This window comes from Trifolium pratense, linkage group LG2 (assembly GCF_020283565.1).
Source record: "Trifolium pratense cultivar HEN17-A07 linkage group LG2, ARS_RC_1.1, whole genome shotgun sequence".
NCBI lineage: Eukaryota > Viridiplantae > Streptophyta > Magnoliopsida > Fabales > Fabaceae > Trifolium > Trifolium pratense.
The window spans coordinates 46,171,705-46,242,849 of record NC_060060.1 but is presented as its reverse complement, the minus strand read 5'-3'; the positions used below and the strand labels follow the sequence as shown (position 1 = coordinate 46,242,849).

General features: G+C 35.0%; 7 protein-coding genes across 11 annotated transcripts in view; 3 read left to right on the top strand and 4 right to left on the bottom strand.

The window, feature by feature from the left end:
- Window positions 1–37,804: 37,804 nt before the first annotated feature.
- LOC123910176 (heavy metal-associated isoprenylated plant protein 39-like) lies at window positions 37,805–39,004 on the bottom strand. The gene is made up of 3 exons (XM_045961245.1): window positions 38,932–39,004; window positions 38,521–38,596; window positions 37,805–38,404 (listed from the first exon to the last, which is right to left on the bottom strand). Exons 1-3 carry the CDS (start codon window positions 38,935–38,937, stop codon window positions 38,097–38,099), a joined length of 390 nt encoding a protein of 129 aa, XP_045817201.1. The 5' UTR covers window positions 38,938–39,004; the 3' UTR covers window positions 37,805–38,096.
- Window positions 39,005–41,138: 2,134 nt separating this feature from the next.
- LOC123910177 (heavy metal-associated isoprenylated plant protein 39-like) lies at window positions 41,139–42,008 on the bottom strand. Its single transcript, XM_045961246.1, has 3 exons — window positions 41,885–42,008; window positions 41,633–41,708; window positions 41,139–41,488 (listed from the first exon to the last, which is right to left on the bottom strand). The coding sequence occupies exons 1-3, from the start codon at window positions 41,888–41,890 to the stop codon at window positions 41,256–41,258; spliced, it is 315 nt and encodes a 104-aa protein (XP_045817202.1). The 5' UTR covers window positions 41,891–42,008; the 3' UTR covers window positions 41,139–41,255.
- Window positions 42,009–46,488: 4,480 nt separating this feature from the next.
- Window positions 46,489–47,460, top strand: LOC123908392 (heavy metal-associated isoprenylated plant protein 39-like). Its single transcript, XM_045959011.1, has 3 exons — window positions 46,489–46,589; window positions 46,748–46,823; window positions 47,198–47,460. Exons 1-3 carry the CDS (start codon window positions 46,584–46,586, stop codon window positions 47,428–47,430), a joined length of 315 nt encoding a protein of 104 aa, XP_045814967.1. The 5' UTR covers window positions 46,489–46,583; the 3' UTR covers window positions 47,431–47,460.
- Window positions 47,461–48,461: 1,001 nt separating this feature from the next.
- Window positions 48,462–50,254, top strand: LOC123908391 (heavy metal-associated isoprenylated plant protein 39-like). The gene is made up of 4 exons (XM_045959010.1): window positions 48,462–48,567; window positions 48,782–48,857; window positions 49,311–49,673; window positions 50,147–50,254. Exons 1-3 carry the CDS (start codon window positions 48,562–48,564, stop codon window positions 49,604–49,606), a joined length of 378 nt encoding a protein of 125 aa, XP_045814966.1. The 5' UTR covers window positions 48,462–48,561; the 3' UTR covers window positions 49,607–49,673; window positions 50,147–50,254.
- A 2,113-nt stretch (window positions 50,255–52,367) lies between these two features.
- On the bottom strand, window positions 52,368–57,501 carry LOC123908966 (F-box/FBD/LRR-repeat protein At1g16930-like). 4 transcript variants are annotated; one of them, XM_045959722.1, is made up of 5 exons: window positions 57,478–57,501; window positions 57,285–57,347; window positions 53,409–54,358; window positions 53,115–53,277; window positions 52,368–52,787 (listed from the first exon to the last, which is right to left on the bottom strand). In XM_045959722.1, the coding sequence occupies exons 3-5, from the start codon at window positions 54,333–54,335 to the stop codon at window positions 52,750–52,752; spliced, it is 1,128 nt and encodes a 375-aa protein (XP_045815678.1). In that variant the 5' UTR covers window positions 54,336–54,358; window positions 57,285–57,347; window positions 57,478–57,501; the 3' UTR covers window positions 52,368–52,749. The 4 variants fall into 4 exon arrangements, with proteins under 4 accessions (XP_045815678.1, XP_045815675.1, XP_045815676.1 ...); XM_045959719.1 differs by having other exon boundaries at window positions 53,409–54,370; window positions 57,478–57,494; XM_045959720.1 differs by lacking the exon at window positions 57,478–57,501 and having other exon boundaries at window positions 53,409–54,370; window positions 57,285–57,374.
- A 4,043-nt stretch (window positions 57,502–61,544) lies between these two features.
- LOC123910061 (protein REVEILLE 6-like) lies at window positions 61,545–69,452 on the top strand. Of its 2 annotated transcripts, XR_006810118.1 has the most exons (9): window positions 61,551–61,837; window positions 63,793–63,850; window positions 65,549–65,672; window positions 65,755–65,922; window positions 66,079–66,180; window positions 67,364–67,473; window positions 67,834–67,893; window positions 68,187–68,251; window positions 68,901–69,452. XR_006810118.1 is itself a non-coding variant. In XM_045961092.1 (8 exons), exons 1-8 carry the CDS (start codon window positions 61,626–61,628, stop codon window positions 69,000–69,002), a joined length of 936 nt encoding a protein of 311 aa, XP_045817048.1. In that variant the 5' UTR covers window positions 61,545–61,625; the 3' UTR covers window positions 69,003–69,452. The 2 variants fall into 2 exon arrangements, 1 of the variants encoding a protein (XP_045817048.1); XM_045961092.1 differs by lacking the exon at window positions 68,187–68,251 and having other exon boundaries at window positions 61,545–61,837.
- A 1,233-nt stretch (window positions 69,453–70,685) lies between these two features.
- LOC123910286 (heat shock protein 83-like) overlaps window positions 70,686–71,145 on the bottom strand; it is a 3,730-nt gene continuing 3,270 nt past the window's right edge. Inside the window, exon 4 of the mRNA XM_045961385.1 lies at window positions 70,686–71,145. This exon is cut by the window's right edge and continues 1,241 nt beyond it. Coding sequence (XP_045817341.1) covers window positions 70,833–71,145 — 313 coding nt within the window. The 3' untranslated portion in view covers window positions 70,686–70,832.

Genomic DNA, 71,145 nt, shown 5'->3' with positions numbered 1-71,145 from the left:
CGTTAAGTTTGGAGAAAACATTCAAACGTTTGGGCTATGATGGTCTTGTAGCTACAGAGGTCCATGGGTATGCAGGAGGTATTGCGGTTGCATGGCAGAAACATAATATTATTGTCGATGTGTGCATAAAAAAATTCCAATTTATGCACTTGAAGGTCAATTATCCAAGTGGGGAGCAATGGTTCTTCACACCTGTTTATGCGAGTCCAAACGAAGAAAATAGGAAGCAAATGTGGGAAGATTTACGTGCGATTGCCAATAGTATGAGGGAGGCTTGGCTGGTAGCTGGAGATTTCAATGATATCGCTTATATGGAAGAAAAGAAGGGTGGAGTCAGCGCATCTATAAGAAGGTGCAACAAATTCCGTGATAGAATTAGTGCTTGTGATTTATTAGATATGGGAGCTATGGGACCTAAGTTCACTTGGAGAGGACCTATATTTCATGGTGGTCAAAGAATATATGAGAGGTTGGACAGGGCTTTATGTAACGACAAATGGAGGATTAGTTTTCCGGATGGTTCCGTGAAAGTCTTGACAAGGGTAGCTTTCTCGGATCATCATCCTATCTTAATTTCCCCCATGGATGCAGCATATGTTAGAGCCCCCCGTCAGTTCAAATTTGAGAGTGCATGGCTCTTGGATGACTCGTACCCAAAGATGTTGACTGAGAGTTGGAAGAAAGATATGTCAGTCCTTCATAATTTGGAGAATGTCCAGAGAGGTATTACTAGTTGGAAGTTACAGACTTTTGATCAAGTAATTTGCAAGAAGAAAGAGCTGATGGCAAGATTGGCTGGAATTCAAAGTTGTGTATACCAAGGCAACAATAGTGGAGGATTGAAGAGACTTGAATACAAGTTACAGGCGGAATTGAGCAAAATCTTGGAGAAAGAGGAACTAATGTGGTTCCAGCGCTCCCGTGCAAAATGGTTGACTGATGGAGACCGAAACACTCGATATTACCACATCAAAACAGTTAGCCGCAGAAGAAGGAACAACATTCTGATGCTGAAGAATGATCAAGGTGAATGGATTGAGGATGTTGATCAGCTCCAAGAAATGGTCAAGCAGTTCTACCAAAAGCTATTTTCTAACACACATGTTACACATGAGTGGTCACAAACTGAAATAACATTTCCTATCTTAGAGGATGATGTGTTGAGACAGTTAGCAGTCTCGTGCACCAAGGATGAAATTAGAAGGGCCCTGTTTGCGATGAAGCCTTGGAAAGCCCCGGGACCGGATGGATTTCCAGCTGGGTTCTATCAAAAAGCTTGGGATACAGTGGGAAGTGTAGTTTGCGATTTTGTGAGTAGTGTTTGGGCTAATCCAAGTGCTATTTCTTCGGTAAACCAGACTGACATATGCTTAATTCCAAAGGTGCAGCATCCGGAGGTTGTGACTCAATTCCGTCCCATCTCTTTATGTAATACTATTTACAAAATTGTGAGTAAAGTTATAGTGGAACGGCTGAAAGAGTATATACCAATATTAGTCTCGCCATTTCAAACTGGATTTGTCCCGGGGAGAATAATTCATGAAAATGTTATAGTTGCCAAAGAGATGGCTCATTCTATGCATAAAATGAAGGGCAGAAAGGGAGCCTTTGCCATCAAGGTTGATTTATCAAAAGCATATGATAAGCTCAACTGGGAATGCATTTGGAGAGTTTTATGTGAAATTAAGTTACCCAGCAATCTTGTTAACATTATCATGCATGCCGTTACTAGTGTAGAAACAAATGTGAAGTGGAATGTGATGACTTCATGTCATTTCTATGTTCTTTTAAGCAAATGCAAGCAAACAAGTAGTTTTTACCATATTTTAGTACAATAATACAAGGAATTACATTGAGTTTTAATGTTTCTCGGATTAGAAGAAAGGAATCAAATTTGGTGTTATTGCTGTCAACGAAGCCTGGCTCAGGAAAACCAAGCCTGGCTCAGAAAAATCTTATTTTTCTGTCTGAGCCACTGCCTGTTGCGCCCAGCTTGGGCAGAACCAAGCCTGGCTTGGCACGAAAACTGCACTATAAATTGGAAACAGTTTCTCTTTTTAGGGTTACAAAATATTGGATCAAGAACTGATTTTTGACGGCTATTTCAGAGGATCAAAGAGGCATTCAAGCAAGGATTCAAGGGTGGAAACACATCTAATCCCTGTTGGGTTTTTGTATGTTGGCTACATTTTGCAAAAACATCTTTTAGTCAAGTGTTGAGACATATGTGCTTACGCCAAGTGTTGCGACAGATGTAACAACACTTGTATGTCTGATTGTTCGCGCCAGCTAGCGTTATTATTTTCTACTCAATCTTTCGAAGATTTGATTGAAGAATTATTTCGTGGTTTCTTATACAATAAGGCGCACGTGATCAATGTGTTTCAGAAGGCAGCTGAACCCTAGTTCTATTTTCCAAAGGAATTATATTTTTGGAAAATATATTTTTGTGTTTCAAAAATAGAACTATTATTTTCAAAAATATATCTTGTGAAGATTGCTGCAGAAAATATAAAAGATTTATTTCAAATAAATCTTTGTGTTTCCAGAAGATTAGAAGATTTAATTTTAAAATATATTTACAACAAATATATTTATGGAAGGAATATTTGATGCAAAGAAAGATTTGATAAAAATATATATTTTGCATCTAGAAGATTTCTTGGAGCTAAAGCATTATGAAAAGCCCACGAGGCTATGCTATTTAAAGGGTGCTGCTAACCCTATTTTATGTACCGAAACTTGAAGCAAAAATAGAATATCAAAGATGTAGTCTTTTAAGGGTTTCGTGTCTTTAAGCCACTCTCTAGGAGAGTTGGTGTAAAGTGAACCACTCGGGTTGTGAGATGGTCACTATGTCCTCACTCAGAAACCTATAGGTAATGAGTTGAGTATTGTAATTGGAGGAAGCTTTTAAGCAACTCCAAATTGTGAACTTAGTCGTTGGCTAGGTGGTGATGTTATTGAAGTGTGTCGACTTCATCTTTGTCAAGGAGAGTGTCTCCATTATGTTGTTATTGAAATCCTTACTGGTTGTAAGGTTGAGGGGAGTGAGACGGGGTCTCATATCTAGGAGTTCCTAGGTAGAAGTTGCATTGGGTAGGGATTAAGTGAGGAGTTGTAAACGGGGGAGTTTAGCTCCGAATTAATACTGCTGATAGTGAATTTCCTCCTGGATTGGTATCCCCCAGATTAGGCTGTTAGGCTGAACTGGGTTAACAATTATGTGTGTCGTTTATGCTTTTCAGTATATGTTTTTAATGCTCTGTTTTATTGTTCTTACTGCTAAGACAAGTGTTGCGACAAGTGTCGGCACATCGTGGACAACACTTGTCTACTGTGTACCAGAATTTCAATTGGTATCAGAGCAGGCATCCTGTTCTGTATCTGGGTGAGATCCTAGGGAAGATACTTTCTGGTTATGAACAAGTAAGGAATACTGAAAAGTTGTTTGGACTTGAAGAAGTTCATATTTGTTTGAATGGTCCCTAGAAGTTGAGGATGGACTATTCATGGCACGGTGTATAGCTTTGATGTTTGAGCTTCTGTATGGTTTGATTTATTTTCAAACCTATGTTAACCTGTTGCACCTGAAGTGTGGAGTTTGTGCAAAGGTCATTATGGTGTGCCTGAAGTTTGTTGAGGAGTTTTCTGGTTTGAATTTCGCTGCATACATATATGATGGGAAAACTCCTGGTGGTTTTGAGTGTGCTACACTCTGTTCTCCTCTGGTGAGGTTCAACTAACTTGTTGGAGATGCCAACGATACTTGAGGGTGATCTCAAGTCCACTCATAAAGGCACTCATATATGAGTTTGTTGAAGAGAGATCTGAACGAAGTTGTGAGCAATTTATTTTTGCTTCTAACCCTAAAAGCCAACCTCCAGTGGCTTTGATAAAGGATCTCTTGGTGTGTTCCTTGAGAAGGGGACTGATGTCGTCCCAGATGTTGCTACATCTGACCAGCAGTATGCAGAATCTTGTTGGATTTATTTTGACACTAGAAACTTATGGTTGACTTCTTGGGTGAGTTTATTTCTGATCCAACTAAGTGGTAGTGCAGATGTGTGTTTTGCTTTTCCTGTGTAAGCTTGATAAAGGTATCTCATTCAAATTCTTTATGTGGAGGTCAAGCTTAAATGTCAAGGACATTTTCTCTGACATCTGGAGAATCCTTCTGATCAAAGGAGCCAGATTTATGGAATCTTGTTTATGGCCATGAAACAGATTCTGTTTGGAGGAGAGTAACTTGTGTATACCAACCACTAGATGTGCAGCTATTGAAGGGGGGAATGTATAATTCTCTAGAGTACTATGAGAAGTTATTAATGAGGAATCCTTATTCTGAAGCTGTGAGATCTTGAAGACATGTCAGGATGGAGGTTGTTTACTCTAACTTGATATTATCAAGTCTATGAGAGCATAGAACTCTTGTTCTGTTGTAGTGAAAAGAGCTTCATGGGATTATGAACATTGGAGCTGCTTCAACCTATGTCCAATGGTTGAATTGTTATCTGCACTTTGGAGTGTCATCCAAATCACATAGGATAGGCATTTCAGTTGTTTCTAGCAAGGAGAAGTTATTATTTTTGGGAGCAAAAGATTATTGCTCTTTAAAGTTGATCAACTACTGATGGTTGATTCTCTTGTGACCCCCTGCTGTTGTTAATTGTGACTTTGGTGCTTCCACTAAGGCCACAAGTGATTGTATTGCTGATTCTCTCAAGGGAACTGTTCTTGAGACTGATGTTGTATCAAATATTGACACATCTGTGGCACTTGAGACGGATGTTGTGTCAGATGTTGACACATCTATGGAACTGGAGACAAATGTTGTACCAAGTGTAGCTACATTTGGGGTACTTGAAATTGTCACAAGTGACACTGCTCATAATGATGCTACTGAAAAAGAAGGAATTCCTGTGGTAGCAAAATCTAGTAATAATCTTGTGGATTACTCTGAATCAGATGAAAGCAGTAAGTCCCTATCTAAAGGTAAGGGAGTGAGTGATTCTGATGTTGTCTTCATGCATGAAAACGTTACAGGTGACAAACTTGTGACAGAAGTGTCTGATACTGGTGTTGGTAAAAGGACTAGAAGTAGGACAGGTAAAGGTGTGACAACTGTTAGTACACCTGTCCATCACTCTGAGGCAGAGAAGTCTGCTAAAATGGCTGGGAAGAAAATTGTGACTGGTCCCCCTAGAACCAGGAGCAAGGTGATTCCAACTTCTTAGGTCAAGAAGAAGAGCTTAAAGAAAACAGAACCTCATTCTAGTGATTCAGACTTTGAAAGGGAGACAAATGTAGCTACATCTGGTGGCACGTCTTGAAGAAGTGTGAAAGGTTTGATGAGAAAAGTGTCTGATCTAGGTGACTGTTTTGATAAGCTGGTAAGGGAATTTGTAGTGAATGTTGCTGACAATTGTGATGACCCTAAAAACCCTGAGTATAGGCAGGTTTTTGTGAGAGGAAGGTGTGTTCACTTCTCACCCTCTATAATCAACAAATTTTTGGGAAGAAGTAATGAGGAAGTAGCTGAGCTGGAAGTCACAGATAATATTTGTAGAACAATCACTGGGAATAGACTGAAGCAATGGCCTTGTCAAATGAAACTTTCTGCATCTCAACTATCTCCTTTATATGCAGTTCTGAATAAGATTGTTGTTGTTAATCGGGTTCCTATCACTCATTCCAGTAATATAGCCAAAGAATTGGCTAGGTTCATTTATGTTGTTGGAACTAAGGCCAGGTTTGATTATGGTGCTTATGTCTTTTATGCCACTTTGGAACATGCTAAATCTTTTGCTCTACCCATAGCATTTCCTACTTTACTGTGTGGTATTGTTCTTGACCAACATCCAAATATTCTTGTGGACACTGATGTCCCTTGTAAAAGAAAAGGAAAGCTGAATATTGAGCAAAGGATGCTTGCAGGGACAAATGTTGCAGCAGGTGTTGGTACATCTGTCCAGCAAAAGCTGGTGCTCTCACTAGGCAGCAAATGATAACTGACTTGATTGAGTCTAGTAGAGCTCTCAGGAAACTGAAGACTGTGATGATCCTTTGAGCAAAGAATTCATGAAGGTTTTTGACATGGGTAGATGTGTTGAATTTTCACCTGATGTGATTAATAAGTTTTTGGGCAGGAGTGAAGAACCTGAAGCTGAGGTAGAGCTTTCTGACAGTGCTATAGGCTTGAGTAACCTTATCTACACTGTTGGTACCAAGACCAAATGGGATTTTGACTCTTATATTTTTCAAACTACTAAGCATGCTAAGCCCTTGGATGTGAAGATGCCAACAACATTTCCCACTGTGCTTTGTAGTATTATTCTTGATCAGCATCCAAGTATTTTGATCAGCACTGATGTTGTCTGTAAGAGGGAATCTCCTCTCACATTGCACTATAGACTAGTTGAAGGGACAAATGTCCCACATAATGTTGCAACATCTGGCAAGAAAATTCTGGCTTCATGACAAGAAAAGAGATGATTGCTGATTTGATGAACCTATGCAAGTTGACAACCTTGGTCGAAAGAAGTATGTCTTTGTAGTTGTTGATGATTCCTCCAGATTTACTTGGGTAAATTTTATTACTCATGTTAAAGGTTCTGTCAGTTCCAATGTTGTGGGTAGTGTTGGAACATCTGTCAGATGTACCTCTGAAACTTTCAATCTAGTATGAATATGACACTGTTGTTGAAAATGTGCATGTGTCATCTTCCAAGGTTGTTGGTTCTGACACTTTGTCATCCCTCACTAAAGTTGTGGTTAAGTCCCCCAAAGGAACCTCACATACGTCTAATGTCATATCGGATGTTGAAACATCCTGGACCAACCCGTTAGTGTTGTTGAAACCTGTTCTGCAATCCCCCAAACTGATGCTTATATGGTTCTGAGAGTCCTCAATCTAATGAGGTTGAAGATCAACTAATGGTGGTTTGGAGTATTGATGTTTTGAATGTGGTAGAAGAAACTGATCTTGATGATCTTCCACTTGACCAAAGTTGTTGCTCAAAGTGTGACTAAAAAGAGAACTAGCATGGTACGATTGTTTGGATGTGCATTCTGCTGAGAAGTATTATATGTGTTCAGATGTGTTATGATCATATGCGATAATGAGATGATCAAAGGTGATTACTACTATGGTAAGTGACTATTTCAGACCTGTTTCTGAAACCTCTAGTTTGATGTTCTTATGTGATGACAATATATATATTGTTGAAGATACTTTTGGTATACGTCTCTTGAGATTGGAACTGAATAATACTCATCTGTGTTGAATAACTTGTCTGTTCTGGTACGAGATGTTGTAACATCTGTCTCAACATCGTGTTATCTCAAGTGTTCCAACATTGTGTACAACATCTGTCACCAAAATGCCAGAATGTGGTTGACTATGAGCCAAATATTGAGGATGATGTTCTGGGCATCATGTCACTTGACAGGAAGAAAGTTGACATCTCTTCTGTCCTCTTAGAGAATGTTTCATTCATTTTGAAGAAAATGTCTAGAAATAGAAATTTGTGTTTTAAAGGAGATAATGCTACGAGAAGCTGGATTTTTGGTAAGTATATTTTTAACAATGAAGCAAGCTACAACGTTTATGGTGAAGCTACCAATAACCTTTATGGGTGTAATCTCTAAGAGTATTATGAGACGACTCTTTAAGATTGAAAGATCAGAAGCACTACAAAGCCAAAAAGGGAGTGTCTTTGACTTATGACTATAGATTTCGTTTGTCGGACCACATGTTCCTAACATTGTTTTCTCTACCGGTTGGTACATGTTGTTTCCAAGAACAATGTTTTCTCATGCTCTTGTCATGTTGTGGAAACAAGGGGAAAATGTATATTTTGTGAGTGTTGACTATGGAGTTTGATGTGGTGGATATGATATGGTCTCTCCATTTCTGATTTATATATGATGAACTATGTATCCCATGGTGTTATATTTGGTTGTAGTAGCTCTGTGCACTATGTGGTTGATGTGATGAAGATAGTATAGGTTTATGCCTTGTTACTTATGATCTTCATGCTATATTGTTGGAGTTTGGTCATGGTATTGTGGATGAAAGCGCGCATGTTCTCTTCCCACTACTTTTGTTCTCCGTATCTTTTGTGGGCTAGGCTATGGATTTCTAGCACCTCTGTGTGCATTATGGTCTGTATTGTGTGCACTCTGAAGCGTTTGTCTGCTACTCTATGTTCTGATATGTATGATGTTTGTCAAAATTATGACTAAAAAGGGGGAGTAGTGTGTGTGTGTGACAAGTGTGTGGACAGATGTTCCCACATCTGGTGACTGTTTCTATGCTCGTATTGATATTCTTATGCTTCTATGCTCGTATTAAGGGGGAGTGTGAGTTATCTATATATGCATGTGTTGAGGGGGAGTAATGCTATTCAGGAGGAGTAGTAGTGTGTGACTAGCATGATAATGTGTTCTGATAGCTTATGCTCTGATAGTGTGCTTGATGGTTGTGGGAGTGCTATGTTCCTAATGTGTGATGTCATGCCTGATATCTAGACGTCCTGATCTGATGTGTGAGAATTTATTTTTCTCAGTATGTGGGAGTTTATTTCTCCCTATGTGGTTCTTTTGTGAGAGTTTATTTCTCTCTGTTATGTGACTTGCACTTCTGATACTGCTATGGTACCTCTTTGCCTCTATTCTTTTGTTTAATGCACACTGACTTTATTTGTCAGAATTTGTGGCTAAAAAGGGGGAGTAGTGATCTGTGACATCTGGTATCTATCTGTGTGGACAGATGTGCTGACATCTGGTATCTGCGTGATGTGTGGACAGATGTGCTGACATCTGGTATCTGCGTGATGTGTGGACAGATGTGCTGACATCTGGTGTGTATGTTGTTGCGGTTCTTTCTGCGATGTGTTAATCTTCTAGGCCTATGTCTGAGTGGAGTAAATGTTACCTTCAGCTCTGTGTGATGTGTTGCAAGAATTCCAAAAAGCATTTAAATTTGTAGCATAGGGCATGATCATAATCATAGTCATAGAAATATGGATGATTCATCGTGCTTAGTCATAATCATAGAAATATGGATGACTTTTATGCTTAGGATCACAGTCATAGAAATATGGGTGATTTAGGTCACATTCATAGCAATATGGGTGACTTAGTTAGTTACATTCATAGAAATATGGGTAACTTGTACATGCTTATTTATGAAAGCACACATGTTTGTCTACAACAACTATTAAGCGTTAATCACTCTGATTGAATGCTTCTGCTATTACAAGGATGTTGTAGTTCCTATGGTTGATTACATTGTATGCTTGTGCTCTGTCATGCATAAATTCAGGGGGAGTGGTAGTATGAATAAGTGACAAGTGTGATGCCAGATGCTGAGACATCTTGGCTTTATTCTCTGGTGGCTGGGAATTTATTTTTCCTAGTTCTATGTTTGTGGGAATTTATTTTTCCCTGGTGATCTTTTGTTGAATGGATGTACTCTGATTATAGGAGTTTATTTCTCCTATCTTTGAATCCACTATGAGAGTTTATTTCTCTCTATCTGCTCTGTGAGGCTATATGTGTTTATTCCTGCTATTGCATGCCTCTGATGGTACTCACCTCTCTTGGAAGTAGTCTTACTATGTGTTACTTTCTTTCCTAGTTGTGTGATCATGTTGACTTGAAGGAAAGGTAATACTGTATCTCTCTATATACTGGTCTAATATTGTTTTAGCCAAAATTTGCCAAAGGGGGAGATTGTTGGGTTTTTGTATGTTGGCTACATTTTGCAAAAACATCTTTTAGTCAAGTGTTGAGACATATGTGCTTACGCCAAGTGTTGCGACAGATGTAACAACACTTGTATGTCTGATTGTTCGCGCCAGCTAGCGTTATTATTTTCTACTCAATCTTTCGAAGATTTGATTGAAGAATTATTTCGTGGTTTCTTATACAATAAGGCGCACGTGATCAATGTGTTTCAGAAGGCAGCTGAACCCTAGTTCTATTTTCCAAAGGAATTATATTTTTGGAAAATATATTTTTGTGTTTCAAAAATAGAACTATTATTTTCAAAAATATATCTTGTGAAGATTGCTGCAGAAAATATAAAAGATTTATTTCAAATAAATCTTTGTGTTTCCAGAAGATTAGAAGATTTAATTTTAAAATATATTTACAACAAATATATTTATGGAAGGAATATTTGATGCAAAGAAAGATTTGATAAAAATATATATTTTGCATCTAGAAGATTTCTTGGAGCTGAAGCATTATGAAAAGCCCACGAGGCTATGCTATTTAAAGGGTGCTGCTAACCCTATTTTATGTACCGAAACTTGAAGCAAAAATAGAATATCAAAGATGTAGTCTTTTAAGGGTTTCGTGTCTTTAAGCCACTCTCTAGGAGAGTTGGTGTAAAGTGAACCACTCGGGTTGTGAGATGGTCACTATGTCCTCACTCAGAAACCTATAGGTAATGAGTTGAGTATTGTAATTGGAGGAAGCTTTTAAGCAACTCCAAATTGTGAACTTAGTCGTTGGCTAGGTGGTGATGTTATTGAAGTGTGTCGACTTCATCTTTGTCAAGGAGAGTGTCTCCATTATGTTGTTATTGAAATCCTTACTGGTTGTAAGGTTGAGGGGAGTGAGACGGGGTCTCATATCTAGGAGTTCCTAGGTAGAAGTTGCATTGGGTAGGGATTAAGTGAGGAGTTGTAAACGGGGGAGTTTAGCTCCGAATTAATACTGCTGATAGTGAATTTCCTCCTGGATTGGTATCCCCCAGATTAGGCTGTTAGGCTGAACTGGGTTAACAATTATGTGTGTCGTTTATGCTTTTCAGTATATGTTTTTAATGCTCTGTTTTATTGTTCTTACTGCTAAGACAAGTGTTGCGACAAGTGTCGGCACATCGTGGACAACACTTGTCTACTGTGTACCAGAATTTCAATCCCTTCTTGTAATGGTGATTTCTTTCATTCATGTTAATGTAATTTCTTATTTGAACATGTTTGGCTAAATCTTTATGATTGATCTTTAGGGGATTCTAATTACTTTTGATCTTGAACAATGTGATTGTCATTTGATATGATGAATGAATTACGAAGTTTGTTTCTATTGATTATTCCTTATGCTTAATGCTTTATATGATTTGGCCAATTATATGATGATTTCAATTATTTGTTTTACTATGAAAATAGGAATGAATCATCGATCTAGGAATAATTGATCAATTGACTTTCGCTTAAGATATTTTGGATTGTTAATTGAGATTTTAAGGATTAAAGTTTTTATTCCTCAATTGATCATAGATTACCTAAGACATTAGGAATTGATGATCAAGGGAGAGGATTGTGTTACCAAGACATTGGGCATAATCAATTATGTTTAATCTAATCATGAAACTAAATTGAGTAATTTGTTCTCATACATGAAATTACCAAGAGAAATAGTAATTAGATGAACCATAAGGATCAATCGCTTTTCTTTATTAATTTGAATTTTAAGTCATTTCTTAAGTTTATGATCAAAACTTTGAACCAAGCAAAACTCCCCCCTTTGTTACTATTATATCAATTTTCTTAAGTATGCCTTCAATTTCCATTTGAATTACAACAATCCCTGCGGAAAGAACGATTTATTATACTACTTGACGGCGATTTAGTACACTTGCTAAATTTCTATCAAGTTTTTGGCGCCGTTGCCGGGGATTGTTGATTGATTCAACAAGGCAATTGGACATTACTTAGTAAAATTCACTATTTTTATTTTTGTTTCTTTTCTCATAAAAAAAAAAATACAAAAACAAATTCTAAATTTTATTTTCTTTTTCATTCTTGTGTAGTGCAGTTGCTTCTAAAGGTATTTTCTGGTTGTTTATGCAAGGTAGGAAGGTCGCCAGAGAACTCTTATTTGATCCTGAGATCGAGAAAACCGCTAGAGCAAACAGAAAAGCAGCCTGGTTAGCTCGTGCAGCTGCTCGGTCAGCCAATATTGCACAAAACATCAGTGAAGAAGAGGTTTCTAGTCCAGAACATTCGGACAACGAAGCCAACATCGACATCATGGCTGCTGATCCACCGCCTCCGTTGAGAACATTAGGTGATTACGGTCAGAGAAACAATGGAGAATTGGCCAACTTGGGATTTCAACCGAGAAACCCAGTTTCATTTGAGATTAAAAATTCTGTGTTAAGTGCACTCAAGGAAGATCAATTTTCGGGTTCGGAGTCACAATGCCCCAATCTTCATCTACAAAAGTTCTATGAGGCATGTGATTATACCGATCCTCCTAATATTTCAGAATCTGCAAAAAGGTTGAGGCTTTTCAAGTATTCTCTAACTGGAAGAGCAAAAGATTGGTTGGACACTATACCACCAAACACCATAAACACTTGGCAAGAGCTGGAGGTAAAATTCTTAGAAAGATACTTCCCCATTCACAAGTACCTTGAGAGAAGGCAGGACATAACAAGCTTTGAGCAAGGGGACTCTGAAACATTGTATGATGCATGGGAAAGGTTTAAGCTGAGTTTGAAGAAATGCCCAAAGCATGGTATTGACAGTCATGCTCAAATGCAGCACTTTACTCAAGGATTAAGGCCTCAAACCAGAATGTTTTTAGATGCATCAGCAGGTGGCTCTCTGAAAAATAAGAATGAAAATGAAGCTAGAGAATTGGTTGAGAATATGTCTCAAAATGAGTATAGAGTTCAAAATGACAGAGGTGCAAAGAAAAAGGGTGGTATGCTAGAGCTTGATACACAAACTGCTCTTCTAGCACAATCCACTTTGATGAATTCTCAAATGGCAGCTATGTTGAAGCATTTCACTAATACTCCAAATTCCCAAGCGCAAGTAATGGCAGCTCAAGATTTGAAATGTGATTTTTGTGGGCAAGGCCATGCCAACGGTGAATGTTTTCCTGAAGGTTCAGAAGAAGCTAAATATTTAGCTAATTTCAAGAGAAGCAATCCCAATCACAACCCGTACTCTAACACTTATAATCCAGGTTGGAGAGATCATCCAAATTTTGGTTGGGGAGGAAATCAAGGGTCTTCTCAATCTCAACAACAATCATCTTCACAGAATTCTCAACAAAGAAAACCGTCTCAGCTAGAAGATACTCTTACTCAATTTATCAAGGTGACTCAAGGAAATTTTGAGGCAATGAAGATGAGCCAAGATCAGATGAAAGCCAATCAAGATCAGATGAAAGCCAATCAAGACATTGCCAACAAGAATCATGAAGCTTCAATTAAAAACCTTGAAAATCAAATGGGTCAATTGTCAAGACAATTTGCAGCTACTCAAAATAATGGTTTTGAGGGGTCTACAAAAGATAATCCCGGCCATGAGAGTTGCAAGGCTATTAATTTGAGGAGTAGAGTGGTTCCTTCACCGGAAGTTGTGACAAAGAAAAAAAACTGAGTCTAGTGTTGAGAAAGAGAAAGAAAAAAATAATGTTGAGGGAGAAGTTGAAAATAATGTTGAGGGAGAAGTCGAAAAAGAGTGTGAACAACTAGTTGAGCCTGAAGTTGAAATTGAGGAGTTAGTTGAAAATGAGAAAGAGAGTGATGAGAAGAAAGTTGAAAAGAAGAAGGGTAAGGATGTGGAAGAAAAAGAAAATTCAATCCATACCAAATTGCCATATCCGCGCAAGAAGAAGGCAAAGGCAAATGATCACCAACAATTCAAAAAGTTTATGAAGATGCTTCATGATCTCCAAATTAATATTCCTTTTGCAGAAGTGTTGGAACAAATGCCGGTTTATGCCAAATTTATGAAAGACCTCTTGACAAAGAAGCGGAAACCTCTTGATGACGACACAATTGATATGACTGAGGAATGTAGTGCTATAATTCAAAAGAAGCTTCCTCAAAAGAAGAAAGATCCAGGAAGCTTTACTATACCATGTTCTATAGGCAACATTTCTGTCGGTCGTGCTCTATGTGATTTAGGAGCAAGCATCAATTTAATGCCGTTGTCCATGATGAAGAAGATACCGGGGGCGGTTGCTAAACCTACAAAGATGCAACTCTCTTTGGCCGATCGATCAATAGTGCATCCATATGGCATACTTCATGATGTATTGGTAAGGGTTGCTGAATTTGTGTTTCCGGCGGATTTTGTAATTCTTGATATGGAAGATGATGCCGAGGTAGAACCGTTGTTATTGGGTAGGCCATTTTTAGCTACCGGTAGAGCATTGATTGATGTCGAGATGGGAGAACTTATGTTGAGAACACATGGAGAGCAAGTCATGTTCAATGTGTTCAAAGCTATGAAACACCATGATGATGAACCACAATGTTTCAAAGTTGATGTAATTGAGGAAGTGGTGGAAGATGTCTTAGTTGAAGAAACACCATCCCTACCATTAGAAAGAGTCATTGTTAATTCTATTGATGATTTGGAAGATGAATGGGACAAGGAGATTGAAATTTGTCTCCGTCAACTTGAAGCATGCAAGGTAGAAGAGACACCAAAAGATTTTGAGAATGTGTATGCGGTAGTAGAGAAGGAAAGTGTTGGAGAAGATTCAAAAGTTGCTGTTCCCGAGTTGAAGGAACTTCCCTCTCATTTAAAATATGTTTTCTTAGGGGAAGATTCTTCACAACCGGCAATCATAAGTAGTGAGTTGAGTTCACTTGAAGCGGAGAAGCTAGTAAGAGTGTTGCGAGAGAACAAAGAAGCCATGGGTTGGAGCATTGAGGATTTGAAGGGAATTAGTCCAGGATTTTGTATGCATAAGATAAAAATGGAGGACGAATATAAACCCGTGGTGCAACCTCAAAGAAGACTCAATCCAACCATGAAGGAGGTAGTGAAAAAGGAGGTTCTTAAACTCCTAAAGGCAGGTATGATTTATCCAATTTCAGATAGTGCTTGGGTGAGTCCAGTTCATGTGGTCCCTAAAAAGGGTGGTATGACGGTTGTGAGGAATGAGAAAAATGAATTAATTCCAACTCGCACCGTAACCGGTTGGAGGATGTGCATCGATTATCGAAGACTCAACCTGGCAACAAGAAAAGATCACTTCCCTCTTCCATTCATGGATCAAATGCTAGAAAGGCTTGCGGGGCAGGCTTATTATTGCTTTTTGGATGGATACTCTGGTTATAATCAGATTGTTGTGGATCCGGCAGATCAAGAGAAGACGGCATTTACATGCCCATTCGGAGTATTTGCTTACCGGAGGATGCCGTTTGGACTATGCAACGCACCGGCTACGTTTCAGCGGTGTATGTTATCTATTTTTGCTGACATGATGGAGAACTCAATTGAGGTATTTATGGATGATTTCTCTGTTTTCGGAAAATCCTTTGATCATTGCTTAGCTAATTTGAATGCTGTTTTGAAGAGATGCATAAGTACCAATTTAGTTTTGAATTGGGAAAAATGTCATTTTATGGTAAAAGAAGGAATTGTGCTTGGGCACAAAATCTCTTCAAAAGGCATTCAAGTTGACCAAGCAAAGATAGAGGTTATTAAGGATTTGCCTCCTCCCGTAAATGTTAAGGGAGTGAGAAGCTTTTTGGGTCATGCCGGTTTTTATCGGCGTTTCATCAAAGACTTCTCCAAGATAGCAAAACCCTTAAGTAACCTCCTTGTGAAAGAAAATGAGTTTAATTTTGATGCTGATTGTTTGAAAGCTTTTGTTGTTATTAAGGAAAAGTTGGTCACCGCGCCCATAATCATTGCACCTAATTGGGACCTCCCATTTGAGTTGATGTGTGATGCAAGTGATTATGCGGTTGGAGCGGTGCTTGGCCAACGACATGAGAAGTTTTTCCATGCCATATACTATGCGAGCAAGGTTTTGAATGAAAACCAAATAAATTACACCACAACTGAAAAAGAATTGCTCGCAATAGTGTTTGCATTGGAAAAATTTCGCTCTTATTTAATTGGATCCAAGGTTGTTGTTTTTTCAGATCATTCCGCGCTTAAGTATCTCCTCACAAAAGGCGATTCAAAGCCTAGGCTCTTGAGGTGGATACTACTCTTGCAAGAATTTGATTTGGAAATTAAGGACAAGAAGGGTGTCGAAAACGTGGTAGCTGACCACTTGTCAAGGTTGGAGAATCCCATAGTGACCATGAAGGAGAAGTGCATCAATGAGGACTTTCCGGATGAAAAATTATTAATGATTTCAAAAAGACCTTGGTTCGCCGACATGGCAAATTTTAAGGCGGGTAATGAAATTCCGGAGGAGTACTCATCTCAACAAAAGAAGAAATTTTTTAGAGATGCTAACTTCTACTTTTGGGATGATCCATATCTTTTTAAGGTAGGGCAAGATGGTGTGATTCGGAGATGTGTTGATGAAGAGGAGTCGCAAAGTATCATGTGGCATTGCCATAGCGCTCCTTATGGTGGACATCATAGTGGGCCAAGGACAGCGGCCAAGGTGCTTCAAAGCGGTTTCTTTTGGCCGACATTGTTTAAAGATTGTGTTGAGTTCGTGAAAAGGTGCGACAATTGTCAAAGAACCGGCAATGTGTCAAAAAGAGATGAGATGCCTCTTAATGAAATGCTTGAAGTGGAACCGTTTGATTGTTGGGGGATTGACTTTATGGGACCTTTCCCATCTTCAAAGTCTAACCTCCATATCTTGGTATGTGTTGACTATGTGACAAAATGGGTTGAAGCTATTGCGTGTCAAGCCAATGATGCTCACACCGTGGTGAAATTCCTCAAGAATAATATTTTCACGCGGTTTGGTGTGCCTAGAGCTCTTATTAGTGATGGAGGTAAACACTTTTGCAACAAATACTTGGAGAATCTCTTGGCAAAATACAATGTTAAGCACAAAGTCGCTACTCCATATCATCCACAAACAAGCGGACAAGTTGAAGTGTCTAACCGTCAATTGAAGCAAATTCTTGAGAAAACGGTTTCCACCTCAAGAAAAGATTGGTCAATGAAGCTTAATGATACACTTTGGGCTTATAGAACTGCTTTCAAGACTCACTTGGGATTGTCTCCATACCAACTGGTTTATGGCAAGGCGTGCCATTTGCCGGTTGAGCTCGAACACAAGGCATACTGGGCCGTAAAATTTCTTAATTTTGATGCAGGTATAGCAGGTGAGAAGCGGTTACTTAAGCTGAATGAGCTTGAAGAGTGGAGGTTACAGGCTTATGAGAACGCCGTAATTTTCAAAGCAAGAACAAAGAAGTATCATGACAAATGTTTGGTAAGTAAGGAGTTCAAGAAGGGACAACAAGTCTTGTTGTTCAATTCTCGGTTGAGATTGTTTCCGGGTAAATTGAAGTCTCGGTGGTCTGGTCCATTTGTTATAAAGGAAGTCTTTCCACATGGGGCTGTGGAAATTTTTACCCCGGGAGAGGAAGAGAAGTCATTTAAAGTAAATGGACAGAGGTTGAAAATTTATAAAGGAGGAGATTTTGATCGTCATAAGGTGGCGATGCTTTTTAAAGACCCGTGAGGTCATGGATCGTCAAGCCTCGTGACGTTAAACAAGCGCATGGCCTTTTAGGACATGGACCGTCAAGCTATTGACGTTAAACGAGCGCTGCTTGGGAGGCAACCCAAGGTTTTCTTTGCTAATCTCTGGTTATTTGCATTGTTTGTTTGTGTTTGCAGGTTATCTAAGGAGTAGTGTAGAGTCCCTAAAAAAAAAGAAGAATAAAAAAAATTGTTCATGCCACTGCCAGTTGAGCCTGGCACAGACAATCTCAAGCCTGGCTTGAGTTTCAAAAAAAAAATTTTGGGAAGGCCACTGCCAGTTGAGCCTGGCGCAGACAATCTCAAGCCTGGCTTGAGTTTCAAAAAAAAAAAATCTGAAACCATCCTTTTAGAACCCTTGCATCGTGAAACTCCATCTTCTTCCTTGAAACCACCATATTCATCTCTTCTACAAACCCAAATTCTTCCATTAACACCCCAAAACACCAATTCCTCCATTAAAACAACCTTCACCAACACCAAATCAAACTTCTTTTTCTCAAACAACCACCAAATCCCTCAAATCCTCATAACCCACCATTAACAAATACCTTCAACCTCTATTAATCACAACAATCTTCATCTCCTACACTCACCAACCCCCAATTTCGAAATTAAAATTTTCACCCTAACCCATCTTAAAGAATTTCGAAAATTCACATATCCAACACCATATAAACCCTTTTCTTCATATTTGAAATCAAAACCCCATTCAAACACCAACCCAAAACCTCAACCAAACATCATCTCTTTCAAACTTCCAAAACCCATCTCTCACATTCAAACACCAACCTACCCACACTATTCAACAACCCCATCTCCAAATTAAACTTTCTCTTCACAAATTTTCACCCAATTCTCTCAAATTCTTTGAACCCACTTTTACCAATTCTCTCAAACCCTTAAACCAAAAACCTTCACCTTCACCAAACCACCTTCAAGAATCACGAAATTTCACCACCACACCCCACCCTCACTTTGAAAATTTCTTGAAAAAAATCATGGTAAGAGGAAAGAAGAAGAATTGAACATAATGGGCAAGGAGTGCCTTCGCAAATGGACCCAGGCGGGTCATCGCTACTTTGATGTCGGTTGGTATCACTTCCTTTAAGCTTGAATTTAATTTTGTTTTTGATGAATGTTTTTGGCTGTTTGAAAACTTGTGCACTGTTTGAATTGTCTTGTTTGAATGTCAATGAAAGTTATCTAGTTTAGCATCATAATACATGAATGTGTGATTCTCTTGTTTGATTGCTTGTTATATTTGATGATAGTTAGAAAAGTTGAGGAAGTTTTTCAAACATTGACCAATCGATAATCCGGCCTAGCCGTGAGATTTCGAGCCCAAATACATAAATTTTCTTGTCATGAGAGATTCCACAACTTAGCTAATTCTCTAGAGCTTGCTTATGTTCTTTTAATTGATTGCTTGCTTTGAATTACACACCGAGGCATGTTGTTTGTACCTTGAGCCTTATTGAAGCCACAATTTTTTTTATGTTATATCCTTCGTTAACCCCTTTGAGCCGAAAGAAAAATGTTCTTTGTTGATAACCCAAGTTAAAAAAAATTATAACAAAAAAAAAAGATGATTTTCTTGGAGTTAGATCACTTAACTTGTGAGTAGAGCACATTGCTCATCATTAAGTTTGGGGTTGCTTTTGGTATTTGCAACTGATTAAGTTTGGGGTGGGGTACTAGAGAATTTCTCATATGAAAAAAAAAAAATAGGGAGAGGCATTACCTTGTGACAAATGGTGTTATATATAAAAAAAAAGAAACAAAAACAAAACACCAAATAAAAAAAAAATGCTAATGAACCTCTCTGCGGAAAAAATAAAAATAAAAAGTTGGACAAATAAATTCTCTAGTATGATTATGCTTGAATTTTGGGGGGGTGTTTGAACAATTCAATTCTTTGTGAAATAGGTGATCTTAAAACTCGCAAGTTTTTCTGCTTACCATCCAAAAAATATCCACCCTTAAACCTTAGCCCCGTTATAACCCTCAAGTCCTCTAAAGGTGTGAATTCTTATGCATGTCGATCGATTGTTAGAATGTTTGCAAGCTTATGGTAGAATGGCTATGTTTGTGTTGATTGAGTGAATATACCAATTTAAACAGGAGAGAATGTGAGGGAGTGAAGTGATTATGGTTTGGTCAATATTTGTGAAAAGTTCTTGATTTTTCGGTATTAATCTGTGTGCAAGTAAATTCATGATAGGGATGATCATTGAAATGTTAATTGTGATGTTCTAACTTGACTGATTTTGATGGCTTTGAATTAGACTGTTTGATAGTGCCAGGTTTTCCGATGGATGAAGATATTCCTTGAGGACAAGGAAAAGTTCAAGTTTGGGGTTGTGATGACTTCATGTCATTTCTATGTTCTTTTAAGCAAATGCAAGCAAACAAGTAGTTTTTACCATATTTTAGTACAATAATACAAGGAATTACATTGAGTTTTAATGTTTCTCGGATTGGAAGAAAGGAATCAAATTTGGTGTTATTGCTGTCAACGAAGCCTGGCTCAGGAAAACCAAGCCTGGCTCAGAAAAATCTTATTTTTCTGTCTGAGCCACTGCCTGTTGCGCCCAGCTTGGGCAGAACCAAGCCTGGCTTGGCACGAAAACTGCACTATAAATTGGAAACAGTTTCTCTTTTTAGGGTTACGAAATATTGGATCAAGAACTGATTTTTGACGGCTATTTCAGAGGATCAAAGAGGCATTCAAGCAAGGATTCAAGGGTGGAAACACATCTAATCCCTTCTTGTAATGATGATTTCTTTCATTCATGTTAATGTAATTTCTTATTTGAACATGTTTGGCTAAATCTTTATGATTGATCTTTAGGGGATTCTAATTACTTTTGATCTTGAACAATGTGATTGTCATTTGATATGATGAATGAATTATGAAGTTAGTTTCTATTGATTATTCCTTATGCTTAATGCTTTATATGATTTGGCCAATTATATGATGATTTCAATTATTTGTTTTACTATGAAAATAGGAATGAATCATCGATCTAGGAATAATTGATCAATTGACTTTCGCTTAAGATGTTTTGGATTGTTAATTGAGATTTTAAGGATTAAAGTTTTTATTCCTCAATTGATCATAGATTACCTAAGACATTAGGAATTGATGATCAAGGGAGAGGATTGTGTTACCAAGACATTGGGCATAATCAATTATGTTTAATCTAATCATGAAACTAAATTGAGTAATTTGTTCTCATACATGAAATTACCAAGAGAAATAGTAATTAGATGAACCATAAGGATCAATCGCTTTTCTTTATTAATTTGAATTTTAAGTCATTTCTTAAGTTTATGATCAAAACTTTGAACCAAGCAAAACTCCCCCCTTTGTTACTATTATATCAATTTTCTTAAGTATGCCTTCAATTTCCATTTGAATTACAACAATCCCTGCGGAAAGAACGATTTATTATACTACTTGACGGCGATTTAGTACACTTGCTAAATTTCTATCAGAATGGAGCGAGATCGGAGTACTTTCGTCCTCAACGGGGAATTCGACAAGGAGATCCCATTTCACCTTATTTATTTGTTCTTTGTATGGATAAATTATCGCATCTCATTATCCATGAAGTGAATAACGGAAAGTGGAAAGGTATTAAAGCAGGGAGGAATGGCCCAATGGTCTCTCACCTTATGTTCGCGGATGACTTGTTGCTGTTTGGTGAAGCTAAAGAAGAGCAGATGAAGTGTGTTATTGATACGCTCAACAAATTTTGCACCCTCTCTGGCCAGGAAGTAAGTCAAGAGAAAACTAGTATCTATTTTTCTAAGAATATGAGTAGAGAAATGAGAAATAAACTATTAAGAATCTCTGGCTTTAAAGAAGCTAATAGCATGGGAAGATATTTAGGAGTCCCGTTATTGGGGAGAGCTCCCAAGAGAAATGATTTCCAATATTTAGTAGATCAGGTGGAGACTAAGTTGGCAGGTTGGAAGGCTAAACAACTGTCCTTTGCTGGACGGGTAACTCTCGCCAAGAGTGTGTTAGAAGCTATTCCGATATATCCTATGATGACTACAAGAATTCCAAAGACTTGTCTTAGTGATATTCAGCGGATTCAGCGGAGTTTTATATGGGGTGACACGGAGAATGGGAGGAAGTTCCATGCTGTTAGTTGGGAAAGAGTAACTACGCCTAAATGGATGGGAGGATTAGGCTTGCGCAACTTGGAATATATGAACCTAGCTTGTTTGATTAAACTTGGTTGGAAAATATTCTCGGGTGCTGATGACTACTGGTGTAGGATTATGAGAGGTAAATACAAGAATGATGAAGCACGAACAACAGATTCAAACTTGTGGAAGGTGATAGCAGGGTTAAAGCACCATGTGTGGAATAATTGTAAGTGGATTATTGGTGATGGGAAAGACATAGACGCGTGGAAACATGTGTGGATTGAAGAAAATCTTATTTTGGAGCAACATACTAGCATACCTCAAGATCTTCAAGGAGCTAGGGTGTGTGATTTAGTAGGTAATGATGGTTATTGGAACTGGAATATGCTACAAGATTGGATGCCGGCTGTAACGACCCATTTTTCGTATTCGTATATTTTATTAAATGTTATTTTATTTATTAATTGGCTTTGATTATTTTAGTGAGCGGCGAATAATTATTTAGCCGAACGTAAGTTATTAGGCGCGAGAACCTTGTTTTGGACTTAAAGGGGCGTGAGAGGCATGGGCCTAAGCCATTTGGGCTTGGTTCATGACATGAGAAGTAGTATAAGTATCAGGTCAAACATATGAATAGTTTCATAAATTCATTTCTTTGAGTTTGAGTGAGTAGAAGCAAGATAGAGCAAGAGCTAGGGTTTTGGCTAAGAGAAAGCTTGAGCAAGAGAAGGCTTGGATCATCATCTTTGCTTAAGGTAAGAGATTAGAATTCATGATTCTTGAGTGGTAAGGAGAGGGGAGATTGTCTATGTCTCCGTTCCCGAACTCTCCCACTCAATTTCTTTTAGATTTTGATTAAGCTTTTGTATGTGAGTGTGATGTTCTTCATCATCACTTTGTATGTGTTAATCACTAGCTTGATTCCATGAAGAATATGTATGTATTTGAACCATGTTTGAAAAGTTTGAGAAAGTTGCTTAAAACTCAAGTAATTGGCATGATTTTGATTGTTAGAGGTATTTGGATGTTTGGAAGGGATGATTAATGTTCCTTGATACCATATATGTGTGGAATGGCTGTTTATATGAATTTATAACATGTTTGGATGAATTTTTGAGTTGATTTGAGGTTAAACCGCCTTAGAAACTCAAGAACAGATATTTTCTTTCTGGTGTAGTTCGCTAAGCGACCAGGAGTTCGCTGTAGCGAACAGGTTCGCTGGATCTCGCCGAAGCTCGCTATGAGCAGGTGATTCCCGGGTGAGGTTCGCTTAGGCTCGCTAAGCCTTCGCTCAGCGAATAGTTCGTTGAAGCTCGCCAATGCTCGCCATGAGCAGGTGACTTCCTGGTGTGGTTCGCCATGTCTCGCTAAGGCTTCGCTTAGCGAAGGCCTCTGTGACAGCAATTCTTGTTGATGTTTGTAAGTGTGGTTAGGCACTTGTAACATGGTTTAAGAGTATCCTTACATGATTGTTGATACATGTTGATACTGTTAATGCTTATTGTTAATCGTTATATGATTGATAAACGTGTATGCAATAAGTTGTAGCTTAATGTGAGCAATGTTATGTTTTGGCATTAATTTGCAATGTTAAGTGAATGTGTTAGGATTGTGTTCCCGCATTCATAAAAGAGTAGCTTCGAGCTAGAGAAATATCATATTGATGATATGTGTAAACATACATGCATTCATGTATATATATGTTGAATTGGAAACTAGGGTTCCAATAGATTTAAATGGATTTTTGAGTCCATAAGGAAGCCGAGGATCGGATTAGATGAATCCATAAGATCTAGAGCTGCTATCCAGCAGGATATAAAACTGTTTAACTTATCCATGAGGGATATGAAGGTTTGGTAAGTTCCGAACAATCCGGCAAGATGTAAAACTGTTTAACTTATCCATGAGGGGTAAAAGGCAATTGGTACCACATGCATTAGTCGTGTCTAGGGATGACATGACATAGAATGATTGGCATTAGATACATTAGGGTAAATGCGCATATATTTGATAAATGGTATGTGACATTATCTGATTGAACTGTGCTAAACTTTATTAATTGATAACTGTTTGGTGCGATGTTTTGACGTGAGTTAGAATATGTATGATGTAGTTTGAAAGTGTAAGACCTTTCTTATACTCGTATGATATGCGGTTATGTTTTCTAACTCTCTGCTTTGTGTTATTTGCTGGACCTTTGGGGGTTCAGATATTCAGGCTGAGGACGGTGCCGACGTTTAGACTGCTGTTCTAGCGTGGTGTTGAAGTACCTTTTGGTGAGGAGACTTAGCATAGATTACTCCTCTTAGTACTAGCTTTTGACTAGAGTTTGTAAATAGTAAATGCTCTGGTAATGTAACATCGAGTCGGGGTTTTCGCTTGGCTTTCATCGTATATCGGTGTTACCTTTTTGATATGCTAGTTCTTGTATAAGTGACATCCTTAGGGATGAATATGGCTTATGTATATATATATGTATATATATGCATGCTTGGTTTGATTGGAATCCGCTGTTGTTTTTCATGTTAAATTTCATGATGCTCTGTGTGTATGCTTGTGTTTTAATTACCGCGTGGCACTCTGCCTTTACACTTGTTGAAAAGTTCTTAAAATTACGTTTTTAAGGGTAGTATGGGTTAGGGTGTTACAATAGTGGTATCAGAGCAGGTCGGTTCGTGTGAACCAATTAGGACTTTTCTTTTCCCCGTATGAGCATGTGTAGGGAACACTGTTAGTACTTTCTAACGTCTAGTTGTGATTCGTTCAGGAATCATGGCTGCTGCGAGAACGAATGCTCAGATTGCGGAGGCTTTGGCCGCACTCACCAACATTGTGGTTAGAGATCACCAACCTGGAAGAGAGGTAGAGATGAGGTTGGAACGGTTCATGAAGCAGAAACCGCCAACATTTACCGGAGGTTACAACCCGGATGGAGCTCACAAGTGGCTGGAGGAACTTGAAATAATTTTTGAAGCAATGGATTGTTCCGAGGAAGGGAAGACAACCCTTGGGACATATGTGTTGCGTGAGGAAGCGAACGTGTGGTGGAAGAACGCCAAGTTGAGGCTAGGACCCGGTGGTATGGCTATACCATGGGCAATGTTTAAAAGAGAATTTTTGGTTAAGTATTTTCCTGTGGATGTGAAGAATAAGAAGGTGGTGGAATTCATGGAGTTGAAACAGGGAAATATGACGGTAGCTGACTATGCCGTCAAGTTTGAAACTTTGTGTGCGTTTAGTCCGCATTACAACACTTTGGAAGCGGAGGACGACAAGTGTGTGAAGTTTGAAAGTGGTCTACGTCCAGACATCAAGCATATGATTGGATTTTCGCAGATAAGGGATTTTGCGACCCTTGTGAACAAGAGTAGGATTTGTGATGAAGATGGTAGGGCAAAGGTGAACTACTACAAAGCTGCGAATGACCGAAAAGGGAAAGGACAAGAGCGCGGGAAACCTTATGATAACCGCGGTAAGGGGAATACAAGTGGAAGTAGGAAACCGAATAATGGGAATTGTTACAAATGTGGAGAGAGGGGTCATATGTCGTATGATTGCCTGAAGAAATTGGACAAGTGTTTGAATTGTGGGAAGTTAGGCCACAAAACTGAAGTGTGTAGGACAAGAGTGTTTTGTTTCAACTGTGGTGAGGAGGGCCACAAGAGTATAATCTGCAAGAAGCCCAAGAAGGTGATGGGCAAGGTGTTTGCTTTGAGTGGAGAGGATGCTAGCCTTGAGGACAATCTCATTAGAGGTACGTGTTTCATCTATGACACTCCTTTAATTGCGATTATAGATACGGGAGCGACGCATTCTTTTATTTCTTTGGATTGTGCGAAGCGTCTTAGTATTCCTTTAACGGATATGATGGGTAGGATGGAAATAGAAACTCCTGCTAATGGTTCAGTGATTACCCGACAAGTATGTCGTAACTGCCCCGTAACCATTTTTGGTAGGCATTTTGGTATGGATTTAGTGTGTATTCCACTTAGTGGTATGGATGTGATTTTTGGTATGAATTGGTTAATCTTCAACCGAATTCATATCAACTGTCGTGAGAAGGCCGTTGTTTTTCCGAAGCCGGAGGAGAACTTGCATTTGATGAGCGGGAAGGAAGTATCGGAAGCGTTGAAAGAACATGCCGAGATGTTCATGATGTTTGCATCATTGAAACTCGAAGGAGGAGTTAAGATAGAAGAGTTACCGATCGTTTGTGAATTCCCAGATGTGTTTCCGGATGATATATCTGACGTGCCTCCGAAGCGAGAGGTAGAGTTTTCTATCGACCTAGTACCTGGAACTAGTCCGATATCGATGGCGCCGTATCGAATGTCAGCATCTGAGTTGAATGAGTTGAAGAAGCAACTTGAAGAGCTGCTTGAGAAGAGGTTTGTTCGACCGAGTGTTTCGCCATGGGGAGCGCCAGTATTGCTTGTAAAGAAGAAAGATGGAAGTATGAGATTATGTATAGACTATCGTCAGTTGAACAAAGTGACGATCAAGAATAAATATCCACTCCCGAGGATAGATGATTTGATGGATCAACTAGTTGGAGCTTGTGTGTTTAGTAAGATCGATTTGAGATCTGGATACCATCAGATTAGAGTGAAGACGGAAGACATACCTAAGACTGCATTTAGGACGAGGTATGGGCACTACGAGTATTCAGTTATGCCGTTTGGTGTGACCAATGCACCTGGAGTTTTCATGGAGTATATGAACCGAATTTTCCATTCATTTTTGGATAGATTCGTGGTGGTGTTCATCGACGACATTTTGATTTACTCAAAATCCGAGGAAGAGCACGAAGAGCACTTGAGGATTGTTTTACAAGTCTTGAAGGAGAAGAAGTTGTATGCCAAGTTGTCAAAGTGTGAATTTTGGATGAAAGAGGTGAGTTTCTTAGGGCATATAATTTCAAGTGGAGGAATCGCGGTAGATCCTGCGAAGGTTGACGCTGTGTCACAGTGGGGAACGCCGGAATCTGTTTCAGAGATTAGAAGTTTTCTTGGTTTAGCCGGTTATTATAGAAGATTCATCGAAGGTTTTTCGAAGTTGGCTTTGCCGTTAACCAAGTTGACGAGGAAAGATCAAGCGTTTGTTTGGGATGGTATTTGTGAGAAGAGTTTCCAAGAGCTCAAGAGAAGGTTGACTACTGCACCCGTGTTGATTTTACCTGATGCCAAAGAGTCGTTCGTCGTGTATTGCGATGCTTCGAAGTTAGGACTTGGTGGAGTGCTTATGCAAGGGGGTAATGTGGTAGCATATGCTTCAAGGCAACTGAAGGTTCACGAGAGGAACTATCCAACGCATGATTTGGAGTTAGCCGCAGTGGTGTTTGCTTTGAAAGTGTGGAGACACTACTTGTATGGATCGAGGTTTGAAGTGTTTAGTGATCACAAGAGTCTGAAATACTTATTCGACCAGAAGGAGTTGAATATGAGGCAACGTAGATGGCTCGAATTCTTAAAGGACTACGATTTTGAATTGAGTTATCACCCCGGAAAAGCCAATGTAGTGGCCGATGCATTAAGTAGGAAAACTTTGCATATGTCATCATTGATGGTGAAAGAGTTAGAGTTGATTGAAGAATTCCGAGACTTGAGTCTTGTGTGCGAGGTTACTTCTACAAGTGTGAAGCTTGGAATGTTAAGATTGACGAATCCTTTTCTTGAAGATATTAAAGAACGTCAGAAATCGGATAAGAGATTGATGGAGAAAATGGTACTCATCAATGAAGGCAAAGAGACCAATATCAAGATTGACGAAAGTGGAGTCATGAGATTTCACGGAAGAATTTGTGTACCGGATGTACCCGAATTGAAGAGAATGATCATGGAAGAAGGTCACAGAAGTGGTTTGAGTATTCATCCTGGAGTAACCAAGATGTATCAGGATTTGAGGAAGTTATTTTGGTGGCCGGGAATGAAGAGGCAAATTTCTGAATTTGTTTATTCATGCTTAACTTGTCAGAAATCGAAGATCGAACATCAGAAGCCGTTTGGTTTGTTGCAACCAATGTTTATACCCGAATGGAAATGGGATAGTATTGCAATGGATTTTGTGGGAGGTTTACCGAAGACCAAGAAAAGTAACGAGGTGATTTGGGTAGTAGTAGATCGTTTGACGAAGTGTGCTCACTTCATTGCTATCAGGAAAGGTACTTTGGTGCCTAAGTTGGCCGAGATTTATGTGGAGCAGATTGTGAAGCTACATGGTATTCCAACAAGTATTATTTCGGATAGAGATCCGAGATTTACTTCTAGATTTTGGGAAAGCTTGCAAGGAGCTTTAGGAACGAAGTTGAGGTTGAGTTCAGCGTATCATCCTCAGACAGATGGTCAGTCGGAGAGGACGATACAATCCTTAGAGGATTTGTTGAGGGCGTGTGTTTTGGAGCAAAACGTGAATTGGGATTCTTGTTTGCCGTTGGTAGAGTTTACATACAACAACAGTTACCATTCTAGTATCGGAATGGCACCGTTTGAGGCTTTGTATGGGAGAAGGTGTAGGACACCTCTGTGTTGGTATGAAACTGGAGAAGGTGCAATTCTTGGACCAGAGATTGTACAAGAAACAACAGAGAAGATTCGGATGATTCGTGAGAAGATGAAAGCGTCTCAGAGTCGACAGAAGAGTTATCATGATAAGAGGAGGAAGGACATTGAATTCCAAGAAGGGGATCATGTATTCCTACGAGTTACATCGACTACTGGAGTAGGACGTGCGTTGAAGTCAAGGAAGTTGACATCGAGGTTTATTGGGCCGTTTGAGATTTTGAAGCGAGTTGGGAAGGTTGCGTATAGGATTGCATTACCGCCATCATGGGCGAATTTGCACGATGTTTTCCATGTATCACAGTTGCGCAAGTATGTGTCTGATCCGACACACGTGATTGAATCGGACGATGTTCAAGTGAGGGATGACTTGACCATCGAGACTGTGCCTTTGAGAATCGAAGGGAGAGAAGTGAAGAGGTTGAGAAACAAAGAGATTGCATCCGTGAAAGTCGTGTGGGGAGGACCGGCTGGTGAGAATGCGACGTGGGAGTTGGAAAGCAAGATGAGAGATTCTTATCCCGATCTGTTTCTAGGTAATTTCGAGGGCGAAATTCTTTTAAGGGGGGTAGGATTGTAACGACCCATTTTTCGTATTCGTATATTTTATTAAATGTTATTTTATTTATTAATTGGCTTTGATTATTTTAGTGAGCGGCGAATAATTATTTAGCCGAACGTAAGTTATTAGGCGCGAGAACCTTGTTTTGGGCTTAAAGGGGCGTGAGAGGCATGGGCCTAAGCCATTTGGGCTTGGTTCATGACATGAGAAGTAGTATAAGTATCAGGTCAAACATATGAATAGTTTCATAAATTCATTTCTTTGAGTTTGAGTGAGTAGAAGCAAGATAGAGCAAGAGCTAGGGTTTTGGCTAAGAGAAAGCTTGAGCAAGAGAAGGCTTGGATCATCATCTTTGCTTAAGGTAAGAGATTAGAATTCATGATTCTTGAGTGGTAAGGAGAGGGGAGATTGTCTATGTCTCCGTTCCCGAACTCTCCCACTCAATTTCTTTTAGATTTTGATTAAGCTTTTGTATGTGAGTGTGATGTTCTTCATCATCACTTTGTATGTGTTAATCACTAGCTTGATTCCATGAAGAATATGTATGTATTTGAACCATGTTTGAAAAGTTTGAGAAAGTTGCTTAAAACTCAAGTAATTGGCATGATTTTGATTGTTAGAGGTATTTGGATGTTTGGAAGGGATGATTAATGTTCCTTGATACCATATATGTGTGGAATGGCTGTTTATATGAATTTATAACATGTTTGGATGAATTTTTGAGTTGATTTGAGGTTAAACCGCCTTAGAAACTCAAGAACAGATATTTTCTTTCTGGTGTAGTTCGCTAAGCGACCAGGAGTTCGCTGTAGCGAACAGGTTCGCTGGATCTCGCCGAAGCTCGCTATGAGCAGGTGATTCCCGGGTGAGGTTCGCTTAGGCTCGCTAAGCCTTCGCTCAGCGAATAGTTCGTTGAAGCTCGCCAATGCTCGCCATGAGCAGGTGACTTCCTGGTGTGGTTCGCCATGTCTCGCTAAGGCTTCGCTTAGCGAAGGCCTCTGTGACAGCAATTCTTGTTGATGTTTGTAAGTGTGGTTAGGCACTTGTAACATGGTTTAAGAGTATCCTTACATGATTGTTGATACATGTTGATACTGTTAATGCTTATTGTTAATCGTTATATGATTGATAAACGTGTATGCAATAAGTTGTAGCTTAATGTGAGCAATGTTATGTTTTGGCATTAATTTGCAATGTTAAGTGAATGTGTTAGGATTGTGTTCCCGCATTCATAAAAGAGTAGCTTCGAGCTAGAGAAATATCATATTGATGATATGTGTAAACATACATGCATTCATGTATATATATGTTGAATTGGAAACTAGGGTTCCAATAGATTTAAATGGATTTTTGAGTCCATAAGGAAGCCGAGGATCGGATTAGATGAATCCATAAGATCTAGAGCTGCTATCCAGCAGGATATAAAACTGTTTAACTTATCCATGAGGGATATGAAGGTTTGGTAAGTTCCGAACAATCCGGCAAGATGTAAAACTGTTTAACTTATCCATGAGGGGTAAAAGGCAATTGGTACCACATGCATTAGTCGTGTCTAGGGATGACATGACATAGAATGATTGGCATTAGATACATTAGGGTAAATGCGCATATATTTGATAAATGGTATGTGACATTATCTGATTGAACTGTGCTAAACTTTATTAATTGATAACTGTTTGGTGCGATGTTTTGACGTGAGTTAGAATATGTATGATGTAGTTTGAAAGTGTAAGACCTTTCTTATACTCGTATGATATGCGGTTATGTTTTCTAACTCTCTGCTTTGTGTTATTTGCTGGACCTTTGGGGGTTCAGATATTCAGGCTGAGGACGGTGCCGACGTTTAGACTGCTGTTCTAGCGTGGTGTTGAAGTACCTTTTGGTGAGGAGACTTAGCATAGATTACTCCTCTTAGTACTAGCTTTTGACTAGAGTTTGTAAATAGTAAATGCTCTGGTAATGTAACATCGAGTCGGGGTTTTCGCTTGGCTTTCATCGTATATCGGTGTTACCTTTTTGATATGCTAGTTCTTGTATAAGTGACATCCTTAGGGATGAATATGGCTTATGTATATATATATGTATATATATGCATGCTTGGTTTGATTGGAATCCGCTGTTGTTTTTCATGTTAAATTTCATGATGCTCTGTGTGTATGCTTGTGTTTTAATTACCGCGTGGCACTCTGCCTTTACACTTGTTGAAAAGTTCTTAAAATTACGTTTTTAAGGGTAGTATGGGTTAGGGTGTTACACCGGCAAATTTACGTTACAAGTTGGCTGCAATTTTACCTCCGAATGCAGAGAATGGTAAAGACGAGTTAGCTGGAATGGGTGGTAACTGTGTTTCATTTTCAGTTTCTAGTATGTATCAAAAATTGAGAGACTTTAATATGGATGAAGAAGATCCGATTTGGAGGAATATATGGAAGCTGCAAGTTCCTGAGAGGGTGAGGAGTTTTGTTTGGAGAGTGAAGTGGGAGAGATTGCTCACTAACTCCCTCAAGCATCGGATGGGACTGACTAGTGCTGTTTGTTGTTTTTGTGGAATGGCCGATGAGACAATATTGCATGCATTAAGGGACTGCTCAATAGTACAACAATTTTGGCAGCAAATTGTTCCACAGGAGGTTAGGGGTGCTTTCTTCATGAGCAGCTTACAAAATTGGCTGCATATCAATGTGAATTATGCAGGTAAACTTGCTATAGGAGGAAGGTGGTGTGATTTTTGGGCTTTGGCGTGTTCATGTTTCTGGACTTGGAGGAACAAAGAACTTCATGGAGAAAAAATTGTGTGGCCAAGTAATATAATTCAGCATGTCCGTAAACTAGGCGAGAATTATCGGAAGGCTTTGCACACCATGGAAGTTGTGGAACAACATGAGAGTATAGTTGCTCATATTCATTGGAAACCACCTGAAGGAGTGTTTGTGAAATTAAACACTGACGGGGCAAGTAAGGCAGGAAATAGAGCAGGGTGCGGTGGCGTTATTAGAGGGAACCAAGGAGAATGGTTAGGTGGTTTTGCTAAAGGTGTTGGAAACTGTAGCGCTTTTGTTGCGGAACTATGGGGAGTGTTAGAAGGGTTGCTTCTTGTGCAGCGTATGGGGTTTGAAAATGTGGAGTTAAGTATAGACTCCAAGGCTGTTGTCCATGTTATTACAGCAGGGAAAGCTACAAGTGCTGATGGTTATGCCATAGTGAGAAAGATACGTCGGCTTCTTTTGATGGATTGGAATGTTAAAGTGTTGCATGAGTATCGTGAGGCGAATAAATGTGCAGACGCTCTAGCAAATACAGGATGCATTCTGGATCTTGAGCTCATCTTTTATCAAGAATGTCCAATGGAGATTAGGAATATTCTCTTAGCAGATGAATTGGGAATTTCTACCCCAAGAATAATTGTTGCTTAGTTTTTTCTTTGGGCTTTAGCTCTCTTATGTATCAAAAAAAAAAGATTCTATTTATTGTATTTCTCTCATCATCGCCTAACGTTTTATTTTTATTTTTCATTATTATAATGTAGGTACGAATTAGTTTTCACCGTATTAACAATGACTAATCTCTATATCTGTCGAAAAATCTATAATGAAAATTTTCTCTTTTAAGTTGTTCAAAACTCTTAAGCGATTCAAAAATCTTACTTAAACTACTTTATTATTAGTATCTCTAATCTTTATTTATACTATAGTTGTTCTGGACCGAGCTTACAAGCTCGGAAACCCAATCATACGAGCTTATATAGCTAGAGCGGCACCTAATGCGCGGACATGTCACGGATGCTCGACATCCCAACGGTTATATTCCAAACCCTCTCGTAACGTCAAATTTCACCGGAATGATGAGCATTAACTGCTCATCAAGGCCTTCTAGCCGTTTTTCGGCAGCCACTTGATGATCATTAATGCCACCAAGAGTCTTGGCCCAACGCTGGAGGCTATACATACGTGATCCCATGCCATTCACAAGGTACGTACTATCCAGCACAGAAAACCTTCACTCCACACTTGAACTGACTTGAGCGTCGGAGTGTCAGCAGGTACACAACCCCCATCCACTTCAATAGGGGCAATCAAGAGCACAACGCCGGCGCGATCGCATCCTCTGATCAGACACGATCAATAGTGTAGCTATCATTTAAGTAATATACGGTTTTTTTTACGGCATTTAAGTAAGTAATATACGGTTAACATTCATTCCATCGGTAATTTTAATTCTTATTTATATTATTATAGTGTAGCTATCATTTAAGAGTTACTTGTTTCCACTTCACACTTTCCTCGAAGGACCTCCTAGAAAAAAAATGAGAAAATGGACTATGCTAGATCATTCATACGTAAAGTAAATATAATAATCTCCACTATACAATAACAAACAGAAAAACAATTCATATAATACAATTCATACACCGTCGATCCAAATTCGAGTTAATCAATATTATTGTGTCATCACATTATTATCACCTACGTAATTGGAAACTACTAGTACTTAATTGGGAATAATCTTCTAGATGCCATTGGTCATGAAAGTATGAAACCTTCCTGTTGGACATTTCTTAGTTGGTAGCCTATTTCCTTAGGCGCCAATTTTGAGTTTTAATACCATCATTTTTTTCTGTATAAATTAATAGCACCATTTTAATAGCGTTTTTTAGGAATCACTATTAAACGTGAAAAGAGAGAGCATATAATAGCGATTTTGGGTCGCGCACTATTATAGATAATAATATAATAGTGGTTTTTTCATTAAAATCTATTATGAAAGTATTAATAAAAAGTGTCTTTGAGGATAAACACTATTATCTACAATAATTTTAATTTTTTTGAAAGATGATGGATAATTTTCGCAAGTGAACGAATTACCACGTAGTAATAAAAATATCGATCCACAGGGAATGTGTGATTAAACTAGTCTAATAGTGTTCATAAACATTATGCAAGAAATACACATAAATTGGGGGTATGTTGAGTGATGAATTGTTAGAAAACGTGCTTTGATATAATGGAAAAGCGAGGTAGAATCATCGGAATCACCTAGTCTATAGCTAAACCACATGCAATCTACTATATCATAGGAATCTACTCAAGTGTTCACAACTAGATCAACAAATTAGTGAATCGCAATCTCTTGTCAAAATCCACTCTATTCGTTGTCGATACTCCCCCGATCTCTCGGGCGGAAGCTACCTACAACGAATGATATGAAAGCGCGTCGATCGTTCGCTACACTCTATGTCTCAATCTCTCGACCGGAAACACTCGAGTGTTCAATGCAATTCAGTTCAGAAATTAAATCAATACTCTCGCACGTGACTTAACTCGAAATCATTACAACACTAGTGAAGGATTATAAAGCATTAAGAGACGAATTGCATTAAGTAAACACTGTTACAGAGTAAATCCTTACAATTAAGCAGATTACATGAGATTCATCTACATCCTAAGCTATCCTAGATCCTACCTCCACAAGGAATTTAGCTCCTCATGTTGCTTCGTTCGCGTCCTCGCTTCAACTTCATGGCTTGAGAATCCATGCTATTGAGTTGCTCGGAGCTATCCTATGGAGTCCTTGATCTGGATCTTGATGCTTCCAAAATCAGAGAATAGATGAATATTGCAGAATTTTCCAACCATTTAACAGAAAAATGCAGAATCCTTATATAATGATCGCAACCACGCCGCGCGTCAGATCTATCACGCCGCGCGTGGTTGCAATTTCTTCAACGACGCCGCGCGTGTAACGGTATCACGCGGCGCGTGATCCAATCTGAGGTCTCTGATCTTCAGCTCTGCCATCTTCACGCCGCGCGTGATAGCTCCACTCCCCCGGCGTAGTTGTTCCTCTTCTCTTCACGCCGCGCGTGGTCAAGTGCTACGCCGCGCGTGATCAAGTCAGAGAGCAATCCAATTCCTGAACAAAGCTTCACGCCGCGCGTGGTCAGGTATCACGCCGCGCGTGATCAAAGTGAAAACTTGGCTCCCTGTGATCTCCATCACGCGGCGCGTGATGGGCTACGCCCCCAGCGTAGTGAAAATCAGCAATTTCCTGCATTTTTTCCTGTTTTCTTGCAAAACAAGTAACCTTGCTTCCGAGTTGATTTCTCTTGATTTCATTGCTTAAAACCCTCTAAAATGAGTCTAATGTCCCTCAAATAAGCATGGATTATGAGAGTGTGACGATCCGTCATCAAAAGACATGAGATCTACAATAATTAGTGCTTACTTAAGGAGCGCTTTCTTTGGCTAAGGAACACACACAAGTTTGATTCTCTGATCCTTCATTTTTTATTCAGAAAAAAATAAATTACTGTTATTATAAAAATAATGACCGACTTATTTTCACTCTGTGAGCATAATCGTTCTTTGTGACCATAACTTCTACCATCGAACCCTTCTCCATCATCCAATATCCAATTGAAACTAGCTAGTGACCACCATTGAATCATTTTTCACCATAATATATCAAACCATGTACCATAAACCTTCTCCGTCATCGAACCCTAAACTGAACTCCATCGTCGTCACCATTTAGCCTTTCTCTAGTACGGAAAGATGGAACGAAATAAATTAAAGCAGCCATGGATATAATATAGATGCACATTCCTTTCGTGTGATAATGATATATGGGAAAGTCCTTTTACCTTTGTTGATGTCATGGAATCTAACTTTAAATAATTCACAATATTACGTACTGCATTACGCGTTTACAACAATAAAAGAAAATAATATAAAGTTTTTTAACGTAGTAATACATAAAGTTTTTTTTTTTTGTGAAGGAAACGTAATAAATAAAGTTGTATTAATAACATCATGCATTTTTGTCACGTATCCATGTAGGCCCAGCAGCATCCATAAGTAATTTAACAAGTATTGTAAAGTTTCTGTAAAAAAAATAAAAAAATTATTGTATTGTCGTGTGCATAGTTTCTTCCTTTCACTAAAATCTATTTTTATCACAATCATCCTTGTCACATTTTTATCATAACTCGTAATCATCTTTAAATTTAACTACTTTAGATTAATTTCTGACCTTATGTTAAGTTAAGTTTTGGGCATTGTAAAGGATGTTTTGACATACATAATTTGGAACAACATGTACAGTGATCTCCACGAAAAAGTGTATGATTGGATTAAACTAAGTACCTACAAAAAGTGTAACGATAGCATATAAGTGATTATAGAAGTCATGCTAATTTATTTTTTTATCAAAAAGAAGTCATGCTAATTAGTATCTCGGATATTTTTAAGAATATTTTAGAGGTAAAACAAATATTTTGTAACGATAGCATATAAGTAAAACAAATATTTTGATTGTATTTTTAAGTCATAAAAATCATTTTAAAAAATACAAAGAAAAAATGATTTTTTTTTTTTAATGTTTTGTGGGAATTTTTTACACCCTTGCAAAGTTGTTTAAAATTGCATTGTAGTCAGTCTAGCTACAAAAATTTAGCGACAGTTTCTTTTATGTTATCACATTGATATATATTACGGGAGTTATTTTAGGTGAATAGTCAAGAAAATCTTTTATATTATAAGCTTGTATACACAAGCAAACTCTAAACCCTAATTTGTTTTTCCTGTTTTCCCATCATTTTATCTTGCAATTTTTATTAAAAAATAATACAATTTTGTCTTGACTAGGATTCGAACCCGCAACCCTTCAATGCAAGGCAATATTTCCAACCAATATGACATGTATACCAATCGTGATTAAAATTATGTGCAATAATTGATAAGCGTCATCAATTTTAAAAGTATATCATATCAAAATTATTGTTGACTATATTATTCATCACGAAATATTTTTATGTCTTTCCTGATCAATATTTTTTTTCTACCGGATCATAAATTTAGAGAATAATTATCATATGAGATTTGGAAAGTTATTATCACGTGTAATTTAGAAAGTTATTATCAAACTCAATTCTGCTAAATCAATTTTTTTTTTTGCAATACAACCAAACACAACCATAGTCATGTCACTAATCACATTCATTATTTTGATTTTAACATTGCAGATTTAATATTAACAGATGATCAATTGATACAATATGCACTAGCAGACCAATTGTGATTTAAATTATGTCCACAAAGTGTTAAGCTCCATCAACTTTCATAGGAAAGATTTCATACGACAATTAAGCACCATCAATTTTCATTGCACAATTTAAACAATTAAAAACCGATAATCTCTTATATTATAAGCTTGCTAACATAAGCTAACCCTAAACCAAATTTTTCCCCTCTCATTTTCTCTTTCTTTTTATTGCAGCTTTATATTAAAAAAATACAGATTTGTCATCGAACCTGCATCCCTTACTTACAATAAAACCTTTCAACCGCTAAAACTTGTGCTTCAATTATGAAAGAATTTAGGAATCCTAATATGTTAACCCTATTTTCAATAAATTTGAACGGCAGAATTAATCACAATTTTTATTTATTTATGAATGTCTACTTAAGTTTATGTTCTTGATTATGTCTTTGATTTTTTTTTAACCTTTAATTATCATCAATTTTTTAACCTTTAGTTATAAGCAATTTTTTTTAATAAGTAAACAAAACGATGGGGTTCCAGAATTATTTAAAAAATATATAAAATATAAAATAACCACATAAACAAATATAGAGTAATTAGTTCATGAAATTCCCTATACTACTCTTATTGAAAACGCTCTTAGAATTTTTGTATTTTATTTTTTATTGTTACATATTACACCTAATTAGACTCATGCGCCGCATGGGTCAAAGTTCTAGTTAATGAAAATGACTAATAATTGCGCACATCCTAGTTACATACGCTTTGTAATAGCAATGTTCTTATTTCTTTCCGCTTTTTTTCTTTTTCGATTCTATAATTTAATTTTTAGTAATAAATGTTCGGATACAACATAATCGCACGAAAACTCTATCCACCTTCTAATAAGATTTGCAGATGACAAATACAATTATGTGTTCGACAATTAGATTAAAACTGAGATACAAAAGTTCATAATCATACATGCTCCTAATTTGAGTTAATAATACATCGATACAACTACTAAAACATAGAGGCAATAGAAATTAAAACAACAAAAATATCTCAATTGTTATTTTCAAGATAAACATCAACCATAATTTTGAATACACTATATATTATCAAGACAACAAAAATTAAAAATATGACTACCCCACAAAATAATGTACAAATTATTCTCCCATGCTTGAACATCCCTTTCTTCTTAGCTTATTAGATAAGAGAAAATGCCAAAATCTAAAAACAAGAAAAGATCCAATAAAATCCAACCTCAATTTTTTTTTTCTCTTGTTCTCAATTATTTACTCTCTCAAATTCCATAATTAATATTTTAATTTCTTAACAAATAACACATCCACTAGGAGACTCTTCCACAGTTCTATAATAGTAATAAGGATTTGGTTGTGATCTCAATTGATTATAATATGATTCATATGCCTTAACAAGATCAGCCATTTCTTCTTTTGGATCCTTTTTCTTTGGCTCTTCTTTCTTTGGTTCTTCTTTTTTCTCTTCTTTGGCTGGTCCAACTGAAATTATTTCAGCATGACATAATTTCCTTAACTTTCCCACAACATCAACAGTATCTATGTCTCCAATTAATGTCATTTTTTGATCCTTCATTTCCACTGAAACAGACTCAACCCCTGAAAAAAAAAAAAAAAAATTAATACTCCTTTTTCACCTTTATTTTTTAAGTAAAAAAAAAAAAAAGAGTATATAATTTCATAAGATGATTAGATATTGAAATTAATTTCCATACCTGAAATTCCAGATACTGCCTTCATGGCTTTTTTCTTGATTCTATCATCGTGGAGTTCTACCTTTAACACTATTTTCTGTCATAGAGAAAATCAAAGAGCTTTTAGGATTTCACAATTATTATAATTTCTAACATAAAAAAAATTTAAAAAATTAATATCCAAGTGAATATTTAAAATAAAAAAAATATTAAAAAGGGTTGTAAATTGTAATTTGATTACTAAAATTGGATTTCAAATTTTGAGTAGCAAAAATCACTTAATTTAACTAAAATAAATAAAAAAGATGATATAGTTGATAAATCAAACATGGAAAGGGAAAAAAAAAATTGAAAAATAGTTTGAATGGATTTATAAGGTATTAATATCCTAATAGGAAGAAAAAAAACTAGAAGAAGGGTACTAATTCTCACCATCATATTGATTTGAAACTAGTGTAGTAGAGTTGCTAATGAAGTTTTGATGAAGAAGGATGTTCTAATTGAACTGTTAAACTAAAATCTTGCATAAGGTTTTATTATATACAAAGTGCTAGATAATTAAATTCTATAATAGAGACAAAGTCAACTAAAGTCAACATTAATTTGTGATATAGCATTGGTCACTTAGTCAGCATAGTACAGCCGTGTAGGACTTGAAAAGCCATTTTATTTATTCTTAACTTTATGTCCTGCTTTATGCCACCCTACTAATATCACAAATGGCTTCAAGATTGATGAGTCATGTGGAATCCTAAATCCTGAATTTATTTGATTGATATCATTTTTATTTGGCCATGTCTATTACGAATAATTGAAGTACTATTATCTTATTTAAAATATAATCTTCCCTCCATTTTGTCACGAGTTTGATCTCTGAGGGGGTGCTTGTGAAAAAATATTTGTTGGCAGATGTCAATCATTGTGTATCCTATTTAAAATATAATCTTCGCTTCATTTTAATTACTTTGAAAAATAATTTTTAGAGTTGCGCATAGGTAGCAGGGTTCCTAGTTTGTCCAAAAAAAAAATACATATAATATCTTGGTTACTTTATGTATTTCTTAAATTACCATTAATATAATTTAACCTAAATGCATCTAATGGTCCTTTAAATTTTACATTTATAATAATTAAGTACTTTAAGTTTTTTAGGTAATAAATAAGTCCTTTAAGTTTCATCAAAATATTCACCATGGTGAAAGTCAATATTAACAACCACAGTGAAACAAGATAAGGATAACGGTGCGACAAGTTTTTATAATGGAGTATAAGTAGAAGGGTAACGTCTAATTTTTAGTAATATCCTGCAAGCCCATTTACACTTTGCATCTTGGGAAGACCCACTTTGCAGCAATAGGGGCAATACCATCAACTGTTCACCTAAAGATGAAATATTGTAATGCCAAGGATGAAGTGCTGACCATCAATGCAAACTTGATAGTTGGATTATTGACGTTAATATTAATATTTTTTTTTTATATAATATAATATTATTGTAGAATGTTTTTTATGATTGCACATAAAATATATTTTTAATGGACAAAAGCTATATAAAAGAGTGCAGTCCCTTTTGTTTGGGTTCCCTAAGTCTCATATCTGTATTCAGTAACTTACACCATCTAAGAGAGATTGTCGAAGGTTTAGAAGAGTCTCGACATCATCAAGCAAAGACAATTCTCAAGTAGCAAGAACAATCTTTAAGGAAGAGCAACAGCGGGAGGTATTTCGGCTATTTAATTCCAATTTCGTTTCCGCTGTTTAAGGTTGAATTTCGTTTATGAAATTGTTGGAAATTTTAACATTTGGTATCAGAGCCTTATTTGCCTCTGCCTTGCAATTTTCCTATCCTAATTTTGGAATTTTTTGTTTGAAATTAAGAATTTTCGATTTCATGTTTTGGCCATTCAGATACAGAAAAATTGTTGGACCATAAAGAAATATTTTCGGTTAATTATTCTGTGTTTAAGTTTCAATTTTAATGTTAAAGTTGTATGAAATCGGAAGTTTCAGAATCAGGATTTTGCTTTAATTATTTACAAATTTCGATTTCAGATTAAGAGCGTTTTAGATTGAGAGAAATATTGAATCATATGGTAATATTTTAGATTCATGATTATGTGTTTAAAACATGAATTTTTGGTGTTAAAGTAGCCTGAAATTGTGTTTTCCAGTTTTGGGTCAAGTGGGTTTTTTTATTTAAAATCATTTTTCTTTTTCTTTTTTTAATTAAAAAATATAAATAACTACCTTTTTGTGAGAGGAACAGAAAAAACAACATCTAAAGAAATGCATATAAGTTTTGTCCTTAATTTTAATCAATGATGTTATTTAAATATTGCGTAACTCAAATATTCACATAATTGAGTTATGCGTCCTATTAGTTGATTAATTTACTTATTACTGTGAGGTCGTGGTTCGATTCATGCATTCCATTTTTTGAGAAATTTTATTTTAATGAACAGCTTTGATTATAATAAAAACAACGAAAATTTTACCAGCCACCGGTTTCGAACCCAGGACCTGGACAATGCGTGCAAATGCAATCACTACATATCATCTTGAATGGATTTGGGCCACTTCAATGTGCCTTGATCATCGATACATTAAAACTGAGAAATATTTAAAAATAAGATCATCCCTTCTGTTAAAATTTGCACCAAACTTATTCAATTATTTAACCTTGTACAACAGTGGAGCAAAAAACGTTGTTTTTTACATACTAAAAGGCTTTAGAAATCTTGAATTCTTATTGCATATCAAATATAGTAGAAATCTTGAATATATTGTGGTGGTTGCACATGATAATAGAATGGATAAGTTTCAAAGGGCTTATCCTCTGACTTTTTCTCTTCTTTTGGTTTTGAAGGTCCAACTGAAACTATTTCAGTATGACAAAATTTTCTTAGCTTGGAAACTGCATTTACTGGATCAATGTCTCCTAATAATGTCAATTTCTTCTCTTTCATGTCTATTGATATTGATTCAACCCCTGTAAGATTATTACAAATATAATTTTAGTTTAATTAATAATGAACCACTAATGTGTGTGTTTTTTAACACAAAAATCAACTTATATATATATTTAGATTATTTGAGCTTATATAGAATTTATATGATATATGAAATTAAATACCTGAAAGGCTAGATGCTTTCTTCATCACTTTTTGCTTGATTTTATCATTATGAATATCAACCTTCAACACTACGTTCTGTTTAAAAAAAAAAAAAAGAAGAATTAGTCATGTATATATGAAAACAGCCCAGAAGACTCGAAAGTTCCGTGAACTTAACTCAATTGATAGGAACATCGCATTTATGTAAAAGATGAAAGAATTTTAAATGATAGAAAATATAAAGAAAGGAATTTGATTATTCTAATTTTCACCTTCATTGTTGTCAAAGTTTGTGAGAGAGCTAATTTAGAATTTTTAGTGTGACAATTGCAAAGGAATAAGAAGAAGGGCTAGTTGATGAAGAAGTGTTTTCAAGTAGTGGTGATGATGTAAAAGAATGAGAATTGGCATTTATTTATAAGGTAGGAAGATATGAAACACATAGTTAAGTCAAGTTAGTCAATTGAAATAATTGTTTTTTAATTGAAAAGTATTTTCAGATACTTTTATAACCGTGTGAACATTAAAGTTTGATTAATCATCACACTCACACGAAAGTTCCCTCACAAGAAAAAAAGAATCGGTCAAATGATAAAAGTTTGTAATGATTTTTTAACTGAGATATTAGGAATGGCAGGAAAAACTAAACCCGATAGACGCACTCGAATCCAAATCTAAGTTAACGGGCGAAATCTAAGTTGTCTGAGTTTAGGTTCGGACGGCATCCGAATATATGAGCGTGAGTTTGGGTAGTATCAAACCCATACCCAAAACTCATTCATCGTGTACAATATTCTCATAATAAAAAAAGGGATCATACTGCATACAACCTGATCCAACAACACAATACCATATGTTTTAATTTTTCTTAAAATAATGTAATTTTTGTTTCTTCTTTATAATTTGGAACAAAGGAAGTAGCTATAATTAGCAAAGGACTATTTATTAATATCCTTACATAAAATGTACACGTCAATTGCACAAACAATGTTTCTTTAATATATGTAGAATTTGCAAGGTAGGTTTTTATTAGGAGATGGAGGGACTGAAAATATACTTTTTTATCAAGAAAAAATGAGCAAGGATAAATTTTGCAAGCCATGTCGTTTTGGCCATTAAGACTATTTTGATGTGATGTGATGCGTATAAATATTAGACTCCGTAAATTTTTTAACACATACTATTTTGCCCATTTTCTCTTTTTACCGTTTTCACTTTACCCTTATTTTTTACTTTTTTCTAGTTTAGAAGCTCAAAACTACCGTCTCGTAAGCTTAACTTAATTAACAGGATATTACATTATATATGAAGGAGACAAAGTTCGAGTTCCGGTCATTCCACTTATCTACCTTAAAGGTGAAATTTTTAGTCACTAAACTACTAAACTAAAAAAAACCTCTGTGCAATTTTCTGGCGGGTGAGACAGTCTTGAATCATTTTATTTCGTGTGGTGACATTATCAAATCAAAGAAAGGTAGACGTGTTCGACACTTGATTTGGTTAAGTACTAATTGGAGTATTTGGAGATTGAGAAACAATATTATTTTTCGAGGGGCGGTGGCGAATGTGTCCGAGTTGGTTGACAATATCATGGCGATCTCATGGTTTTGGTTTAGTGGTCGGGCCGGTATTAAGTCTGTTTATTCTTATTCCGATTGGTGCACTAATCCTTTATTATGTTTAAGCAATTATTAATGTATTGTTTTGTATTGTAAGGGTTTGAGTACCCCTTGTACTCACTTATAATACAATTTTGCTTATAAAAAAAAAAAAAAACTAAAAACCACAAAAGCGCCATTCATAACTCTTATTTGAAATAATCAAGAAACACATAAACGTGTGTGGCAAAGTTCCTTCTTTAATAAAGTCGCTTTGTAGAAGAAAAAAAAATTAACTATTAAAAATTAGTATAAATCGTCTCATAAATATAGCTCAAATAGTAGCTACCAGAAATATTATTGAAATGGTCGGAGTTAAGTATCCACTAGTCTGCTTAAAAAAAACTAGTATAGGCCGATATCTATCACCGATATCACAACTAATTTTCAATTTAATACGACTTCTATCAAATTAATTGTATTTTTTAGATTGTGTCTTTCTAATGCATGTCCTAAAAACATACGATAAGACAACAATTTATAACTTTTAAAAGTTTTACTTTTTTATAACTTTTAAAAGTTAAAAGCACAACTTTTTTTAAAAAATATTTCTATATTAAATATTTTTTAATATACCATAAATGGTCACGTCTTGCCTTTGTCTTTTATTTTAGTACTATTTCCTAGCTAACTAAACATGACTTTCTAAGACGTGTGTTAGATACTAGTAGCATATACTTTGAGATGCAGCCACGAAACAAGTTAAGAAAACTAATTTTAAATAACACTTATTTTGTAGTATTCACTTAGAAAATGATTGGAAGCTTTTCATTTGACCGATTCCCTTTTTTACCAGTATTAGGGAACTTTCGTGAAAGTGTGAGAATGTGTTGATTCAAATTTAATGTTCACACGGTTAAAATAATAAAGTATCCTAAAATATACTAATAATAATATTTTTAAAGTTAAACAATGCTATTTTTATTTTATTTTTGATAAATAAAACAATGCTATTTCAATTGTCTTAGTTGACGTATTTCATATCACCTATGATAACTACCTTATAAATAATAATTGCCCCTCTTCATATTCCTTTGCACTTGTCACACCAACCATCTTACTTAACAACAAATGATGGTTAAAATTAGAATCATAATCATGAAATCCATTTTTTTTTATTTTTCTAATTTAATTTAATTTACTCAGTTAGCATATAATTGTATGTTGGGCTTTAATTAATAGTTCTTGGATTTTTTTTATTTAACAGAATGTAGTGTTGAAGGTTGATTTTCATAATGATAAAATCAAGCAAAAAGTTATGAAGACATAGCATCTAGCCTTTCAGGTATTTAATTTAAATTCATATCTTATAAACACTATATAATATAATTAAGCACAAATAATCTATATATAATATATGGTGAAGATCAAATGACACCAACTAGTTTAACACCAAATGTTACACCTCTCAATAACGTTTTAACTGATATAAATTTTATAAAATCCACCGCTGGATTGAAAATTTATATCATATAGATCATTTGTGTAAAACTTCAGACAAATCCAAAATCATTTGATATGTTATTGAGATATATCAAAATTAACGGTTTGCGTCTTTTTTATATGTCGTTAATCTTTATATGTCGCAATAGCATATCAAATGATTTTAGATTTGTCTGAAATTTTGCACAAATGATCCCATATGATATAAATTTTCAATTAAACTGTGGATTTTATAAAATTTATATCGGTTAAAACGTTGTTGAGAGGTGTAATATTTTCTGTCAAATTAGTTGGTGTCATTTTCGGACTAGCTACGCCACTGACGGAGCCTCCTATAACTTCATCAAATTCGGAAGAACTATAAAAACTAGGAAATCATGATATTTTACCCATTTTTACCATTTTAATGGATTTCCCTTCATCTTTATGTTATGCATTTATTAATTTAAAAGCTCAAAATCGCAAAAATAGTTACTTAAATACTCTTTAAAATAAGTCACTAGGTTTCGTCTAGTAGTGAGAGGTTTGACTAGTATGCTATAAATTCTGAGTTCGATCCTCTCATTGTAAAAAAATAAAAATAAATACTACCCTTTAAAATAATTAAAACATAACTAAATGACAAAATTTCTTTTTTAACATAATCGCCTGAAGACAAGAGAATCGGTGACGATACCTCAGATATTTTCATTTCAACAACATTTCTTTCCAATTAATTGTATTTTATTATTTCCTACCTAACCAAACATGACTTGACTTGAAATTTTTTTGGTACATTATGATTTTTCTTTTGGTACATACTTGACTTGAAATTAAGAAGCAAGAAGAAAACAATTTTTAACTACCAGTACTAACACACTAGAAGTATTTTTGTAGTACTCTGTTAAACAATGATTGCAAACTTTTATCATTTGACCGATTCCCTTTTTTACTATTAATTTTTAACTAACACCTAGGAGTATTTTTGTAGTATTAATTTAGGGAACTTTTTATATTAATTAGGGAACTTTCGTGAGAATGTGAATGTGTTGATTCAAACTTTAATGTTATTGTTCACACTAAGGTTATCAAAACCGGACCGGACCGGCCGGTCGGACCGGTCGGACAGTGAATCGGTCATGAAAACGGTTCGGTTTTGAGCAAAAATCGAATATGAAACCGACCGGAAAAAACCGCTTGAACCGGGGTCGAACCGGTGAACCGGGCGGGCGGTTCAAGCGGTTTTGCAGATTTTTAATTTTTTTTAAAAAAAAATAGGGCAAACGACGTCGTTTTAAATTTTTTTTAAAAAAAAAATGAAACAAAACAACGACGTCGTAGGAATAGGAAAGATTTTTGTTTTTCATCTATTCTTCATTTGGTTTGAATTATAAATTTTATTTTATTTTGACTTGTGATATTTTATCTTTTTAATGTGTGAAATTATGAAATATTGAGCAATTATTCATATATTTTTATTTATATATTAATTAAAATATATATTTAATTAAAAACGGTTCGACCCCGATTGAACCCGGTCCGACCAATTGAACCTTGAACCGATGAGCTCGCCGGTTCGATGACCGGTCCGGTTCTGACAACCTTGGTTCACACTTCACAGTTCACACGGTTAAAAATAAAAAAGTATCCTAAAATAATTTTAATACTAAAAAACAATATTATTTCAAATGACTTAGTTGACTTAAGTCTTAACTAAGTGTTTCATATCCTCCTATCTACCTTATATATATATAATTGCCATTTCTGTTCCTTACTTCATATCATCAATTCTCTACTCAAACTTTTTCATCAACTAGCCCCTCTTCTTATTCCTTTGCAATTGTCACATCAACATTTTTTACTTAGCGCTCACAAATTAAGTTCAACAACAATGAAGGTCAAAATTAGAATCATGAAATCCATTTCTTTATTTTTCTCATATAATATATTTACTCTATTTTCATCCATGAAGTAATTTCGTGTATTTTAGAATAATAATGGAAGTAATTGTATGTTTGGCTTTAATTAATAGTTCTTTGATTTACTTTTTAACAGAATGTAGTGTTGAAGGTTGATATTCATAATGATAAAATCAAGCAAAAAGTTATGAAGACAGCATCTAGCCTTTCAGGTAGTGATTCTCATATACATTAACTTACTTCATTGTACAAAAAAAAAAAAACCTTATTTCTATTGTGATGGGTCCATTTTCCTGATAATTGGAGGGTTATGATAAGAAAAATTATTTTATGATAAGACAAGATAAGCTCAAATAGTCATTGTGAACTTATAGCTAAGTTGGTAGGGACATTGCATTTTATATATAGGGTTCAGAGTAGAATTTTTCTAACCACTAGACTACCTGACAAAAAAAAGATAAGCTCAAATAATTTATTTCACATGCATGCTAATACAAATTGGTGTTTTGTGTAAAAACATACACCATATAACATGAATGGTTCATTATTAATTAAACTAAAATTATATTTTGTAATAATTTTGCAGGGGTTGAATCAATATCAATAGACATGAAAGAGAAGAAATTGACATTATTAGGAGACATTGATCCAGTAAAGGCAGTTTCTAAGCTAAGAAAGTTTTGTCATACTGAAGTAGTTTCAGTTGGACCTTCAAAACCAAAAGAGGAGAAAAAGTCAGAGGATAAGCCCTTTGAAACTTATCCATTCTATTATCATGTACAACAACCACTCTATATTCAAGATTTCTACTATGTTTGATATGTAGTAAGAATTAAGAAGAGAATCCTGATGTCATTTAAATAAAAAACAAAAAAGAGATAGAATCCTAGTGGCTGATTTTTACTATTTTTTATATGTATAAGAATATACATTTATAAATATATGGAAAAAAAGCAGTATATTTTATTGTTCACTGGAAAATAGTGCAGAAAAATATACTAAAAAAAATTGATGTCTGATATGTTAAAACATTAGGAATTGGACGAGATAAATTCAGTTGTACTGCGCTTGACTTAAACTTTATTTCTAAACAATTTATTTCTACACTTTTATTTTCGTCATTTACTTTTATAATTATTTGTTCCCAATAATTCAAGACAAACACAACAAAATTCAATACAACATTAATAATAATAATAATAATAATAATAATAATAATAATAATAATAATAATAAAAGTAATGTATTTTAATATACAAGGACACATGTTAATGTTTTTAATATATAAATTCTGCATGCAAGAAATATAATGCTTAAAAAGTTAATTACATAAGTTCTAAAAAATAATTCTTACATTTATTTTCTTAACATATGTTAAAAAAACACAAAACATGTATCGTAAGACACATGTTAACATTCTCCTAATTTAAATACATAATACAAACAAATCCGTCTAAATATACTTCTTAACAGACACACCCCTCCATGCGCAACTCGTGATTTAGCAGGAATAAGTTACTAGTTTTGATGGAAAATTAAAGTGTGTTTTTATGAGATTGTCACTTTTTAATTAAGTTTTGCTCCATTCTTTTTAATGAGCTACTCCTATGAGTTATCATTCATCGATCTTCCTAGAAGCTTACTATCATTCATGTTAATGATTGTTCATCTAACTAGACACTTTCTAAGAAGGAAAGATGTGGGGACAAAAATGAAGAAGATACAAAGAAAGAACCACATCATCCATCGTACCATTGCCGCGTTTGGAAACAAACAAAATTAATTAAAGTGGACCACACTACTTTCAATTCCTTGACTAGGGTTGACTTGTTACTACTTAAATATTGCACAAATCTCATCTTCACTTCACAACTTCATCTCACACTCTTTTCCTCTTCAAATTCTATACAATTTGGATTACTTGGTCATCATAATTAAGCTTCACTAAAAATGATGGTAAGAACTAGATTCATGTGTGATCAATTTCTTTTCTCCTTCATCATAAGCTTAGTTTTCTCTTAGTTTTATTCTATTATTATTATTAGGAAAATGCTAAACAGTGCCCCCGGGGCACTAGTTAAGGATGCATAACTAGTATGGAATTCCCTTTTTTACTATTAATTTTTTGCTTTGAATTGAATCTAAAATATTTTGCTCTCTTTTGTTACAGAAAGTAGTATTGAAGGTGGATTTATATGATGATAGAATCAAGCAAAAAGCTATGAAGACAGGATCTGCCCTTTCAGGTAATGTCAATTATGTCTAGTTTCAATATTTGATTTCAATAATCTTATAAAAAAAATAAAAAATTTGATTTCAATAAATGAGAAAACATATTATATATAAATAGAATATAGATTTAATTGGTATGTACCTTTAGTGTAAATATATTTTCAAAAAAAAAAATACTTAAATGGTCACAAGTGTTTGGTCACAATATTTGATCACACTCACAGAAAAATACATATTATTTAATTATTTAAAAATACACATTATTTTATTCTTTTCTCTTTCTATCTTTTTTTCAATTTTGTGAGAGTAACCAAATCAAGAGACCACACAAATTTATGAATAAAAGAAACAACTAATGTATGAGTTTTGTTAAACTCTTTGAAATAAATATAAAATAATCTAAATAATATAATATTGAGATATCATTAATTTTTTTTGCTAAAATTGTATTACATATTATTTTGCAGGGATTGAATCAGTTTCTGTAGACATGAAAGACCAAAAATTAACCTTAATTGGAGAAATTAATCCAGTGTATGCAGTGAGCAAACTAAGGAAGTGGTGTCATACTGAAATAGTTTCTGTTGGACCTGCAAAAGATGAGAAAAAGAAGGAAGAATCTAAGCCAAATGTGAACAAAGATCAAATTAAATTACTTGAAACTTATCCACTTTATTATTATCAAATGCAACAACCTCAATACACTCAATATTCCTCTATTGCAAGTGTGGAACAAGATCCTGTTGGATGTGTCATATGTTAAAATATTAAGAGAGAATGTTGTATTTTCTTATTTTTTTATGGATTTTTTTCCTTATATATATATATATATAGAGTCAGGATCCGTTGACACCAACTAGTTTGACACCAAATGTTACACCTCTCAATAACGTTTTAACCGATATAAATTTTATAAAATCCACCGTTGGATTGAAAGTTTACATCATATAGATCATTTGTGTAAAATTTCAAATAAATCCAAAATCATTTGATATGTTATTGAGATACATCAAAATTAACGGTTTTTGTATTTTTTTAAATGCCGTTAATCTTTATGTGTCTCAATAGCATATCAAATGATTTTGGATTTGTCTGAAATTTTACACAAATGATCTATATGATGTAAACTTTCAATCCAACGGTGGATTTTATAAAATTTATATCGGTTAAAACGTTATTGAGAGGTGTAACATTTGGTGTCAAACTAGTTGGTGTCAACGGATCCTGACTCATATATATATATATATATATATATATATATATATATATATATATATATATATATATATATATATATATATATATATATATATATATATATGAGTGGTTTACCATGAATTTAGATTCTCTTCAATAAAAAATCCTACATCCAAATTTAACTAGTAAAATAATGGAAACAATTGGAAGTTCATTGTCTCATGTTACATATATTTTTATTTTTATTTTTTTTTTACTTTTTATTTTGTTTACAATGAGCTGGGGATCGAACCCATGATCTATAACGTACTACCCAAATTCCTCACCACTAGACCAAACCTAGTGGCTTACCCATATATTATTATTATTATTTTTAGATTTAATAACAAATTTAACTTTTACCTTATAAGAAATTTAGAGTCGGTTAGTAAAGAGAAAAAATCCAGAGTCCGCTCATGTCACTCTAACTATGTTTAGAAAGAGGAGCTTGCGCCGGCCATAATTAAGTATCATGTCAACTAGACAATGTCCTCCAAAACTCCCTATTCAATCACAGACAGCGATTGGATCAACAGAACAATTATGAATAAACAAGAAGACAAACTTCCATGACAAATACCTAGCCAACACCCTTGACTAAGTTCACAATTTGGAGTTGCTTACAAGCTTCCTTCTAGTACAATACTCAACTCATTACCTACAGGTTTCTGAGTGAGGACATAGTGACAATCTCACAACCCGAGTGGTTCACTTACACCAATTCTCCTAAAGAGTGGCTCAAATACACGAAACCCTAAAAAACTACATCTTTGTTATTTTGTTTCAGCTTCGGTTTTGGTTACTAAAACAGGGTTAGCAGCACCCTTTATATAGCAGAACCTTCGTGGGCCTTGAACCATTAATCTTCTGCTCCAAGAAAACCTTCAGAGGTTATATTATAAAAAAATTAAATCTTTGATTCCTTAATTTTATATAATATTTAAGGTCCAAGTAACCTAATACAGCCGCCTTCTGAAGACTAATAAACCATGTGCACCTTGTTGTATAAGTAAGCACGAAACAATTCTTCAAGCAAATCTTCGAAAGATTGCATATAAAAATATAACGCTAGCTGGCGCGCATTCAGACTACACAGGTGTAGTTCCATATGTATGTACATCTGTCTCAACACTTGATGTATGCACATATGTCTCAACACTTGGCTAAAATATGTTTTTGCAAAATGTAGTCAACATACAAAAACTCAACACAAGTCACTGAGCTCATGTGGTTAATGAGTTTCACCAAAAAGGACGGATTTCGGGAGAACCCGGGTTCTATTCCTGGATGGAACAATTTCTTGGTCAGACTTTACTTACCTCGCAGCCGAATTTTGGACTACTTAGACCCCTTTCCCTAGGAACCAGAGAGTTATAAACAAAAAAAAAAAGTTGACCAATATGATTTAGTAATATCGTTAAATGTTGTACACAAAGCATTATATCAATCGTTAGTTGGTTCAATGGTGATTGGCGCTAAACTTGGTAGGGAGGACCACGGTTCGATCCCCCTCAACTACGACCGGAAGGGGGCTAGAACCACTTGATGCCAGAACTCACCCTCGAACCAGTTTCACAAAAAAAAAAGAGCACTCAAATTAATATATTTAACTTATTATTACTAGCGGGCCAGGCAAGCGCTCTAACTTATGTCCAATTAAAAAAAGATATGCCTTATGTTCTGGTGAGTTTGTTAATAAAATATTTTTACTGCCAAAAAAAAATATATATGTCTTATGTTATGGTGAGTTTGTTAATAAAATATTTTTATTGCTACTAAAAAAATCAAGGATATTGTTGGTATTGTGAAAAGTCCGACCAAAACTATGTATCTCTTTATATATGGATTCCGTAAAATTCCACTGGTTATCAGGTTTCAGTAATTGTAAACCCAACCAATGTCATCAGTAGAAAGTAACTGATATTCCACCGGACATAATCTTGTATATTAATTTTACATTCATATTCATGTTCAACATAATAGTTTTTTTAGCCAAATTGTTTTTTGTATCACTGACAAATACTTTTCCCGTATGTTTTTTATATTAATCAATGATTACTAATTATCCTGTTGTTAGTGATTATTATACTTAGGTAAAAAATTTATATAGAATAAATTAAAGTAGGTAGAAATTTGTTATACAATATTGTTAAAATATAAGTGAAATTAAATTAAAGTAGGTAGAAATTTATATAGAATTGTGCTTTGCTTTTCTAAAATTATTTGTGTGTTCTACAAACAAAGAGAGAGAGAGGAGAGAAGAAAAACACAAAGTTTTTGTACCGGTTCCTCTCACAAACGAAAGTAGTACAGTCCCCCTTGCATGTCTAAGAGAGTTCACTATAATCACAACTTATTATAGTTTTCCAAACACAAAGTTTCGGACTTCCTTGCCCAAATACACAAAATAGTTTATTAAATTGAAGTATTTTAATAGTTTAGGGACTGATAAAAAATAAAAGGAGCATAAGACTCAAAGCAAACTATAAATCTCTAAATAATGTAATACAACCTGAATTCTCCAAGATGAATTAAACATTTCTAAAGAAATAGTGTGATCAGCCACTTGATTAGCTTCACGGTAAACATGTTGCCGACAAATATGCTTCTTCAAGATATAATTTACCCCTCAAAGAAGAAATATGCTTTGCAAATTGTAACGAATGATTTTTACGTTAAATCATAAGTCTCGGAGTACAACGGCTCTCCTATGTAGTTGAACAAAGAAAAATGAAAAATTGGTAAGTTCCAATTTAAGCCGATGAAACGAAAAAATATAAGTGAGCATTGAAGGGCATAATTCGTAAGTAGGGCGGAAATAGGCTGAACAACGCTAGACTTTGTTATGCATAAGTTTGGTAGAAATGACAAAGGTTCGATCTCCCGCAACTTGTTGCTGGAACAGACCCTCAAATCAGATTAAGCGGTTCAGTGAACCGGATACTGGTTGTGAAACCAATAAATAAAATCATGATGGATCACCGTAATTTTGATATGCACTGTCGTGATACCAAACATATGATTAATATTATTACCTTGAATGATTCTACGTTCTGCAAGTGGAGAATCTTGAAGTAAGTAGTCCAATACACCTTTTGGTAGAGGCACTGTTTCAGCAAACCGTCTAACAATCACTGACTTCAATTTACTAAATCCCATTGATTCTATATAGGGAAAATCAGGAATGTGAGAAAGACCCTGCATGCACATCAAATGTTAAGACACACATTTAATAACAAATATTTAAAGTAAATATGATTAATTAATTAAAAAAATCTTGTTCAAAAAAAAATTTAATTGAAAAAATATACTAATAATTTCAAGTATACCTCAAGAGTTTGCAAGCAAAGTGACAATGAGTGTACATTACTGATCCTTCTGAACCAATTCTTCAAGGTCTCTTCAACCCCGGGTATAGATGAATGGCACAAAACGTCGATGTTTGCTTCTCCGATAAAATCCAAGTTATGCTCAAAGATTTCATGATTATTGGTAGAATTCAGACGTCCCGCGAAAGTAAATGCTTCTAGATTAGGGGCATATATTGTAACTTTGAAAGGGTTATAAAAATAAAAGCAGAACCGGATGGTTAGATTAACAAGTTTATCACTAACCAAACAAAGGATTTTCCCGTTACTTAGATTGCAATTGTCGATGACTAAAGTACGAAGCTTCTTACAATTTAAGAAGGGATTGGAAAAATCTTTATCATCACTTGAAGTAAAGGAAAAATGTCGTAAGTGACAATATACTAATTGTGGAAGGTCTAGAGTTACCGGAAGTTGAGCTATCCAACCAGATTTACGGAGTGACACATCAAGACGTTTTAGAGACCGAAGGTAAAACAAGGGGTGAAAAAGCAACATATTACGTACATCATTACGAAGGAATGTGTCGAGTTTGAATTGCTCCACTTCGTATGATACTGCATAATTGATTATTTTGGCCAAAATATGAAAGTGAATATGCCCGTTATGCTTGACTACAATTTTACGCAAGGCACTAGAGTAATCGCGGTGTTGCAAAACCTTGAGCACAAATTTCTTGAAAAATTCAGCCTTGTCAAATTGATTACTGTTAATTATCAAAATAGCGAGCGATTTCCAAAGGTGCTTCCATCTCTTGGACAAAATGCTGGTATGTACAGCTTCTTTAGTCACCAAGAATTCCATGATGTGTGTTACAATAGAATCAGGCAAGGTACTAATTATATCTACTTCTTGTTCACTTTCTCTATGCATTGATGTCTTCATCATAGGTTGTTTATCTACAATATATTCTGCAGTCATATCTAACATTCAAAGTTAGCAGCAAAATAGTCACATTTTTAAAATATTATATTTAATAAATCACATAAATGTCACATTATAATATTGTCTGGTACTTCTATAATAGTTTTTGTTTTGATTATTATGAAATTCATTGACCAACAAATATGGATGAAAAAAATTAACCCTTCATAAAATAGATTCATAAGGTATATGGAGTAATAAATAATATACAGTTGTTATGGATGCAGGATTTGCATTAGATTACGAAAGGATCGATCAGAATATTTGATCGATATTCAAATTCAATTCGAATAAGATTTTTAAGAATATATTAGTTTTCCCTAGTTTTTTTCTAAGATGATTTGTATAACTCTTCGGCCGGTCTGCTGTTCGGTTGCGTGTCTGGTGTTTTGTTTCCAATGTTGTTTTTCTAAAATTTTAGTTGATTGTTGTTGCTGATGTGCTTTTGTTCATCGTGAGAGTGGAAGACAAAAGTTTACATGATAACAAGGCTGCAATTTGAAAAGCATGAATGTGGAAGATGAAAAATTTACAATTTAAATAATAAAATATTAAAAAGAAAAAAGACAAGATAACTATCCAACTTGCTCAACCGGTTACAAGGTAAGAAATAAAAAAATGGATGATGTGGCCTTAATTGGTTGGAGTGTGTTTAAAGGAGTGTGTTAGAGGGTGTGACCCTAGTACTCCTCTTACGTTCAATTAACTCAATTTTTTGAAATTTTTTACTGGGGTCGAAGTGACAGTGTTTCATAGAGTGTTATCCTCAATGTGGACCGTTCTGGTTTACTCGCTGTTTTCCGTGTGTACGCATCGCCACTGCAAGTCCCTCCGGCGTGTTTATCATCTTTGTTCTTTCCTTCTCCGACGCACACCATTTTCTGATGACAAGCTGATCATGTTCGCGCATCACCCTTGACGCAAGACCTTCTGATGGGCAGATCATCATCTTGGCAAATTCGTTTGGTGTTGCCGTTGAAGTAAATCAGGCCTACGGCAAAGGATCCCTATAATAGGGATGGATATGAGTCTTGAATAGAAGCACCAATTATGTATAGAGTGACTGAGTTTTCTGCCAAATGGATTAAAGCTAGTGAGGAAGTTCCAAACTAAGTTTGCACTTACTGCAAACACCTTCTTGTGCAGTTGTTTATGAGGCAGATTTATATATGCTTGGTGTTAAGATAGAGCCGTGTGATCCCATGGTGGTGACTGTGTTGTTGGACCTTTGTCGAACAAAGAAGAAAGGAGGAACCTAATCATTTGTAGCTTGAGTATGATAATTATGATGAGGGTGTTTATGAGGGAGATTTATATGCTTGGTATTATGAATAGGTCTTCGTCCTTGGAATACAAGTGACAACATTAAAAAGGAGAGTTACATTTGTGGAATACTGGAGGCAACACTCTAAATGGAGCAAGCTGCAAGGTGGTAACACTTCATTTTTGAAGATTATGTTAAAGGGAAAAGAGAAGCCATTGAGCCAATTATCTATTATGTCAACCTCGAGGACAAGGTTGTTTTGAGGAGGGCGTATTGTTAGGATATTGAATAAACGGAACTCGGAGTAGTTAAAATAGTTATGAGTTGTTAGAGTAGTTAGTTAATTGAGGGTTATAAAGAGACCATCTTTGAATATTGTAATTGTGAATAGTATTCTCTATTGTGAAGGTGAAACCCTTGAAAGTGTTTTTCTTTACAATCTAATTTTTGTGTTCCTAATAGATGCCACCTGCTAAAATTTGTAACAGGGTGCCTGACTGACCATATAGAGATAACAAGACGGACAAATAGTTCACTGAAGAAGAGAAATATGGATCTGTCAAGTGCAGCTTTTAGTTATGAAGCGGTAAAACAGTTATGAAGCGGTAAAACAGACACGGACACCAGACACAGCATTGATGTACATGTCGACAGTGGTAACAATTTAAGAAAAAAGAAGTGATTGAATGTAACTACATGTGTCAGTGTCGCATCTCGGACATCTTTGAATCTAAAGTGGCGGTGCAACATAGATTTTTAGGAGCTATGGTGGATAGAATTCCAATAACCGCATTCGGTATAATACACGTGCAGATAATTGTTGATGATCCTACTGAACATATTCCGAATAGAGGGACGATTTTCTTATTAAAAGCTGGATATGAGATCAAACATACCTACTGATGTTCTGTTCTATGACAGTTGTGACCGGTGTCTGACACTGATACGACTTCAACACATGTTACTCCCTTCTATTTTCTTAAATCATTATCGGTACTTATGTTTCGGTGTCAGTCTCGTGTCAGTGTTTCATAGTTTGACAGTATATATGATGCAGGGTGTGACTTTTATTTAGTTATATTGGATGATGCTATATTATGATGGTAATAATACTACATGTGTGTATTTTTAAAGGCTTAGGTTGATGCATATCATGGAGTGATTCAAAATAGACATGGGACTGTTGAGATTCTGGCAAGAAGGGAAATTTTTCATGAATGGATCTGTTGAATGGTTTCTTGAATATGTTTCCATGTTTCTGCTAGCTTTTGTAGAATTGTTGCTATCAATTAACTACAAAGCTGATTATACTCTATATATTGTTTTAATTTTTAAGGAAATAAATTGTTCAACTTAGATGCACATGTATATATTTAGATTATCAATTTGGATCTTTAAAAAATATGTAGCGGTGTTGGTATCATGTGTATTTTACATACATTAGCGGTGTCGACGTGTCCATATCGTGTCAAGTATCTATGACGGAATCCGTGCTTCAAAGCACACTAGTGTTCAACACTAATTCGGCATTGACACTTACGATTACCATGAATGATATTTACTCAATTTATCATCAGTGTCGTGTCCGTGTCTTATTCGTGCTTAATAGGCAAAAACACAAACAAATTCAAGGCAATCAACATGCTTACCTTATAAAATAGTGATGAAATAATAAAAACTTTCTTTTCAATCTAAAGTTGAGCAAAAGTATACTGCAGAAAAACAAGTGGTAGGATTAATTCATAAAGAATTGAATTGTAGTACTATTTTAATTTCATGGCAAAAATCATAAAACAGAAATACAAAAACATACAAAGATGAGTGCATGAAAGAACACAGTACCTGAAGGTGTTTTCGGCTGGGAAGAATGATGCGCTTAATTCGTACGTATTTGGTATATATATAAATATAAATGTTTTTTTTGACTAAATATATAAATATAAATGTTATTTTGTAAGTATTTGGTATATATAATTTTATTTTTTTTAGGGAAATATTTTTGTAATGGATAATATTAAAGTCTATTATCATCAGCGACGATAAAGGAAACAAAATTATAATTCTTAATTTAATTTTTATTTATTTATTTTTTAGAAGATTTATTTTCAATTTATCCTTTTTCGAGATTTAAATTGTAAGGTTGTTTTGGATCATTAAATTTCCACCGTTTGAATGGTTGACCTAGGGAATGGTAGTACATGCACATACTCCGACATATTATAGGTTCGAAGACCTAGAACCTTCTATTAGACACTGTCACGGGAGACAGGTTTAGGCGGATTATCGCACTAGTGAAATCTGACGGTCTGCGTGTCCATGGTATATATGGACCACGCAACCATATTTTGTTTGGGTGACACGGTCCAATCCAAAAATGAGTCTTGGCTATTCCAAAATAGCAAGCTTAGGCTGGCGAAGACTAACATCAATTTCGTGAATTTATTCTAAATAAATTTTCTCTTTTACTCTTTTTTATAATATCAGACTTCAATATCAAAAATAAATAAATCAACACGGATGTGCATTCAAAAACAGTTTTTTTTAAGCAACGGAATAATTTTTCTCATCAATAAATAAATTAGATAAATGTGGAAAAAATTTATTGAACTTGTGGTGTATTTAATTATCTAAACATTAAATTCTTTATATCATTAAATGCTATATTTCTATTTTTATGTAGCTTAACATGTGCCCTTAGGGCACAAGTTAACATGACCCTTGTTATTGATAACTAGCGGGTCAGGCAGACACGTGCCTTGTGTTATGGTCAGTTTGTTAATAAAAAAATTTTGCTGCTAAAAAAATGTGTCTTATGTTATACTGAGTTTGTTAATAAAAGATTTTTGTTGTTACTAAAAAAAATCATTGGTACTATTAGAGCTGTCAAAACGGGCGGCCCGGCCAATTTCGGGCCGGTCCGGTCGGGCTTCGTCTTGTTTTCCTAATGAGATTAGTGCTGATTTCTTTAGAAATAGGAGTGATTTGCCAAATTTTAGATTCGACGAGGGTTTTGGTTGTTGTCCCCCTCATTGTACTTTGTTTCTTTAATATTTACGTTTTTAATGAATGTTGATTACTTTAAAAAAAAAACACAATAATATCACTTTTATGTTAACAATATTTTATAAAAAAATTTAAAATATTTTATTCTAAATAAATTTTCAAGTTTAATATATGGATTGATGAGAAAAAAGTTAATAAATTAATTAAATAAATTTTTTATTTTAGCATGCATGTGCGCACACACATACACACACATTTTGAAGTTACTGTAGAAGAATATTTTTGAAGATTGGGAGCTCAAAATCAACTTCATCTCCTCCACCTCAAACTAAAAGACAGAAATTTCTTTCCAAATGTCCCGTTGAAGCTGCGTTCAATTTCTTTTTTTCTCAGCCTACTATACTCCCTCTTCATATCCTTTGTATCGTCTTTAACTTCAGGTTCTAATGTTGGTCAGTATCACGATGATGTTATAAGGTTGTTGTTGGATTCAAAGCTAAAAAGATAAGGTATTGGGTTTACCAAGACAAAGTTGATCGATTTACAGAACCTACCGGACTCTCCTCAATGTCTCACTCTCCTCTTCACTCCATCCCAACCCATCACTCTCAATTGTCGTCTCTTCCTAGGGTGGTAGAGTTTTTCAACTTACTATGTTCTTCCTTTGTTGTGGGGTTTTTTGCTATACCGCTCACGGAACAGAGCTGGGAAGATTTTTTTTGACGTAGAAACTCTATCTTCTTCTTCTTTCAGAAGATTTCTTTGATTGTCTATCTCAGTTGTCAAAAGAATAGTTTTTGTATGTGTCAGAGACTCTTTCTACTCCGCTGAATGCTTAACTGGAAGCAACTCAAGCTCAACCTCAAGAAATTCCTCTGGTAGAAAGAAGATATTTTCCTTGGTTGATTCCCTGTTTTGTGTTTGTACATGTCGGTATCTTCATAATTACAATGTACATCAACAACTACCCAAGACACACTTATCCTCCCAAAAGCGTGTTTTCCCACTGTTTTTGGTCGCTTTTCCTTTCAATCAACGGATCAGAATCCACTATTGGGTCCATCTCGTGCAATATAAGTGCTTTTTATTTTTGTTTTCCTGATTAAAAAATAGTTGATATTTTGAAACTTTTTGTGGAGGAAAATGTGATCTTCAATTTTCATATAATGGTGTATTGGAGTGGTTCCTTTGTTTTGTTTTTGTTAATCACTTAATTGTGTCATTTGGATACTTATATAGTCGATGATATTATTATATAATTTGTTTATTTTAGCATGCATGTGCGCACATACACACACTAAGCACGAACATGCATACATTAAACATATATATCTTAAAAACAATCATTTAATTGATTAAAAAAATCGTTTAATAATATACATTGGTTTAACAACAAAGACTATCATCTGCATATCCAACCGTCAACTAAAAAATGGGCAATAAAAGTAAGCACCGTAAAATTTTATAAAAACTCTAAGTGAAGATTAATTTTATATGAACCAATTAAAATCAAAAGCTAATAATAGATTAAACATTTTTGAGAAAATGACCCTAGAAATGAAAGATTCAAAACCTTCTCGTTCATGCACACACAATAGTAGGGCATGTATAGAACAAATTTGCATATATTTAATGATCATCACTAAATGTATTCTAACAATCTCAACCAAAAGATGTTTTTACATTTGCACAAGAGAAATTATCCGACAATAGTTACGACCAAAACAACAGTGCAACACAATCTATTTACCGTGGGGTGAATAAAAATGACAAATCCAAAAATTAATCCAAATGTTAAGATACTAAAAAAGATAATTTTTGTATTGGAAAAGTGTACTTATATTTTGAAAAAATAAGTTGCACAATCTCCAATGCTATATTATTGTATTACTTCTTTAACTAGTACTACTCTGATTTCGTATATAAATAAAATTTGATTTTCTAGATTCATTGAAAAAAAGTAATATATCTGGTCTGTTCTCCTTGGGATAAGCTGTTAACATTTAGAGTGTGTTTGGATTTTGAATTTTTGTCCGATTTTAGATTTTTCGGCCGATTTTATGATTTATAGTCAATTTTAGGATTTTTGGCTGATTTTAGGTTTTTCGGCCGATTTTTTGGGTTTTCGACTGATTTTAGGGGTTATAGTCGATTTTAGGTTTTCGGCCAATTTATTTTTTTCAAATTTTAATAATATTACTATATTTTAATCAAATTAGAAACACAAGAGAATTGTCAATTCTGTCTAATTAGGTGTGACTTTAAAATTCCTCATTTTTTGAAGGAAAAAATCATTTTCAAAATTCTTGGAATTTCACATATCCTTTAAATTATTATCCAAACAATGAATTTTAACTCAAATTATTTTAATTCCCTCGAAACATTACTTTCCCTCATTAAAATCTCTCGTCCAAACACAATCTTAGCTCTGTTTGCTGTGGAAAGAGTCTATATTTTTTTTTATAGAAAAAGAGATTATATTATTAACTAAATACATTAAATTTTCGATAGATCTAAAAAATCAAATTTTAGTTATATAATCGGAGGAAGTAGCTCAATAACACTAGTTAGCATACGTATAAGATACCAGCTGCAAACAAACACCCAACTTTCTCTACTTATATAAAAAAGAGGAAAATGTTAACATGTGCACCAAAGACACATGTTAAGGAATCAAAAGTAGAAATAATATATTGAAATTTGTGCATTTAACTTTTTAAATATTAAATTTTTTTCTAACATTAAATGCAATTTTCTATATATAGAATCTTAACATGTGCCCTTGGTGCACATGTTAACATGACCCTAAAAAAAAAACCTAACATCTCTTGTAATATACATCGTGGCATTCAACCATTGGTCAAATCTCGCACCAAACACCAAATCGCATTACATTACATCAACAACACAACGACCTTAACATCTCTCTCTCTCTCTCCCCAAAAAACCCGTAATTGTCACCCACTTTCTCTCTCTAAAATCTTCCAATGGTATCCAAAAACCCGAACCCGCCCGAAGGTTTCTGCTTGGATCCGAATCCCACGGCTCTACCCGGTTTCGGCCCCTTCGCTTCCGTTTCCGCCGCCGCCAACTCTTCCGATGATGCCTCCAAGAAAATTCGCAAACCATATACTATAACTAAGTCTAGAGAGAATTGGACTGAACCTGAACATGACAAGTTCCTTGAAGCTCTTCAACTGTAATGTTTTCACTTCTTTTTTTTCTTTCACATTTTTATTACTTTTTTTTTTTTTTGCAAATGGAAATTTTGGTATTGAATTGTAGTGTTTTAGTTGAGAATTTGGTTAGTGTAGTATGAGTGTGTGGTTGTGAGTGTTCAGTAATAGTTTTGTGAGTTTTAGGTGGTGAATTGGTGCAAAGGTGTGGAATTAGGGTTTTTGAATTGGGGATTTTTTTTTTATGAATTTGAAGATGTTACAGTGGAAAAGGTAAATGGGTAAGGGTGAAGTTTGAATTTTTTTAATGCTTAGTTAATAGAGTGAAACAATAGTGAAGGAAATGCTTGGTTTTAAACCAAAACATTGGGCCCAAGTGATTAATGAATTCCCACAGGACGAATTGTTCGGGAGAATCCGAGTTCAATTTCTGGTGGGAACACCGGATTTTACTTACCTTGCGACTGAACTCTGAATTACCCCCACCCCCCCCCCCCCCCCCCCCCCCCCCCCCCCCCCCTTTCCTCTAGGAACCAAAGTAGTTTGCTAATGTCAATGATAGCATAGTTTCTTATTAGAAAGGATGAAGATGTGTGAGTTGTTTTGTCAGAGAGTATAAAAAATGATTTAGAGATGGTTACTTGTTCTTTTTTGTAAGTTTACATATTTATTTTGTTATTATGGTCTCAATTTGAATACAACTTTTGGTTCAAACTCTGTGTCGTGTGTATGCCATGTTCAAAGAGATGAATTTGAGATATCAATTGGACAAGTTATAGAATAAGGATTGAGAGGTTGATTTTCAGTTGTTAAAGAAAAGCAATGGGGAAATTATCATTGGCTTTATACTAGTACTAGAATGGCACTTAAAACTGTATTCGAGCAACCTGTAAATTCTATTCCATTTCAAATGGAATCATTGGGATACTTATAGTGTATGTTTGAACAGTTGTAAATGGTTTCCTGTTTCCCAGATGACCAGAAGTACCTTCCCCTATCTCGGTGACACTAGGTCAAGTTGGAGTTGGCTGTTTTGAATTATATACTATTTTCATTTTGATATTTCCACTTTTAATTAGAAAGAAAAACTTGTTTTACATTATGAAAATAAATGAACAAGGGGGACTAGGTATAATTGGACCTAGTTGTATTGATTATGGCATCTAGATAAAGTTTATATTTGGAAAACATCTAAAAATAAAAGGATTGACTAATTAATCTATAGCAACATTCAGAATGTTATGGAGATTCAGATTACTTAGAATGTTTATATGTTGAAAATGTGTATCTTGTATACATGGGATTTGGAATTGTAGTAACATAGTAAATATATTATTAATCTTCCATTATACAACACAAAATGACCTGAAGCCATGTTATCTGGATACTTCTTACTATAATTTTATGTGTCATTCTTAGGAAGATTTTTTTTTCCTTTTTTGTAGAAGAAAATATGATCAAAATAAAAAATAGAAAATACATCTACGAAAATTGAGAATCCCTCCCTCCTGAAAAGTAATAAGAGGAGACAAGTAAGCCAAATTGGCTATAAAATGCAACGCTGTGTATCTCTTTGCCTCTCAGTAATAGAACTTCTTTGAAACGTCTGTAGGCACCAAAGAGAGCCGGAAACACAACACTTTCTAGTAATAAATGTAGATGTCGTGTCGATAAAAACTTCATCTCAACCTTCACGACCTCTCTTGAAAATATATGCACTTTTTTCTAACCATATACACATTGAATTATAATTGATTTACTTTATTTATCACGATAACTTGAGAGAGTGCTGTAAATCATTGCATTCTTTTGGTAGAGGGCTTTCATGGCTTCATTAAAAGGTCAAAACTAATTGCTTTCGTTAAATGAAATAGTGTTTCAAATTAATGCTGAATGTGGCTCTTCCTATCCTTTTTGTTCTTGGCGTGCCATTTTGTATTATCCTCAAATTTATTTGTTCCTTTATTTCTGTATCCAGGTTTGACCGTGACTGGAAAAAGATTGAAGCATTTATTGGATCAAAGACCGTTATACAGGTAATTTCAAATGGGAATTAAAATCTTTACCAGAAGTGCATCATTATATTTAATGAGTTAAGTGTAGACTCTAGACCTTTTGTTTTAGTTTGCAACATGTAAGTATTCCCTCTTCTCATTTTCTTTTACAATTTTTTGTTCAGTGTTTTGGGAGGGAAGTAAACAGAGCCATGGGAAGAAAAATGGGTTTTCACTGATAAGTATGAGTTCATGTGATATATAATGTTCCATGTTAATTTTTCTTTAAAAAAGGTAGGAGTAGGAGAAAACCCATGATCATTCTTGTAACTTGATTAATTGGTTATGTTGATTTCAAATTTATCCCATGGATGGAACCAAAGCATGTTGGAAAGTACATGTCAAAAGTCATATCTTTTCCCATATTCTCATTGTTTTCTCATGTCACCCTCCTTGACATATCATACCCCATTGCTCTAGTAGGAATGGTTTTTTCGACCACTGGTCCATAAAAAACATAAGCTTTTATCCTGATTTTTTACTAGTGATAAGGTTTTTGTTGGTTATGGTTATCTGATTCATTTTAAAATTCATTAAGGTATGATATGAGTTCCTGATTATAGTATAAATTGCAGAATATTGAGAGTCTATACTTTTTATGCTGATACTTTCCGAACTCTCTCGAGTGACAACGCGTCTTTCTCACTCTTCTTTTTTCTATAGCTAACATTCCCTGTTTTCATAATTATCTCCTTAACTCCTCTACTGACTAACTCGCTCACTAGGGATTATCTATCCCTCCGTAGAATTTCACTTTGTCCTCATGGTGAATAGGTTGTAGTTGTTAAAAAACTTAAAATTCTGTAAGCGTCCCCCGAATGCTATAGTTACCAGTTCAATCAAAACCTCCTTTGCACAGTTGACCGTACAAAAGTCATGAGATTTTGCACAGTTGAATTGCCCGCTTTCAGCTCCCTTGTTCTGTGAGTGCTCACCCATGTGTGAATGATGGGAAATGTCCCAACTGGATAATGTCAATATATAGAATAGAGAATTTGTTAAGGAAGTTAGATGGTTAGTAATTTGATAAGTTAGAGAGTATCATGTATAAATATGAGAGTACAAGGATAGCTAATAGGATTGAAAGAGATGATACTAAAGGTATACAATTAAGATATAACCTCGCGCTCAATACTACCCTAAAGAAGCACTCTCCTTTCGCTAGAGCTTTCTCTAGTCACAATTTGATTATTCAAAGCCATCCTCCTCTCTACCAATTGAGGGCTACATAAAAACTTTCTCAGAATAACCAAATAACAACTTTTTAACAACCACGTAACAAACTTATAAACTTACTAACTAATTTCTAACTATACCATCCTCCGCTCTTAATTACTCTAATTATGCAATATTGTATATACTAACAAGTAAAACCTCTGACAAGAATTAGATCATGTCAAACAGAAGACATCAATTGCAGGTAACAATATTAGTATTTTTTCCACAAACATGTTACAAAAATATTTTATGTTATTTATTGATTAAGTGTCCACTAAAGTTGTCAAATGATTCGGCTTGCAAATGATTGAGTGTCAACAGTGGAGATGACTTGAAAGATATGAATGTATATGAATGTTTGCGTTTTGGGCTTGTGTTGTGGTATTATTTTCGATGTTTCAATGTGGTATGCACACATTATGTTAAGAAGGACTAAAACAATGCTCTCTGCTGACTATGTAGATACGTAGCCACGCACAGAAATACTTTCTGAAGGTTCAGAAGAGTGGAGCAAATGAACATCTTCCTCCACCCAGGCCTAAAAGAAAAGCTGCGCATCCATATCCTCAAAAAGCTTCCAAAAGTGGTAATTATCTTTCACCATATTTATTTCTGTGAAATATTATAATTGCAGTTCTTTCTAATGATTTGTATTTGATATTTGACAGCTCCTGTACTTCCACAAGTACCAGGATCTATTCAATCTTCATCGGCTTTGCTTGAACCTGGATTTATACTGAAGCATGAATCCACACCAATGCTTGAAACTCCTATTATGAACACTGTGGTGTCTTCATGGTCAAACCACCCGTTACAAAATACCAATTTATTGCAAGGTATTTAATGCTACAATTTCTGGAGTTCAGATTTTTCTTCCAAATCTTTTTCTATGAAAATAATTGACATAGTTTATTCAAGATATTAGAAACTTGTAACCCCCAAAAGAAAATACTGACTACTTTCTTGTGCTTGCAATGTCATGTCTATTGCAGTGCCAACAGTAAATAATTCTTGCAGTAGCAGTGAAAGTACTCCTAAAGTGTGGCCTGTTGGTGAATCTAATAGTCAAGGGAATAAAATCCTTCCACTGAGAGGCAAGGCTTTAATGATTTACCTTTACAATTTCAGTTGACTTTCGTTTGTGGTTTCATGTATGCACAACAAAGTTATGTTATATAACCATGTATGTTTTGCTGTTCCCCCAATTTCTTATACAAAAGCTATGTCATGTGGGTTCTTACTAGTAATTGAATTCACCCATCTTTTTTGACAAGTGTTGAGATCTCTGTTATGCTAGCCACATTAGTCGTATCAGATGTTCAATCCCGAGTTTCGAAAAGTAGTCTCACATCGACCAGAGACATGCGCTAGGCAATGCTTATAAAAAATTAAAAATGGGGAATTCTCACCATTTAGCTGATTTTGTAAGGTTAAGATAGACTAAAAACATATCAAAATCTTTTGTAGACCCGTTCAGGCCTGCCTTATCCACCAACATTGGCTAGAAATTTGGCCTAAAAATGGCTTTTACAGACTTTGACAATGACAAGCCAATTTTGTAGGTTGAGTTAGGCTATAAGTCCAAAATGTAATCAAAGCGTGTCTTAGACCTCTTATTGTGCCAAGATCTTTGTTATTCCACCCCCATTTTTCCATGCTCTAAATGTCTAGTCTTGGATGTCAGATTGTGTTTTAAAATATTTATTGTTTCACTAACATCAGTCCATGCCTTAGATGTTCAGTTTTGAGTGTGAAGGAAGGTTTTGGGCAGTTGTGGACTCACAAAGTCAGTTTTGTGGAGTTGAGTTAGGCCCAAAATCTATGATCTTGTACACCAAAATATTTACTCGATCTGTGATTTAACTTCAAGGTCAAAAGATATGTCTATTGAGCTTTTATTTGAATTCCACCACGTTCCACTAATAATGATAATACAAATATTATGTTCCACTAATAATGATAATACAAATATTATGTTTCGTGAATTTCTATTTTTGGATAGCTACATTTCATGCAAATGTGTTCTATCTTTGGATAGCTACATTTCATGCAAATGTGTTTTATCTTTGGATAGCTACATTTCGTGCATTTGTTATCCCTCCCTGGAAGTCATGATCTCTTGTGTTTTATCATGACAGGCAGGCTCCCGCTAAATACTTTTTCTTTCTGTTTTCTCATAATACTAGTTCCTTTTTACCATATTGTTAACTCTTATATATACTATATTCTTGATAAATTAATTAGCATTTTAATGATTTTTATTTATTTCTAATGCAGTTCTTCCAGATTTTTCTCAAGTGTACAACTTCATTGGCAGTGTATTTGACCCAGAGGCAACTGAGCATCTACAGAAACTTAAACAAATGGACCGTATAGATGTTGAGACGGTATTGTTATTCTGATCAGCTGATCAATTATTTTTTTAAATGCTTTCAACTGATAATAGTTACTTTCTGTTCAGCACCGACACTTTAGATTGAAAGTGTGTCCGGTATATGACACACGTTTGTGTCGACACCAACACATGTGTATCTGTTCAATCACCTACATTTTCTCAAATTATAACTAGTATCTACATGCCAGCGCCGTGTTGTGTCATGTATTTGTGTCAATGCTTCATAACTACTTTTTGAAATGACAGTAAATGATCTTTAGATGAATTTGTAAATGTGTTTTGTGTTAATTGTGTAAATGAATTTTGTGACTATTAAAAAGTACTAACAATTGTGTTATGTTGGCTCTTTTAGGTGCTTTTGTTGATGAGAAATCTGTCTATCAATTTAACTAGCCCAGATTTTGAGGATCATGTAAGTACCGTGCCACTGATCTTTAGATTGTTAAAAAATATCTTTCTAGTCTCGATGAGTATATGCCTGTATTAGACCCTTGTAGAAGCACCATAAATAAGAGTTTATTATGGTATAAAATTATTAGGTCATTTTTTTGTTTTACTTTTCAGTCTGAATTAAAGTATGATTTTTGGTAGTGCTATCTCAAGACATCATCTAATCTGTAACTTTATCCTCTACACTGAAATTAATTTTGATGTATAAATAATGATAAATTGCACTCAACTCCCATCTATTTTGTAAAATTATAGGGGGGTGTATAATTTAAGTAGACCCGAGGGGAGGTGATGCGTCATTTCAGTATACCTCAGACGAGGTGAGTGCAATCTCCCCTAGAAATAAGTATCAATGCTATTTATTAACCACTTATTGGACACAATTTGGCTAGTGGTGCTTAATTTTCTAAAACAGGTTTCCTTTGGCAAGGTAAACCTTAGTGTCTTAGTCGTAGTTTTCTGGGTACTTATGTTTTATGTTGTCATGGTTCTTAATATACTACAAGGCATCCACCTTGTCTTCGACATTTTGCTTCTTATCCTACTATTTGTCATATCCATTCTTATGCAACTTGAGCTGAAATCCCTGAAGAAACACAAAACTCACTAGTCACTAGCATCAATTCTTTGACTTCACAGTATGAAGGTTCTGAATTTAATGTTTATTTGGTATAATGAATGCATTTGGTAGCTAGCTTAAGACACACACACACACACATACACGCACACAACAAAACCCACATAGTATGGGCTGTGGATTCATCTCCAGTATAGTTTCAGTACGAGAGAGAAAGACATATCAAATTATTATTTTTAAAATACTAGTATTTCTATTGTCGTGTTTGTATGATCGTTTAGCATATTAACTTCATTAGTTTAAAAATTGTCACTAATATTTGCGATAAAGACTCTACATATGTATCTGCCCTTTCCCTGATGACTGATGAAGATGCTTCGTATTTCATGCAGAAGAAGCTGCTTTCATCCTATGAAGTCGATCATGAGACAAATAACTATCTCAATCCAGATAGACTGATACACGACGAACACTTGAAGAGTGCTGCTACTTAATAGATGGGGTTGGATTCATAAGATTGGTTCATTTTTCAGCAAATGAATTCCATAATGTTGTATTAGGTAAAATGCATTGGAAAGTCAAGAAGCTGAAAGGTTCCAGTCACAAGATCTTGTACTAGTTTGTAATTGCTGTTAGCAGCTAAGAAAAGCCTTGATTCTCTTCATTCATTTTTATGTCGTGTATATATCAAACAACCTTGATATAAAAGACAATAAAAATGTAGAAATGTATAGTTTTTCTAGTTATGAGAAGGTTCCACTACAAATTAAAATTATTAAGCTTTGTTAAACAGGCTCAAAGACTACCTCATTATATATAGAAAAACGGAGGTAAATCAACTAGAGTTTGTTCCTACCAGCATTGCTACAAAATGACAATTATTTGTACTCAGGGTTTTTTTTCTTCTTTCAATGTAATCGAATTCAAGTTTTTAAGGGCAAATAGTTCATTATTATCCGTGAAGGTATATTTCGTTATTACTTTAGTTTCTGAAAATATTAAAATTTGAAAAACGTTCATATCCATATTATCTCTTTTGTTAATAATTTTATGGACTAAATTAACAGAAGTACATTTGAAGACTAAATTTTATTTACTTAAAAACAAACAAATTTGTGGACTAATATGACTAATAAAAGAATACTTAGTGAATTTTTGAATATGGGAATCAAATGTTACAACGAGTAATATTTTTCGGATCAAATGATGGTTGGTCCAAGTTTTTAAGGTTGACAATTTGTAAAAAACATCAAAGAGAAATCTTAGGCAAAATGAGTTGTTGAATAAATTTATATGTGTTGTTGTCATAGCAGCATTTTTGCACTACATTCCATCACAATTTGTATTAAGTTTTGTTTAAGCAAGGATAGTATTAAAATGAGTGGCAAAAGTAGTATCAGAGTGAATGACCTTTTTTTTTTTTTTGTAAGGAGTGAATGACCTTCTGAGAAGTCTATGTTGCACAAAAAATTTCGAGTAAAAATGTTTATAATATACATTCGTGAATACTTTAAAATTGATATTTGTTTTAAAATAAAACAAATTTTGAAAACATAACAAAGTTTGGTTGGATTATTTCAATTCAAACGAAAATATAACTTCATCAAAATTTGAAAAGTGTGAATTGGCAAACAGATAACATAAAAATTTGCTTTCCTTAACTTTGATTTTTCGGTTGGTTATTCAGAATACTCTAGGATCAACCTCACCCCCGCCCCACATCATTCAGCATATGCATCCTAATAGGCCTCTATTCATGTAAAAACAGCCAAACAAAGCACATTGCCGGATTGACATCACTCTCTCTGTTGATCACAGGCACATTATCCGTATGAGAACGAGAATACTGGAAGTAACAGTGCAGTTATAGGATAATGGAATTGGTTTGCAAGTAAAGAATGTTTTGGGCTTAGATTAACTTCACCCAACGATTCTACCAACTTTCTTCTCACAAGGGAAAGACATCACTCTTAGTTTTTCCTGAAGCCAATAACATTGCAGTAATATACTATGTTTGGATAGACAATTTATAGCTTAGAGAACAAAACTAACTGAATCTACCACAAAAGTTATTAAACAACGTTTTATAAAGACTAGTTTTGTACCAAAAAAATGGAAAGAAAAAGACTAGTTTTTCATTTTGATTGATGAGACAATAGATGTAGTTACACCGCATATAAAACCAAAACCCAGCGCCATTAACTATTCAAGACAAAAAATGATAAGACAAAAAAAGCATCCATCATATTTTCACCTATTTTAACAAAGTAATAGCAACTCAATGACCAATTATGAACAATAGAACTCAAAACTTGTAAAGGCTTTTAGTCCACTTCTTCCATCTTGCTCTCCTCAGCACCATCTTCTTCCAATGGAGGCATATCAACATCATCAGCACCAGTCTCCTCCTCGTCAATGCTAAGACCCAATTTCAACATTCTGTGAATCCTTCCTGCAAATGTGTTGGGATCATCAAGGCTAAAACCTGAAGTCAAAAGAGCAGTCTCAAAAAGCAGCAGCACAAGGTCCTTGACCGACTTGTCGTTCTTGTCGGCTTCAGATCTCTTCCTCAACTCCTCCATAATGCCATTATCAGGGTTGATTTCCATAGTTTTCTTGCTAGACATGTAGCTTCCC

What these genes read in the sequence shown, in the direction of transcription:
- LOC123908391 (XM_045959010.1), top strand. An exon ending in GACAGGATCTGCCCTTTCAG is followed by an intron (nt 48,858 to 49,310) that starts GTAATGTCAATT and finishes ATTATTTTGCAG; the next exon opens with GGATTGAATCAGTTTCTGTA.
- LOC123910177 (XM_045961246.1), bottom strand. An exon ending in GAAAGCATCTAGCCTTTCAG is followed by an intron (nt 41,489 to 41,632) that starts GTATTTAATTTC and finishes ATAATCTTACAG; the next exon opens with GGGTTGAATCAATATCAATA.
- LOC123910176 (XM_045961245.1), bottom strand. An exon ending in GGCAGTATCTGGAATTTCAG is followed by an intron (nt 38,405 to 38,520) that starts GTATGGAAATTA and finishes TTTTTTTTTCAG; the next exon opens with GGGTTGAGTCTGTTTCAGTG.
- LOC123908392 (XM_045959011.1), top strand. An exon ending in GACAGCATCTAGCCTTTCAG is followed by an intron (nt 46,824 to 47,197) that starts GTAGTGATTCTC and finishes ATAATTTTGCAG; the next exon opens with GGGTTGAATCAATATCAATA.
- LOC123908966 (XM_045959719.1), bottom strand. Translation starts at nt 54,368, where the DNA reads ATGACTGCAGAATATATTGTAGATAAACAACCTATGATGAAGACATCA. An exon ending in TTTGCTTGCAAACTCTTGAG is followed by an intron (nt 53,278 to 53,408) that starts GTATACTTGAAA and finishes ATGTGCATGCAG; the next exon opens with GGTCTTTCTCACATTCCTGA. An exon ending in AGAACGTAGAATCATTCAAG is followed by an intron (nt 52,788 to 53,114) that starts GTAATAATATTA and finishes TCAACTACATAG; the next exon opens with GAGAGCCGTTGTACTCCGAG.
- LOC123910061 (XM_045961092.1), top strand. Translation starts at nt 61,626, where the DNA reads ATGGTATCCAAAAACCCGAACCCGCCCGAAGGTTTCTGCTTGGATCCG. An exon ending in GATCAAAGACCGTTATACAG is followed by an intron (nt 63,851 to 65,548) that starts GTAATTTCAAAT and finishes CTGACTATGTAG; the next exon opens with ATACGTAGCCACGCACAGAA. An exon ending in GCCCAGATTTTGAGGATCAT is followed by an intron (nt 67,894 to 68,900) that starts GTAAGTACCGTG and finishes TATTTCATGCAG; the next exon opens with AAGAAGCTGCTTTCATCCTA.